Below are 71,454 nucleotides of genomic sequence, written 5' to 3'. Positions count from 1 at the left end.
AAAAAAGAAAAAACAAATCCAAACTTAAGTTCCCCAAGATTTATAATAGGTAAAATGGCAAAGGTAAAGCACAAAGTGATAATTCGGAAAGTTGTTAGAGAAAAGCAAAGTCACTTTTAAAGGAAATCCCAAAAAACTGCTGATTTATTTTTTTATTTAAAAAAAGGAAACATTGACTAAACCATAGGATAAGAGGGGTACAACTTCACACAATTCCCACCATCAGAACTCTGTAACCCATCCCCTCCCCTGATAGCTTTCCTATTCTTTAATCCTCTGGGAGTATGAACCCAAGGTCATTGTGGGATGCAGAAGTTTGAAGGTCTGGCTTCTGTAATTGCTTCCCCACTGAACATGGGCGTTGACAGGTGGATCCATACTCCCAGCCTGTCTCTCTCTTTCCCTAGTGGGGAAGGGCTCTGGGGAGGCAGAGCTCCAAGACACATTGGTGGGATTGTCTGTCCAGGGAAGTCTGTCTGGTCAGCATCATGCTAGCATCTGGAACCTGATGGTTGAAAAGAGAGTTAACATACAAAGCCAAACAAATTGTTGAACAATCATGGACTTAAAAGCTGGAATAGTGCAGATGAAGAGTTGGGGGGGGGTCCTCCATTTTGTAGATAGCTAGTAGGCAGTAGGCATATTTTAGTTATATTCCAAAGGGCCTCTGGCTATACTAGTTTTTTGTTTCTTTTCCTTTTTCTTTTTTCCCCCGAGCCCGAAATCTGATATGCAGGTGGATCCAAGTTATTGTCTGGGGAGATGATGTCATTGTTGGAAAAAGGAGCAGAAAGCTGGACCAGGGAAGAGTAGCTCCCAAATATTGGAAAGGTGTATAAATATTGTTGACTGTATACTCCATTGATTTGATGTGATCTGGGGCCCATAATCAGCTTAGGAGCCTATGTAACCTCTGCATCCCTGTAGATTTGAGCTCACAATCAGTGGTTATGAGTAGGAACACTCCAGGCTGCCCAATATCGACCCATCTTTCTCAGCTGTAGCATAAAGTATGTTGTCCATCCTTACTTCAGAGGATGGAACATTCTCTACCATTGTTGATCCAAAAAAACTGCTGATTTATAAAATAAATGTTAAATATTTATTAATCCCCTTTTGTTGCCCTTGTTGTTTTATTGTTGTAGTTATTATTGTTGTCATCGTTGTTGGGTAGGACAGAGAGAAATGAAGAGAGATGGGGAAGACAGAGAGGGGGAGAGAAAGATACCAGCAAACCTGCTTCACCCCCTGTGAAGCGACTCCCCTTCAGGTGGGGAGCCGGGTGCTCAAACCAGAATCCTTATGCTGGTCCTTGTGCTCTGTGCCATGTGCTACCACTGGACTCCCAAAACTGCTGATTTTTTAAAACTTTTTTTTTGTCTTTTAGTTGTAAAGTTGTACTATCCTATATAGGATTGTGGTTTTACGTATTTTTTAAAATAATTTATTTATTCATGAGAAAGATAGGAAGAGACAGAGAACCAGACATCACTCTGGTACACGTGAACTCAGGACCTTATGCTTGAGAGTCCGGTGCTTTATCTACTGTGCCACCTCCCAGATCACTGATTTTTGTGTTCTAATTACCACCAGGGTTATTGCTGGGGTTCAATGCCTACCACTTGACCTATCTCTCTCTAGCTCCCTATTCCCTCTCAATTTCTTTGTTTCTATCAAAAAGAGAGAGAGAGGAAAGGAGAGGAGAGGAGAGGAGAGGAGAGGAGAGGAGAGGAGAGGAGAGGAGAGGAGAGAAGAGTAGATAAGAGGAGGAAAGAAAGGAGGAAGAAAGGGGAAAGAAAGAAAACCAGGCATCATTAGTTTGCAATGCTGGGGGCCTCAAGCTTGAGGGACCAACACTTAAATGGACTTCCTGGCCTTTTTTTGTTGTTGTTGCCTCCAGGCTTATTGCTGGGGCTCGTGCTCCTGGAGGAATTTTTTTCCTTTTTGTTGCCCTGGTTGTTTTTTTTAACGTTGTTGTGGTTATTATTATTGTTGTTGTTGTCACTGTTGTTGGATAGGACAGAGTGAAATTGAGAGAGGAGGAGAAGACAGAGAAGGAGAAAGATAAACACCTGCAGACCTGCTTCACTGCTTGTGAAGCAAACAGGGCCCCTGCAGGTGGGGAGCTACCAGCTCATACCAGATCCTTACTCCAGTCCTTGCACTTCGTGCTATGTGTGCTTAACCCGCTGCGCTACCGCCGACCCCCCCCCCCCGCCTCTCTTTTTAATAAATAAAGAAATATTTTGGGAGTCAGGCAGTAGCGCAGCAGGTTAAGTGCACATGGCACAAAGTGCAAGGACCGGCGTAAGGATCCCATTTCGAGCCTCTGGCTCCCCACCTGCAGAGGAGTCGCACTGCAGGCGGTGAAGCAGGTCTGCAGGTGTCTATCTTTCTCTCCCCCTCTCTGTCTTCCCCTCCTCTTTCTATTTCTCTCTGTCCTGTACAACAACAACATCAATAACAACAACAATAACTACAACAACAATAAAAACAAGGGCAACAAAAAAGGAAATAAATAAATACATATAAAAAACTTAAATTTTTTGAGAGATATATATAGAGAGATCCCACAGCATTATTCTACTATAGCTTCCCCCATTGCTGTGGTGCTGGAACTTGAACCCAAGTCTTCATGCCTGGTAAGATAACACTGTACTGGGTATGCTGTCTCCAGGCCCCACCAAACTTTGTCTTAGCAAGAAATTCTAAGCCAGTTCAGGGACTATTCCTTCACTTTTGATACCTGATCAAGTGCTTTATCCATACCTCTTGACAGTTCTATTAAGGTAACTTCAGCAAGTTGAATGCCCTGACATCTTCAAAATTTTTCATTGTTGACCCCTTAGTCTGCTCCAATGCCAAAAATCCCTAGTTGTCTGTCTCCCCACCTTCTTTCTCTGTCTCTTTCTCTTTCTCTCCCCCTCCCCATAAAAAATTTTAAAAATCCAGTCTAGAAAGACTGCTTAGTTGTTATGTTGTGTGTGTGCGAGGTTCTAGTAGCACATAAAAAAAGAAAAAGATAGGGGCTGGGTGGTGGTGCACCTGGTTTTGCTCACTTGTTACAATGCATAATGACCCAGGTTTGAGCCCCTGATCCTCACCTACAGGGGGAAAACTTTGCAAGTGGTGAAGCAGTATTGCAGGTGTCTTTGTCTCTCTCCCTCTTTATCACCCCTTCCCTCTTGATTTCTGGCTGTCTCTATCCAATCAATAAATAAAGATTATATATATAATATATATCACATATATATATATCTTATAAAAAAAGAAAGAAGGGGGCCGGGCAGTGGCACATCTGGTTAAGCACACATGTTGTAATGTGGAAGGACCCAAGTTCGAGCCTCCAGTCCCCACCTGCATGGGGAAAGCTTTGCAAGTGGTGAAGCAGGGCTGCAGGTGTCTCTCTGTCTCCCGCCTTCTCTATCACCCCCTTCCCTCTCAATTTCTGACTCTCTATCCAATAAATAAATAAATACAATAAAAAATTTTAAAAAAAGAAAGAAGATATATTTGTGCCAGCCCGGTAGATGGCACAGTGGATAAAGTGTTCATCTTGCGAGTATGAGGTCCCAAATTCAATCCCTGGTATAGCATGTGATAGAGTGTTGTTGTGGTTTTCTCTCTCTCTTATTTAAATTTCTTTATTGGGGGATTAATGTTTTACTAATCAACAGTAAATACAATAAATACAATAGTTTGTACATGTATAACATACAACACCCACTAGGTCCTCTACCATTATGTCCCAGGACCTGAACCCTCCCCCCACCACCCCAGAGTCTTTTACTTTGCTGCAATACACCAACTCCAGTCCAAGTTCTGCTTAGTCTCTACTCTTCGGATCTCTCCCTCCCTCTTCCTCCCTCTCTCTCTCTGCCTCCAGGGTTATTGCTGGGACTCGGGTTATTGATGGAATTTGGTGCCTGCACTATGAATCCATTGCTCCTGGAGGCCATTTCTTTCCCATTTTTGTTGCCCTTGTTGTTATTATTGCTATTGCTGTTATTGGTGCCTGCATATCGGGAAATTGTGAGGATGTGGTTGAGCTTGGCAGGGCTTGACCTGAGGAGTGCATCTATCCTGTCAGTCTCTCTCTCTACCGAGAGATTGAGCAAAGAGGGACAGGAGTAATCCCAAAGGTTTGCCCTGTCTTATCAGACTCCCTGCCTCACAAAGCACCCTGCATTCCTGATACTATGGCCATTAGATAAAAAGAAAAGGGGAGATGTCAGGAAATTGTGAGGAGCCTCACAAAGCACCCTGCATTTTTCTGCCTCCAGGAGCCTGGTATTCCTTAAAACATTAAGCCAGCTCTCCCTGCTCTACCCTACATTCCTGATACTATGGCCTATCTACATAATCATTGTTTTGTCTGAAAGATTCCCACCCATTCCATTCCTTTGATCTATCCTTCTTTCTACCCTCAAGACCCTCCCTGCCTCCAGGGTATCATTAATCCTACCAGTTAAAACCCTCGCAACAGTTGCTAAGGAAGTTCCTACCTTTCCAGTCCCCTTTGGCCTTTCTCTGCCCCTTTCCTAGCCACTTCCGTTTCCAACTTGCCACTTCTGGGTCTGCCCTTTAAAAGCCTTGGCTTTTTGATCAATAAAGAATCGTATTGCCTCTCCACCATGAGTTCTGTTCATGAGTCATCTCCCTTGCATCGCTGAGTGGGTAGCAGCCCAGGATGGTTCTGGTCGAGTTCTCTCCAACCCAGAGAGTATGTGCTGGGAAGAGGCACCCCTACACTAGCCCAGTACCTGCACTATGAATCCACTGCTCCTGGAGGCCATTTTCCTAATTTTTTTTTTGTTGTTACCCTTGTTGTTTTTATCATTGCTGTCATTGTTGTTGGATAGGACAGAGAGAAATCAAGAGAGGAGAGGAAGACAGAGGGAGAGATAAAGATAGACACCTGCAGACTTGCTTCTCCTCCTGTGAAGCGACCCTCCTGAAGGTGGGGACCTGGGGGATCAAACTGGGATCCATATGCTGGTCCTTGTGCTTTGAGCCATGTGAGCTTAAACTGCTGTTCTAATGCCCAGCCCCCTCTCTTCCTCTCTCATCAACAAAATAAACAAAAAAAAATAAAAACAAAATAAATAGGGTGGGGGAAATCACATAATGGTATGCAAACAGATTCTCATTCTTGAGGCTCTAATGTCCCAGGTTCAATCCCCCACACCACCACAAACCAGAGCTGAGCAGTGCTCTGGTAAGGATAAATAATAATAATAAACAAGCACACTGGAACTGATCCAACAAGTCATCCTGAACACATATATTGTGTATTTAGGCATGAATTCCATGAAGGAACAACACCTAAACCTAGATGCTGTTGCAGCATCCATTTACAAGAATTTTAATGAGGCTTAAGTATAGGTGGTACAAAGCGCAAGGACTGGCAGAGGGACCCTGGTTCGAGCCCCCGGCTCCCCACCTGCAGGGGAGTCACTTCGCAAGCAGTGAAGCAGGTCTGTAGGTGTCTATCTTTCTCTCCCCTTCTGTCTTCCCCTCCTCTCTCCATTTCTCTCTGTTCTCTCCAACAAGGACGACATGAATAACAACAACAATAATAACTACAATAATAAAACAACAAGAGCAACAAAAGGGAATACATAAATATTTAAAAGAAGAATTGTAATGATAAATGCTCTGGTTTTATTATTATTAAATTTATTTATTATTATTTGCCTCCAGGGTTATCGCTGGAGCTCTGTGCCAGCACTCTGAATCCACTGCTCCTGATGGACATTTTTTCATTTTTTTCTCCCCCATATTATTACATAGGACACAGAGATATTGAAAGAGGATGGGGAGAGAAAGAGAGAGAGATACAGAGAGAGACAGAGAGACCTGCAGACCTGCTCTACCACTTGTGAAGTATCCTCTCCGCAGGTGGGGAGACAGGAGCTTGAACCCAGGTTTTTGTGTGGATTCTTGTGCTTAGTACTATGGGTGCTTAACCAAGTGTGCCACCTCCTGGCCCTCAATGCTCTGCTTAAAAAAAAAAAAAAAGGGAAGTGATGCAGTGGATAAAACATTGGACTTTCAAGTCTTAAATTCAGTCCCTGGCATTGCATGTTCCAGAATGATGCTCTGGGTCTCTCTCCTCTTTCTCATTCATAAATCAGTAAATCTTTAAAAAATAAAATGAAAAATAAGGACAAGGAGATAGCATAGTAGTTACACATAGCACTTGCACGTGAGAGGTCCCAGAACTAAGAATAACCAGAGCTCAGTGGTGCTCTAGTCAAAAAATAATAAGGGGGTTGCACCCTGGGGGTAAGTACATATATTACCAAGTGAAATGATCCAGATTCAAGCCTCCAGCTCCCCACCTGAAGAAGAGATAGATATTTTGTGAGCAGAGAAGCAGGTCTGTAAGGTGTCTGTTGTTCTCGTTCTATCTCCCTACCTCCCCTCTCCTCTCAGTTTCTCTCTGTCCTATCAAGTATGATAAAATAAAATAAAATAAAATAAAATAGGCAAAATAAAATAAAATAAAATAAAATAGGTAAAAATGGTCACTGGGAATGGTGAATTCATAATGTAGGCCATCAAGCTCCATCAATAACCTTGGCGGCAACTGTGTGTGTGTGTGTGTGTGTGTGTGTGTGTGTGTGTGGTTTGGCACTTATCTGGTGGCAAATATATGAGTATACATATATATTAGGTCTGGGGAAATAGCAGAGAGGTTTACATAGCACATTTTCATAACTGAGGTACCAGAGATCTCAGATTAAATCATGGCATCACCATAAGTCAAAACTGAGCAGTGCTCTGATTTTTTTTATTATTAAATTTTTTTTTTATTATTGGGGAATTAATGTTTTACATTCAACAGTAAGTACAATAGTTTGTACATGCATAACATTCCCCAGTTTCCCATATAACAATACAACCTCCACTAGGTCCTCTGAATCCTTCTTGGACCTGTATTCTCCCCACCCACCCACCCCAGAGTCTTTTACTTTGGTGCAATACGCCAATTCCATTTCAGGTTCTACTTGTGTTTTCTTTTCTGATCTTGTTTTTCAACTTCTTCCTGAGAGTGAGATCATCCAAAATTCATCCTTCTGTTTCTGACTTATTTCACTTAACATGATTTTTTCAAGGTCCTTCCAAGATCTGCTGAAAACGGTAAAGTCACCATTTTTTACAGCTGAGTAGTATTCCATTGTGTATATATACCACAACTTGCTCAGCTACTCATCTGTTGTTGGACACCTGGGTTGCTTCCAGGTTTTGGCTATTAAAAATTGTGCTGCCAAGAACATATGTGTACACAGATCTTTTTGGATGGATATGTTGGGTTCCTTAGGATATATCCCCAGGAGAGGAATTGCAGGATCATAGGGTAGGTCCATTTCTAGCCTTCTGAGAGTTCTTGAGACTGTTCTCCACAGAGATTGGACCAAGTGACATTCCCACCAGCAGTGTAGGAGGGTTCCTTTGACCCCACACCCTCTCCAGCATTTGCTGCTGTTACCTTTTCTGATGTATGACATTCTCACAGGAGTGAAGTGGTATGTCATTGTTGTCTTGACTTGCATTTCTCTGATAATCAGAGACTTGGAGCATTTTTTCATGTGTTTCTTGGCCTTTTGGATCTCTTCTGTGGTGAATATTCTGTCCATGTCCTCCCCCCATTTTTGGATGGGGCTATTTGTTGTCTTGTTGTTGAGTTTGGCAAGCTCTTTATATATGTTGGTTATTAAACTCTTGTCTGATATATGGCATGTAAAGATCTTCTCCAATTCTGTGAGGGGTCTCTTGGTTTGGGTAGTGGTTTCTTTTGCTGTGAAGAAGCTTTTTAATTTGATGTAGTCCCATAGGTTTATGTTTGCCTTAGTCTTTGTTATTAGATTTGTTTCATTGAAGATGTCTTTAAAAATTATGTGGAAAAGAGTTCTGCCAATATTTTCTTCTAAGTATCTGATAGTTTCTGGTCTAACATCCAAGTCCTTGTTCCACTTGGAATTTACTTTTGTATTTGGTGAAATACAGTGATTCAATTTCATTCTTCTGCATGTTTCAACCCATTGTTTCCAACACCATTTGTTGAAGAGACTCTGCTTTCCCCATTTAATAGTCTGAGCCCCTTTGTCAAAGATTAGATGTCCCTAGGTGTGGGGGCTCACTTCTGGGCTCTCAATTCTATTCCACTGGTCAGTGTGTCTATTCATGTTCCAGTACCAAGCAGTTTTGATGACAGTGGCCCTATAATACAATTTGAGATCTGGGAGTGTGATGCCTCTAGTTCTGTTCTTTTTTTCTCAAGATTGTTTTGGCAATTCTAGGTCTTTTCTGGTTCCAGATAAACATTTGTAGCATTTTTTCTATTCTCCTAAAAAAATGTGCTTGGGATCTTGATGGGGATAGCATTAAATTTGTAGATGGCTCTGGGTAGTATATTCGTTTTGATGATGTTAATTCTTCCAACCCATGAACATGGAATATCTTTCCACTTCTTTGTGTCTTTTTTCAATTTCCTTGAGTTGACTCATAATTTTCAGTATACAAGTCTTTCATTTCTTTAGTTAGGTTTTACTCCTAGATATTTTATTGTTTTAGTTGCTATAGTAAAAGGAATTGATTTCCGGACTTCATCTTCTTCTTTTTTTTTTTTTAAATATTTATTTTATTTATTCCTTTTGTTGCCCTTGTTGTTTTAGTTGTAATTATTATTGGTGTTGTCGTTGTTGGATAGGACAGACAGAAATGGAGAGAGGAGGGGAAGACAGAGAGGAGGAGAGAAAGATAGACACCTGCAGACCTGCTTCACCGCCTGTGAAGCGACTTCCCTGCAGGTGGGGAGCCGGGGTTTGAACCGGGATCCTTATGCCGGTCCTTGTGCTTTGCGCCACCTGCGCTTAACCCGCTGCGCTACAGCCCGACTCCCACTTCATCTTCTTCTAACTTAGTGTTTGCATAGAGGAATGCCACTGACTTTTGAATGTTAATTTTGTAGCCTGACACCTTACTGTATTTCCTGATGATTTCCAAAAGCTTCTTGCTGAATTCCTTAGGTTTTTCTGTGTATACTATCATGTCATCTGTAAATAGGGAGCGTTTGACTTCTTCTCTTCCAATCTGTATCCCTTTAATTACTTGCTCCTGCCTGATTGCTATGGCAAGAACTTCCAACACTGTGTTGAATAGTAATGGTGATAGTGGGCAGCCCTGTCTAGTACCTGATCTGAGTGGAAATGCTTCCAGTTTTTCACAATTGAGTATGATGTTGGCTGTAGGTTTGCTATATATAGACTCCACTATCTTCAGGAATTTTCCATCTATTCCCATTTTTTGTAGTGTTTTGATCATAAAGGGATGTTGTATTTTGTCAAAGGCTTTCTCTGCATCTATTGATATGACCATGTGGTTTTTGGTCTTGCTTTTGTTGATGTGGTGGATCACATTGATTGATTTACATATATTAAACCAACCTTGCATGCCTGGGATAAACCCCACTTGGTCATGATGAACAATCTTTTTAATATACTGCTGTATCCAGTTGGCTAGAATTTTGTTCAGTATTTTAGCATTTATGTTCATCAGATATATTGGTCCGTAGTTTTCTTTTTTGGTTGTGTTCCTGTCTGCTTTTGGTATCAGAGTGATGCTGGCTTCATAGAAGCTGGCAGGGAGTATTCCAGTGTCTTCAATCTTCTGGAAGACTTTTAAAAGTAGAGGTATTAGTTCTTCTTTGAAGGCTTTGTAGAATTCATTTGTAAAACCATCTGGTCCAGGACTTTTATTTTGGGGGAGATTTTTGATAACTGTTTCAATTTCATTAGCTGTGATGGGCCTGTTCATGTTATCCACTTCTTCTTTACTTAGTTTTGGAAGTTGGTAGGTGTCTAGGAAATTGTCCATTTCTCCCAGGTTCTCTAGCTTGGTGGCATATAGTTGTTCATAGAAGCCTCTCATGATATGTTGAATTTCTGCGGTGTCTGTTGTGATATCTCCTCTTTCATTTAGTATCCGATTTATTTGGGTCTTCTCCCTTTTTTGTTTTGTGAGTCTGGCTAAAGGTCTGTCAATTTTGTTCACTCTTTCTAAGAACCAACACTTACTTTCGTTGATCTTTTGTATGGTTTTCTTATTCTCAATGTTATTTATTTCTGCCCTAACCTCAGTGATTTTTGTCCTTCTGGTTGCTTTAGGGTTCCTTTGTTGTTCTTCTTCTAGGTCTTTAAGATGTGCAATCTGGCTGTTTATTTGTGCTTTTTCTTGTTTCCTAATTTGTGCGTGTATAGCTATGAACTTCCCTCTCAGTACTACCTTAGCTGTGTCCCAAATATTTTGATAGCTTGTGTCTTCATTTTCTTTTTCTTTTTTTTTTAAATATTTATTTTATTTATCTATTCCCTTTTGTTGCCCTTGTTGTTTTATTGTTGTAGTTATTATTGTTGTTGTCGTTGTTGGATAGGACAGAGAGAAATAGAGAGAGGAGGGGAAGACAGAGAGGAGGAGAGAAAGATAGATACCTGCAGACCTGCTTCACCGCCTGTGAAGCGACTCCCCTGCAGATGGGGAGCCGAGGTTCGAACTGGGATCCTTATGCCGGTCCTTGTGCTTTGCTCCACCTGCGCTTAACCCGCTGCGTTACAGCCCGACTCCCCGTGTCTTCATTTTCATTGAACTCTCAAAACATTTTGATTTCTTCCTTGATTTCCTCTTTGACCCAGAGGTTGTTAAGAAGTGTACTGTTGAGATTCCACATTTTGGGACTATTACTAATCTTTTGTTGATTGTTAAGTGTTAGTTTAGTTCCACTGTGGTCTGAGAAGATGCTTGGGATGATTTCAATGCTCTTGATTTGGCTGATGCTGTCTTTGTGGCCTAACCTATGGTTTATCCTTGAGAATGACCCATGTGGACTTGAGTAAAATGTGTATTCCAGTTTCTTGGGATGAATGACTCTGAAAATGTCCAATAGTTCTAGTTTATCTATCTCTTCATTTAGCTCCCTTATGTCTTTCCTGATTTTCTGCCTGGATGATCTGTCAAGTTGAGAGAGTGGTGTATTGAAGTCCCCTACTATGACTGTGTTGCTGTTAATATATAGCTGTAGCTCTTTCAGTAGACGTTTGATGTATTTAGATGGCTTCTCACTGGGTGCATAGGTGTTAGTAATTGTTAAGTCCTCTTGATTGACTGATCCTCTGAGCATTAAGTAGTGTCCATTCCTATCTTTTTTAATCTTATGTATTTTAAAGTATCGTGTCAGATATGAGAATAGCTGTTCCTGCCCTTTTTTGTGGGTCATTGGCTTGTATGATAGTTTTCTATCCTTTCACTTTAAGTCTGTGTTTGTCTTGTTGAGTTAGGTGGGTTTCCTGTAGACAGCATATTGTTGGGTTGTATTTTCTGATCCATCTTCATACTCTGTGTCTTTTAATAGGTGAATTCAGGCCATTGACATTTATTGATATCAAAGATTGAAGATGTTTTAATGCCATACTTGTAGAGTTTTAGAGTGTTCTGATATATGTCCTATGTATGACGGTGTGTTTATAGAAGACCTTTCAGAACTTCTTTCAGGGCAGGCTTGGTGATAATTGATTCCTTCAACTGTTGCTTGTCTGAGAAGGTTTTTATGCCTCCATCTAGTCTGAAAAGCAGCCCATAGTGGATAGGTAGCCAAAGTCTTCACTTATCTGGGGGATGGGCAGGTCAGGTCCCACGTTGGTGCGCCATATGTTGTCAGAGTTTGGGGCACCAGTATGCTGGACTAGCTTTGTGGGTGGGAGACAGAGACCAGGGACACACGGCTGAGCAGAGAAGCTGTATTTCTTTATTCACGAGCAAACGATTCAAAAAACTAATCTAATCTAATCACCACACTTCTGTCCTGCATCTTTCTCCTCCAGTGGCAGTGTTAGGAACTCAGGAAGTATGTAGGATAGGGGGCAGGGAGAAGGGAGAAGCGCAAAAAGGCAAAGACTAAACCACAATCTCCCGGAGGCAGGGGGAGTGAGACCAAACCAATGTGAAGCATGCCAACAATTCCCCCTTTTCTTTTTAACTAATTGACCATAGTATCAGGAGTGTGGGGTGAACAGAAACCTATTTCGTACAAGCATTTTTTTTTTTTTAAAGAAACTGGCACAAATATGGAGGAACAAGTAAGCGAGCAACAAGAACCAGTGTGCTGCCAAGGGAAGGCCTGAGGGGGGCGTTTCTTGCCTCTGTGGGCAAGGCTTTATCAAGCTAAAGGATCTTTTCTGCCTCTGTGGGCTTTTCTTGCCTCGATGGGCATTTCCTGCCACTGTGGGCATTACCTAGCATGGGTGGTATAGTCTATAGAGTCCCAAGGTCAGTCTTTGAGAAACCCAGCAGCATAAAGGAAAGCTACTGTAGAGTTGTGTACCAGTAAGTCCGATAGAAGTGCCAGTTCAAAGCAGAAGAATTTGCCGAAGAATTGCCGGCGGGTGAATTGTTGCATGAGGAAGGTTAGCCGCTGGAATTCTGTTCTTCTGTAGAGAAGTTGACAGCTGCAATTAACTTACTATGAAACAAAACTTGTAGCAGGTTAGAAGTTTACCACAATTGATAACTCGATGATTATAATTGGTTTAAGTATCTTTATAAATTTGGAAGGTCTTTTTTGTTTCATTTTAAGTCTTTTTAACCAATTTAAGCGCAATAAAATGTGGTGAGGCAAAGAACCACTGCTAGAGCCTCAGGCATGAGAATCATTAGCATAACCATTGTGCAATCTATCTTACGCCTGGGCTGGTTCTAACTCTAAATGAGAAAGTATTTGAGAGCTTTACATATCAATAACATCTTATTTAACCTTTTGTTACACCCATTCAAGATGGAGACACACCCTAGGTGTGTGCAGATTTTTTAGACCAACTTAGTTAAAATATATTGATTTTTACCTAATTTTTACCTCAGACTTAAAATGTAAGTTAATTTTACCTTTATGAGAATTATGTTGAAAACCTTTTTCATTTAACGTTCCTGGTAAGAATGTAGCCTTAAAGTTACATTTCTAACCTTAAAGTTAATGTTAACCAAACTTTAAACACACACATAAACATGGTCTTTAATACACAAGGAGAAAAACTTTTGTTACGAAAACATGTCATTTTAAACACTAGTTTAGATCTATACTGTCTTAGTCATTGGGGGGGGCGCCATCCAGAGGTGACCTCCCGCGCGGCTCCACTTCTAGGAATTGTAGGTTGCCATCACTGCACGAATCTCTGCATATTCTAGCTCCTCTGGCTTCAGAGCCAAGCTGGGGATCTCGGCCAGGGGGCCCAGTCCCGGTAGGGAGCCCATGGTCTAAGGGTGGTCCGGGATCTGCCCAGACTTCATAGCAGGAGGGTGGGCTGGCTGGCCATGCAGAAAGCACAGCCCTGCCTGCCATGTCTGCCAGCAGCCGAGCAGTGTGGAGGGAGCCCAAGCCGAATGCCCCGCGCCATGCCGGCAAGCCGTCTCCTGCGGGCGGGCGGCGGGCAGAAACCAGAGTGTGGCCCAGAGCGAAATATTCCAGAAACAGAGAAACAGTCTCATGAAGAAAGGGCAGAGGCCTTTGGAAACCTCTTCACAAGCAGAAAAGCAGCCCATAGTGGATAGGTAGCCAGTCTTCACTTATCTGGGGGATGGGCAGGTCAGGTCCCACGTTGGTGCGCCATATGTTGTCAGAGTTTGGGGCGCCAGTATGCTGGACTAGATTTGTGGGTGGGAGACAGAGACCAGGGACACATGGCTGAGCAGAGAAGCTGTATTTCTTTATTCACGAGCAAACGATTCAAAAAACTAATCTAATCTAAATCACCACACTTCTGTCCTGCATCTTTCTCCTCCAGTGGCAGCATTAGGAACTCAGGAAGTATGTAGGATAGGGGGCAGGGAGAAGGGAGAAGCGCAAAAAGGCAAAGACTAAACCACAATCTCCCGGAGGCAGGGGGGAGTGAGACCAAACCAATGTGAAGCATAGCAACAAAGTAGTGTCCATTCCTATCTTTTTAAATCTTATCTAAAGTCTATTGTGTCAGATATGAGAATAGCTGTTCCTGCCCTTTTTTTGTGGGCCATTGGCTTGTATGATAGTTTTCTATCCTTTCACTTTAAGTCTGTGTTTGTCTTGTTGAGTTAGGTGGGTTTCCTGTAGACAGCATATTGTTGGGTTGTATTTTCTGATCCATCTTCATACTCTGTGTCTTTTAGTAGGTGAATTCAGGTCATTGACATTTATTGATATCAAAGATTGAAGATATTTTAATGCCATTCTTGTAGAGTTTTAGAGTGTTCTGATATATGTCCTATTTATGATGGTCTGACTGTTTATAGAAGACCTTTCAGAACTTTTTTCAGGGCAGGCTTGGTGACAGTTGATTCCTTCAACTGTGGCTTGTCTGAGAAGGTTTTGTTACCTCCATCTAGCCTGAATGACAGTCTAGCAGGATACATTATTCTTGGTTGAAAGCCTTACTCATTGAGCACTTGATAGATATCTTGCCATTCTCTTCTGGCCTGTAGTGTTTGTTTTGAGAAGTCTGCTGCTAATCTTATGGGTTTTCCTTTGTAGGTGACTCTTTGTTTTTCTGTTGCAGCCTTGAGGATCCTTTCTTTATCCTTATTCCTTTCCATTCTGAATATGATGTGTCTTGGTGTCTTTAAGTCTGGGTTAATTCTGTTTGGGACCCTCTGGGCTTCTTGAATCTTTATATCTTTGATGTTGTCTAGACTACAGAAGTTTTCAGCTATTATGTCTTGAAGAATGCTTTCTTCCTCTCCCTCTCTTTCTTCCTCTGGTAAGCCAATAATGCGAATTTTGTTTCTTTTGAAGTCATCCCATAGGTCTCTGTTGTTGTTTTCAGCATCTCTTAATCTCTTTTTGAGATCTCTTACTTCTTTTTTAGTTGTCTCTAATTCATCCTCTATCTTGCTAATTCTGTCTTCAGCCTCATTAATTCTATTCTCTCTGCCCTCTACTGTTTTCTGGAGTTCATCTATTTTGTTTCCCTGTTCTGATATTGTGTTAGCTTGTTCAGGTAGTTGTGTTCTTAGCTCAACTATTTCAGCTTTCAGCTCTCTAATAACCTTGAGATAGTTAGTGTTTTCTTCCAGAGTCTCATTTGTTGTTCCTGTGTTTCTGATTAAAATTCTTTCAAACTCTTTACTCACTCCTGTGATTGTTTCCTTAGCTAATGTTTGGATGTTGAACTCCTTATTTTGTGCTTCACCCATTGGGGGGCTTTTAACTGGACTGTTGTCCTGGTTCATTTCTCCAATATTTCTTCTTATTGGTTTATCCATTTTATATATTATGTTATGAGTTCCCTCTCTTAGTACTTTTCAAATTACTGATCACTATTTCCTGCACTGACTTGTGTCTACGTAAGGTAATTAAAGGGTTCACAGAGGTGGAAGTTAACAGTTGTTTCAATGGTATTTTAATCCCTGAGTTGGAGCTCAGTGACTTAAAAGCCTCTTTTTTTTCCTTCTCTGTGGGCTATGGGAGCCTAAGGGCTTCTAAACTATAAGTAGGCTTCTTAGCTTAATCACTGACTCCTGACCAAGAGATAAGGCAGGGTGTGGCAAAGATAGTCCAGTGGTCATGCAAAGAGACTTTCATAGCCCCACAGGTATGCCACAGAGGTATAGGTGTTCTCCTGAGTTTCCTGGTTAGATCTCTGTCCCCCTGTGTCCCTCCCTGCTGCTGCTCCAGATTCTGAGGGCAATAGCAATGGAGACTCAGAGTTGCACTTGGTGAGTCTCTGCAGAGTCCTCTCCTCCCTTCAGCTGTCCCCTTGTTGGTGGAACAGACTGGAGGTGGTGTCTCAACTGATAAACCACCAGACTTTACCAGCCACTTAGTGTCTCCCTAGGCTCCTCTCTGTCACCAGCCAAGTGTGTTTGCACTCACCAGTAATTTGGTGGGTTCCTGTAGTCATTCTAGTCCTGTCTTGTTTCGGTCCCAGGTGGTCTCCTTTGGTATTCCTAGTTGATCCGAGAGAGGAGAGGAGAGGAACAGATCTGCTGCTGCTCATAGCCCCACCTCCAGAAGTCACCAGTGATCTGATTTTATTTCATTTTATTTTATATAGAAGAGAGTACTTGAAGAGATAATAGTAACAAAGCTCCCTCCTATTGCACCCAAGTAAAAGACTCTGGGGTGGGGGTGGGTGGGTGGGGAGAATACAGGTCCAAGAAGGATGACAGAGGACCTAGTGGGGGTTGTATTGTTATATGGGAAACTGGGGAATGTTATGCATGTACAAACTATTATATTTACTGTTGAATGTAAAACAATTTCTTTATTCCCCAATAAAGAAATTTAAAAAAAAGAAAAAAAAAAAGCTCCCTTCAATCTGGTGGGGGCTAGGCAAAAAAAATAAACAGTAACTGGGACTTGGGAGATAGCATAATAGCTATGCAAAAAGACTTTCATTTTGTTGTCTGGGAGGTGGTGCAGTGATAAAGCTTTGGACTCTCAAGCATGAGGTCCTGAGTTCGATCCCTGGCAGCAGATGTGGCAGAGTGATGTCTGGTTCTTTCTTTCTTTCTTTCTTTCTTTCTTTCTTTCTTTCTTTCTTTCTTTCTTACTTTCTTTCTTTCTTTCTTCCTTTCTTTTTTTTTTTTTTTTGCCTCCAGGGTTATCCCTGGGGCTCAGTGCCTGCACCATGAATGCACTGCTCTTGGAGGCCATTTTCCCCATTTTGTTGCCCTTGTCATTATGCTGGGAAATTGTGCAGATGCATTCACATCTGCCATGTTTTCCCCTCAAGCTACTAGTTCCCGTGAGAGTTGGGACATTCTGGGAGTGCCTGTTCTGCCATGTTATGCCCTCAGGACATTGTCTATAACCCCACGATATTTGGAGTGCTTTGGTTACTCCTCCCCCCTCCCATTCTCACGAGAGTTATCATCCTATCATGGAGTGCTATGGTTACTCCTCCCCCTTCCCATTCTCGTGAAAGCTACTCCTATAAAAACCCTTCGTTTTCTGCACCTCACTCTCTTGCCGGTGCTCCACTCTGGTGTTCAGATGCAGGAAAGGTTACTGCGTGAGGCGGCCATTTTCGCTACCTCCATGTGGCCCAACCTGCTTCTCTAGCACCCAACTCTGAGGTGCCAGCGCAAATAAAGATTTGTGTTTCCTCTTCGCTCCGGACCCCTCCTCTCTCTCTTCTCTACGGCCCGTGCTCAACAACATCGTTACTATTGCCATAGCCGTTTTTGTTGTTGGTTAGGACAGAGAGAGGAGGAGAAGAAAGAAAGGGGGAGAGAAAGATAAGACACCTATTTCACTGCCAGTGGAACAATCCCCCTGCAGTTGGAGGGGGGCTCAAATGGGATACTTTCTTGGTCCTTGCACTTTGCGCCATATGCACTTGACCCGCTGCGCTACCACCTGGCCTCCCAAGATTTTCATTTCTGACACTTTGATGTTCTAGGTTCAGTCCCCAGCCCCACATAAGCCAAAAACTGAGGAGCATCTTGATAAAAACAAATAAGAGACTGTGAGGTAGTTCACCCTCTAGAGTACACACTTTACCATGTACAAGGACCTGGATTCAAGACCCTGGGAAGCATCATGCAGTGGAATATTTCATAAAGGAGGCAGCACTGTAATATATTTTATTTCTCTGTCTCTCTCTTCCCCCTCTTTGTCTCTCAATTTCTATCTTGAAGAAAAGAATCTGCCAGCAGCTGGGTGGTGACACACCTGGTTAAGCGCACATATCACCATGTGAAGGGACTAAGTGCCACTTAGTGCATGTGGTGTCAGGGATTGAGCAGGAAGTCTCAGACATGCAAGTTCCAAGTCTTACAAACTGAAGTATTTCCACAGTATAGGACCCCAATTTCTTTCTTTTTAAATTTTTTTTTTTCTTTTTAACCAGAGCACTGCTCAGCTCTGGCTTATGGTGGTGCAGGGTATTAAACCTGGGACTTTAGACCTTCAGTCACGCCAGTCTCTTTGCATAACAGGACCTAAATTTCAAGTCCAGTTGCTACCTGTACTTCTGACAGACTGATTATAATCCAAAAGTTCCTATGTTCCACTCTGTGGATTCTATTAATTTGGCAAAAAGGAGTCAGGAAGCTCATTTACATAACAGACTATCAGGTTTTATTTTTGTTTTTATTTTTATATTTATTTATTAATAGCAGGGTGAGAGAAAGAAGCAAAAAATCACTCTGGCATATGTGATGTCCAAGATTAAACTGGGACATCATGCACTCCAGTCTAGTACTCACTACACCAATTCCCAGGGCATTTGGCCAGCAATTTATAAGAAAAGATATTAAATTAATAGCTAGTTGATGGGATACATAGGGCAAAGTTCCAAACAAAGGAGCTCCTGTGCTCTTGGGACTTGGAGCCCAGCACCATGGCAAATGGATGAGTTCTGGTTCCCTATTAGAATATACCTCTTTAGGGATTTCAGTGAAGCTTCATTGCATCATTGTGCTTGTTGGCTCAATGGCCATTGGTCCATTGATGACTGATTCAACCTAGCCCATTTCCTCACTGGAAACCAGGGATAGAAGTCTATTACAGCTGTTTTCTCAGGCAAATAGGTCCCAACATTAGGGATTTTTTTTTTTTTTCTGAACCCAGAACCTCATGCATGTGAGACTTTTTTTTTAAATCTTTATTTATGGGATAGAGACAGCCAGAAATCAAGAGGGAAGGGGGTGATAGAGAGACAGAGCGACACCTGCAGCACTGCATCACCACTTGCAAATCTTCCCCCCTGCTGGTGGGGACCAAGGGCTCGAACCTGGGTCCTTGAACATTGTAATACATGTGCTCAACCAGGTGAGCCACCACCCAGCCACTTGTCTTTTTTTTTAAATTTTATTTATTTATTTACCCTGTTGTTGCCCTTGTTGTCTTTTTTATTGTTATTGTAGGTATTATTGTTGTTGTAAGTGATGTCATTGTTGTTAGGACAGAGAGAAATGGAAAGAGGAGGGGAAGGCAGAGAGGGGGAGAGAAAGATAGACACCTGCAGACTTACTTCACCGCCTGTGAAGTGACTCCCTTGCAGGTGGAGAACCAGGGGCTCGAACCAGGATCCTTACGTGGGTCCTTGCGCTTTGTGCCACCTGCGCTTAACCCAACTCCCTCTTGTTTTGTTTTTTATCAGAGCACTGCTCAGCTCTGGTCAATAGTGGTGCAGGGGATTGAACCTGGGACTTCAAAACCTTAGGCATGAGAGTCTCTTTGCATAACCATTATGCTATTTACCCACCACCCATGCTTTCCTTTTTTTTTTTCCTTCTCTTCTCTTCTTTTCTTTTTCTTTTGTCTTTTTGAATAAAGATAGAGAAAAATTGAGAAGGAGGGAAGGGGAAGATAGAGAGGGTGAGAGACAGAGAGACACACCTGCAGTACTGCTTCACTCTTCATGAGGCTTTTCCCCTGCAGTTGTGAACTAGGGGTTTGAACCAGGGTCCTTGTGCATGGTAACATGTCCCCTTAACTGAGTGTCCCACTGCTGAGCCCTTGGAATATGTGCTTTGTACTGAGTCACCTCCTCAGTCCATTTTTCCCCCACCAGATCTTCACTGAGACAGAGAAATACCACAACACCGCCCTACCAGTCCTGAAGCTTTCTCTTTGAGTGGTGCTCCCACATGGTGAGTGGGGGACATGAACCCTGGTCCTTGTGCATGACAAAGTATATGCTTTACCAGGTGAGATGTCTCCCAAACTAAATCCACAATTAAAAAAATATTTTTCACCTGGTTGAGCGCATGTATTACAATGAGCAAGGACCCAGGTCGCCCCCGATCCCCACCTGCAGGGGAAAAGCTTTACGAGTGGTGAAGCAGGGCTGCAGGTGTCTCTCTGTCTCTCTCCCTCTCTATCACCCCCCTCTTGATTTCTGGCTGTCTCTAATAAATAAAGATAATAATAAATAAAAAAAATTAAAAATTAAAATTTATTTATTGTTGGATAGAGACAGAGAGAAGTTGAGTGGGAGGAGGGCAGCTGGTGGTGCACCTGACTGAGTCCTTGTGCGTATGTTGCAATGCACAAGGACTCACGTTCCAGCCCCCATCCCCACCTGCAGGGGGAAAGCTTTGCAAGTGGTGAGGCAAGACTATAGGTGTCTCTCTGTCTCTCTTCCTTGCTATCTCCCCCTTTCCTCTCAATTTCTGACAATCTCTATCCAATAAATAAATAAAGATAATAAGAAAGAGAAAAATTGAGAGGGGGAGGGGGTATTTAGAGAGGGAGAAACAACTGCAGCCCTGCTTCGCCAATCATGAAGTTTTTCCTCAGCAAGTGGGGACCAAGGGCTTGAAGCTGGGTCCTTGTGCACTGTAATGTGTGTGCTTATCTAAATCTCCTGGCCCCATTTATAATTTTATCATGTTCAGTGATGTTGAAGATTATCTCAAGTTTTGTTTACCCTCTTAAAGTTTACTTATTCCTAACTATCTTATTGTTGTATATTAAATAACCAATTAATAAATTAATAAGATAGATAGATAGCCAGAACAAAACTCCAGCACATGAACTGCCAAGGATCAAACTCAGGACATATTATGCTTGAGGGTCCACTGCTCTCAGGCAGCTTACTTTTTTTTCTTTTAAAATTTTTTAAATATTTATTTTATCTTTTGTTGTTTTATTGTTGTTGTAGCTATTGTTGTTAATGATGTGGTCGTTGTTGGATAGCACAGAGAGAAATGGAGAGAGGAGGGGAAGACAGAGAGGGGGAGAGAAAGATAGACACCTGCAGACCTGCTTCACAGCCTGTGAAGCGACTCCCCTGCAGGTGGGGAGCCAGGGCTCAAATCCTTATGTGGTCTTCGCTTAACCTGCATTGCTACCGCCCAACCCCCCCCTTTTTTTTTCCTTTTTCAACATATTAAAAGTTTACAATCAGATGTCAATTTTGTTCTAAGTTTCAGTTGGTTTTCTTTTTTAAAATTTATTTCATATATATATATATATATATATATATATATATATATATATATATATAGAGAGAGAGAGAGAGAGAGAGAGGCAAAGAGAGAGTTTCACATGATGGAGAGAGAAACCAGAGCACCACTCTGTTACAGGATGTACTAAAGATTAAAGGAGGAGACTCAGGTATGCAAGTCCTGAGCTCTACCGACTGAGAAACTTCCCTGGCTGCTCTACTCAACTGGCTTTGTTTGTTTGTTTAGGATGTCTAATAACATCATTTTTGCAGACATGTCTGTAAGTCTTTTCCTTTGCTTTATTTATTTATTTATTTTTGCCTCCAGGGTTATTTCTAGGGCTCAGTGCCAGCACTATGAATCCTCTGCTCCTGGAGGTCATTTTTCTCATTTTGTTGTTATTGTTGTCATTGCTGTTGTTGCTGTTGTTGAGTAGGACAGAGAGACATTGAGAGAGGAGTGGAAGACAGAGAGGGAGAGCAAAAGATAGACACCTGCAGACCTGCTTCACCACTTATGAAGCGAGTTCCTTGCAGGTGGGGAACCAGTGGCTTAAGCCAGGATAATTACGCTCATCCTTGCACTTTGTGCATGTGTAATTAATTTACTGCACTACTGCCAGACTCCCTAATTAATTAATTTATTAATGAGAAAGATAGGAGAAAGAAAGAACCAGACATCACTCTGGTACTTGTGTTGTCAGGGATTGAACTCAGGACCTCATGCTTAAGAGTCCGATGCTTTATCCACTATGTCATCTCTAGGACAACTTTTATTTTATTTTATTTTATTTTATTTTATTTTATTTTATTTTATTCTGCCTCCAGGGTTATTGCCGGGACTCGGTGCCTGCACCACAAATCCACTTCTCCTGGAGGCCATTTTTTTCACTTTTGTTACCCTGGTTGTTTTACCATTGTTGTGGTCATTACTATCGTCGTTATTGATGTCATTGTTGTTGGATAGGACAGAGAGAAATGGAGAGAGGAGGGGAAGACAGAGAGGGGGAGAGAAAGATAGACACCAGCAGACCTTCTTTACAGCTTGTGAAGTGACTCCCCAGCAGGTGGGGAGCCAAGGGGCTTGAACTGGAATCCTTACACTGGTCCTTGCACTTTGTACCACGTGTGCTTAACCTATTACACTACAGCCCAACCCCCTACTTTCATTATTTTTTAATTAATTAATTAATTAATTAATTTTTATCTCCGGGGTTATTGCTGGGGCTCAGTGCCTGCACCATGAATCCACTGCTCCTGGAAGGTTTTTTTCCTTTTGTTGCCCTTGTTGTTTATCGTTGTTGCTATTATTGCTGTCATTGTTGTTGGATAAGACAAATGGAGAGAGGAGGGGAAGACAGAGAGGGGTAGAGAAAGATCCTTGCGCCGGTCCTTGTGCCAGTCCTTGCTCTTTGCCCCATGTGCGCTCAACCCACTGCACTACTGCCCAGCGCCAAGCTTTTATTTTTCACTTTAATTAGAGAGAGATGCAGAGGGAGTGGTGGTAAAGAAAGATACACCAGAGCATTGCTCAGCTCTGGCTTATGGTAGTGTTGTATATTGAACCTGGGACCTCAGGGCCTCAGGCATGAGAGTCTTGTCGAACCATTATGCTGTCTCCCCAGCCTGTGTCATGTCCTTTGTGTGTCTCTTCTTTATAGTGATACCTGGGATAGAACTTAGGACCTCAAAGTCTCAGGTGCGAAAGTTTGTGATGTAAATTGCTGTGCATCTTCCCAGCCTACCTGGGATATATGTTGAGACTTTTTTCTTTCTAACAGAACAGAAACTGGGCAATGTCTCCTCTCCCTTGCCTCTATCCTCTATCCTCTTGTTCATCCTCTCATCTCCCACCTCTCAGCTCCTTTCTCCTCCAACATGGAAAGTGCTCTCCTCCAGTCTCCCCCCTGACTCTTCGCATCTGGGAGGTTGGGCCTATTCCTGCTGTTTATCTTTTTTTTTTTTTAATTGACACCAGGGTTATCTTTGGGACTTAGTGCCTGCACCATAAATCCACAGCTCAACCAGGAGTGTCACCACCCAGCTCCTAATTTTAATTCTTTAATTTTACTGTTTATGAGAGCCCTGCTCCGCTTTGACATATAACTTTGGGATTGAACCTGGAACCTTTGGAGTCTCAGGCATGAAGGTCTTTTTGCATAACCATTATGTTGTCTCCCAAGCTCCCTCTATGAGTTTCTAATCTCTAGGTGCTTCTGGCACACCAGTGTGCTAGTACTCTGACTCCACCATCCTTTCCTTTTCACTAAACTTGTTTTGGTTCTTTGCAGCATCTTATTTTTTAGAAAATATTTATTTTCTATTTATTATCTATGAGAGAAGGAGTTTCACATGAAGCAGGGGAGAGAAGCCAGAAAGCTACTCTGGCACGTGCAGTGCTGGGGATTTAACTCACCAGTGAACTCAGACATGAGAGTCCAATGTTCCGGCAAGTGAGCCATTTCCCCAGTTACTGTGCATCCTCTTTGAAGTGTATCATGTTTAAGACCTCACCTGCAGCCTATCTCCCCACCCCCCCAACACACACCTTGCCAGGACCCAGGTTGGCATTGCCTTCCTCCAAACCTGCTCTCGCTCCAGTTGTAACTATATAGTGTGAGGGTCTCTTGTGTTACACCAGGAAAGAATTCACTGGGCACTCAAGGTTTTGGGAAGAAATACAGGCTTGGTTAGAACAGGCACTTACTCAAGGGGGAGTGTTGGCTTAATCTTGGGAAATGAGATAAAGCCTGACATCAAGTTCTACAAGAGGTAGAAAAGATATTTAACCAAAGGAAAAAGAATGTGGAGGTGGTGCAGTGGGTAAGGCACTGGACCCTCAAGCATGAGGTCTTGAGTTTAAGCCCTGGCAGCACATGCACCAGTGATGTCTGGTTCTTTCTCTCTCTCTTCCTATCTTTCTTATAAATAATAATAATAATATATATATTTTTAAAATGAAGGAAAAAGAGGATGGGGTAGATAATGGTTCTGCAAACCGACTCTCATGCCTGAGGCTCCCAGGTCCTGAGGCTCCCAGGTCCCAGGTTCAATTCCCCACACCACCATACTGTAGAGGAGCCACGTTAAGGCCCACCTGGTTGAGCACATATTTTACAATGTGCAAGGAACTGGGTTTGAGCCCCTGGTCTCCACTTGAAGGGGGAAAGCTTTTCGAGTGCTGAAGCAGCGCTACAGGTCTCTCTTTCTCCTTCACTCTCTATCTCCTCCCTTCCCGCTCAATTTCTGGCTGTCTCTATCAAATAAATAAAGATAGCTAAAAAAAAAATTAAAAAACGGTTTGTGTGTGGGTGGCAGGCAGTAACAGGTTAAGTACACATGGTGCCAAGTGCAAGGACTGGAGTAAGGATCCCGGTTCAAGCCCCCGGCTTCCCACCTGCAGGGGGGGGTCGCTTCACAAGCAGTGAAGCAGGTCTGCAGATGTCTCTCTCTGTCTGTCTTCCCCTCCTCTCTCGATTTCTCTCTGACCTATCCAACAACAAGGACAGCAATAAGAACAATGACAACAACAACAAGGGTAACAAGAAGGGCAACAACAGCAACAAAAAAAAGGGGGGAAATGGCCTCCAGGAGCAGTGAATCTGTAGTGCAGGCACCGAGCCCTAGCGATAACCCTGGAGGCAAAAAATAAAATAAAATATAAAAGGGTGGGGGGAGGAGGTTGGGCGGTAGAGCAGGGGGTTAAGCGCACATGGCGCAAACCGCAAGGACCGGTGTAAGGATCCCGGTTCTAGCCCTGGCTACCCACCTGCAGGGGAGTCAGTTCACAAGCAGTGAATAAGGTCTGCAGGTGTCTGTTTTTCTCTCACCCTCTCTGTCTTCTCCTCCTCTCTCCATTTCCCTCTGTCCTATCAAACAACGAGGACATCAACAACAACTACAACAATAAAAAAATACAAGTTCAACAAAAGGGAAAATAATAATAATAAAAAAAGGGTGGGGGGGGCCGTGCGGTAGCACAATGGGTTAAACGCACAGGACACAAAGCGAAAGAACTGGCATAAGGATCCTGGTTCAAGCCCCCAGCTCCCCACCTGCAGGGGGGTCGCTTCACAAGCAGTGAAGCAGGTCTGCAGGTGTCTATCTTTCTCTCTCCCTCTTTGTCTCTCCTTTCTCCATTTCTGTCTGTCCTATCCAACAACAACAACAACAGCAATACCAACAATAACAACAAGGGCAACAGAATGGCAAAAATGGCTTCCGGGATCAGTGGATTCGTAGTGCAGGCAGTGAGCCCCAGCAATAATCTTGGAGGCAAAAAAAAGAAAAAAGATAATGAATAAAGGGTCAGCAAAATAGCTCATCTGGATAGTGTTCCTGATTTGCCATGTATGCAACCCAGGTTTGAGTCCAGCCCCCATTGCATTGAAGGAAGCTTTGGTTCTGTAATGTGGTGTCTTGAAGCCCTTCTTTTCTGTGCCTGTTTTCAGTATGCGCAAAAAAAAAAGTCAGCACATCATCCTTACAGGAGCCTTGCTCTGAAATCTTCCAATTTCAGTGTATGTGCTATTAAAATAAGCATCCACCACTATGCTTTTGCTGACACTACTACCTTCCTAGAATATTTTCCTGATTCCCCTCACCCCCCACCCATACTCCTCTATTATAGTTGGAGTGTCACCTCCTCCAGAAAGTCTTTCTGGAAGCCGACTCCCAATGGGACCTCTGCTTCTAGAGTTCAGTTCATTCTCCTGATCCTTGTCTAGTCCTTCAGGCAGTTCTCTGGGATCAGCCAGGACAGGGCCTGTCTTTCATTTGTTTTTTCTGTCCTTTACATTTCTTCTCAATCCCTCCCCCCCCTTTTTTCCTCTACCAAAGTTATCACTGGGGCTTGGTGTCTACATGACTCCACTGCTCCACAGTTCGTGAAGTTTGCCCAGGCTTTCCTATGTGTTGGGCACGTGCTTAAACCCAGGTCTTCACGTGGTAATATGTGCAAATGAGTCACCTTCCAGCCTCCTCCTTCCAGCTCTATCTCCTTCTCCCTTTCCCTTTGTGTATCCTCCAGGAATCAAACCAAGGGCACTGAAAACTTATGCTCTACCTCTGGGTTACATTCGCATCCATTTCTCATTTCTCTTTTCCTTAACTCCATCTTATCCTCACCATCTGCAAATCTCAGGACAAGATGCCCCCAGATCTATCTTTAGTGATTGCTAGTTTTCTTCTCTGGATACACTGTTAAGATGAGCCCTGGAGGATGGGAGAAAAGTGCATGTAGTCCAGGAGACATCATAATGGTTATGCAAAGAGACTTTCATGCCTGAGGCTCCAAGGTCCCAGGTTCAATTCCCAGCACCACCATAAACCAGTGCTGAGTAGCAATCTGGTCTCTCTACCTCTCTCTGCATCTATCATTAAAATAATAAATAGAGAAATTAAAGAAAAAAGTGCGTGTAGTCGTCTCCACCTGAACTACTGGGGCCAGGGTTTGGTCTGGGAATAAGATTTACTCCAGAATCTCAGCAAACAGGAAAGTAAACACCGGCTCACACAGGCAGTGCTTACAGTCTCTCTCGGACAGCTAGCAGAAGGCAGATGAACAGAAGCACCACAGACCGGTGGGATGGGAGGGAGAGAATGAGAACAGAGGCATCTAGAAAGAAGGGGAGGAGAGCCCGGGAGTGGGGAGCTAAGTCGTGAGGGATGGAGAGACCCAGCGAGTGAGGAATCAATGAGCGGTGTGGGAGGCAGTGAAGCTAGGGAGGAGAGAGTAAGGTGTTTGTGTGTGTTGGTGGTGGTGGGGGGAGAGGGTGAAAGAAGATTCAAGGAAGGCAAGAAAAAGGGACAGAGAGAAGAAAGGAGAAAATAACCATCGGGCTTGAACCTTGCAAAAAAAAAAAATCCTTTTATTTATTCACTTATTCAGTCATGCAGCACTGCTCTCGAGGGGCTGGGACTTGGGCCCCCACGGCGGGGCAGCCCATTAAGCCACAGGTCGCAGCTGCCCAGCCGAAGGACCGCAGTGCGCCGCACCCCCCCCAGTACCCCCCGGAGGCGCCCCCCGCACTGCCCCCGCCCCCCAGCGGCGCCCCCCGGCCTCCGTCCGCGCCCGCCCGGCGCCTGCGCTGCGCACCACGTGACACGGCCCCTGCCCGCCCCGCGGCGTCCGCCCCGCCCCCGCCTCCGCGAGTGCGGCCTCCGCTTGCGGCAGCACCAGGTGAGTGCGAGGCGCGCGGGCGGCGGCGGGGCGGGCGGGCCGGCTGGTGCGGAGCGGGGCGGGCGGCGGGAGGCCCCGGGCTTTACCGAGCGGCGCGGGGGCGCGAGGGCAGGCGCGGGCGGGAGCCGCGAGGGCGACGGCCTGAGGCGATCCCGCGGCCTGACGTGGCGGGGGCGCAGCGGGCGGGGACCCCCGGGATGCTCGGCGTCCGCGGGCTGGGGCTGGACGAGGTCCGGGGCCTCGGCGCGGCGTCGGGCGGCCCTCGGCTTCCCGGTGCCCGCGCTGGCCGGGGGCCCGAGGCGGCTCGGAGCGCGGCCTGACGCGCGGCCGGGCGCGGGCGTCTCCTGCAACAGGCGGGCGGGTTCTGGCCGGGCGGCTGCTACCTGGCGTGACCTTGGCCCGGGCCGCCGGGACTCAGTTTCCTGAGGCGCCGGGGCCGCGCTCGCAGGGGCCCGCCGGCCGGGGCGCGTGGTTCCCGGGAGCCGGCGGCCGGGCAGCGCGCTGTCAGTGGAGCCCGGGGGGTGCGGGGCGTCGCGCGCCTGACAGTTGGCGGCTCCCGTCCCCTCGCGGCCAGGCCCCACGCCGCCGCCGCCGCCGCCCCGGGCTGCTCCCCACCAGCCCCCCGCTCGCGGCGCCCGGGGGCCGGGCCTGGGCGGAGGGGCGGCGCGGGATGCTCCCATTGCGCTTCTGGAGGACTCTGCAGGGCGCACCCGGCGGGACGGGGCGGGCAGGGCTCGGCGGGGCGCCCGCGCTCCCCGCGCTTAGTAGCCCCCCAAAGAAAGCCCACGACGATGAAATAAAGAGAATCAAGTAAATAAGCACGGCTTTTCCGAGTTCCCCCCTCCCCCTTATGCTGCTTACTCGACTTGTGTTGCTGAGGGCGGACGTGCCTTTTATTTATTTATTTTTTTTTGAGCCTCCAGACTCCAGAGGGCTTTAAATAAATTGCAAAACTCTAAAAATGCTGCTGGAAACTTAGCCTGAAGTTCACACCCTCACATCTTGACCCTCCTTGGCACGAAGCGCGTAACTTGCCAGGGGCCCTCTAACTCTTGTTTGTGCCAGAGCCCGGAGCAGAGGCAATGAGGAGAGAGAGCAGCTAGGTGTCAGGCGTGGGAACACAGCAGCAGAGCATGTGCTGCACCCCACAACTTTTAGGTGTTTTTTTTTTTCTTTTTGGAAGTGTTGTCAAGGGCGGGCAGATAGCACCCTTGGATAGTCCTCACCATTTCTAACCATGTATGACCCCCAGGTTTGAGCCTGGACCCAGACTGGCAGCTTTGGTTCAGCAGTCTCTATCACTTTCTCTGTCTCTATCTGAAAGGGAGGAGAGGAAAAAAAAAAATGCGGGGAGGGAGGCACACCGTTTGAGCAAGCATGTTAGCAGGTAGGACATGGGTTCGAGACAAGTGGTGAGGTGAAGCAGCACTGCAGGTGTCATATCTCCCTCTCCCTTCTTGGTTTCAATCTGTCCTGTCAAATAAAATAGAAGAAATTTAAAAAAAGAGAAGAAAAGGACAAAATGGCCGCCAGGAGCTGTGGATTCAAAATGTCGGCACTGGTGGTGGTGCACGTGTTACAATGTGTAAGGCCTTGGGTTCAAGCCCCTGTCCCCCGCTGCACGGGGAAAGCGTCATGAGTGGTGAAGCAGGGCTGCAGGTGTCTCTCTGTCTCGACTTCCCCCTTACCTCTTGATTTCTGGCTGTTTCTATCCAATAAAGGTAACAAAATTTTAAAAAGTCAAAATGCTGGCAACGAACCCCAACCCTAACCCTGGTGGCAAAAACAAATAAGCAGGTAAATAAATGCTGTCAATGATAGAAATGTGTTTTCTCTCTGTTGGGCCAGCAGAGAATGAAAAGAGCCATTCATTAAGTGATAAAGTGGCTAGAACTTTAAAGTTAAAGGTGTGAGGTTGAATTCTGATGCCCGAAATCACATGTGCCAGAGTGATATGCTGATTCTCTCGCCCCTCTCTCATGTTGATAAATAAAATCTTAAAAAGAGGCAGCACCACTAGCTGGTGCTGTTGGAATAAGGCTTTTACTTTGCTGTTCAAAGTGAAAGTTGAATCTCCTTGGAGAGCTCTTTTTTAATATCCATTAAATAGGGGTCTGAAGAAAGTACACCTCGTAATGTGTGCTTAACAGGGTGTGCTACTGCCTGGTCCCTGATAAATCTTAAGAAAAAAACTAAAGTGATCCAACTCATTCTGTGTCAAGGGGATTTTCTTAATAACTGCTGCATATGTGGCACCACTCCATAGTTTTCAGACCAAAACTGTTTGCGGTGGCAAACAGTTGGAGGAAACCCAGATGTCTCTCTAAAATGAATTGTTTAAATAAAACATGGTTGTCCAAATAATAAGCTGTGGGAGCGAATTTATCATATATAAAACCTAAAAAGCTTTACAGATCCTTGTGACTCCACATAAGCCACTTGGAAGAGTGTGCAGCAAAATAGAAGAGTATTTTTTTAAATCTATTTATGAAGAAGACAGGCAGAGAATGAACATGGACATCACTGGCACATGTGCTGCCAGGGACTGAACTTGGAACCTCATGCTTGAGAGTCTAGTTATTTCTCCACTATAACACTTCTTGGATCACAAAGAGTAAATTTTTTTTTTTTTTCTTGAGACAGGATCTGGGAAGATTTATTTATTTTTCCTTTTTCTTTCCTTTTTTCTGAATTGGGGCCTCACACATGCTTTATTTTACCAGTCTGGTGAAACGACCAACTTTCATTCAGAGAGGTAGAGATATCACAGCACAAAAGCTTTCTGCTGAGGTACCATGACTCCCAGGTCTAGAATCTGGGTGTTGCTCATGGCATGGCACATAGCCTAGGCTCACACCATCCATATTTTTGAGTTATCTTTTTTTTTTTTTTTTGCCTCCAGAGTTATTGCTGGGGTTCGGTGCCTGCACTATAAATCCACTACTCCTGGAGGCTTTTCCCCCCCCTTTTGTTGCCCTTGTTGTTTATTGTTGTTACTGCTGTCGTTGTTGGATAGGACAGAGAGATGGGGAAGACAGAGTGGGAGAGAAAGATAGACACCTGTAGACATGCTTCACCGCCTGTGAAGCGAACCCCTTGCAGGTAGAGAGCTAGGGGCTTGAACCGGGGTCCTTACGCTTTGAGCTTTGCACCATGTGCGCTTAACCCACTGCACTACCTACGGGCTCCCATGGAGCGGAGTTTTAAACCCAGGTCCTTGAGCATGGCTAAGTGTGCACTCTACTGGGTGTGCTATTCCCCAGCACTGAGGTGTTTTTTTTTTAATAAAACATTCTAGGGACCAGGAGATGCTCATATATGGTAGAGAGCATACTTGGTTATGTGTGGGGATCCAGGTTTGAGTCCCTGGCCACCACATAGGAGCACCTACAAAAGTGGTGTGGCAGTGCTGTGTTATCTCTCCTCACTATCTCTCTGCTTTTCCTTTCCGTTTCACCCTGTAGTATCTAAAAGGAAGAAAAAAAAAAAAGGACCCTGCCCAGAGTGGAAAAATTGTACAGGTGTATAGCCTCTGGCAGAAAAAAAAAATATATATATATATGTGTGTGTGTATATATATATGTATATGTATATGAAAGGAAAGTAGTTACCTTTTTTCTCCTGAGCATGGCCTTAACCATGAATTCCTATAGTGTGTAAAGAGTGTTTTTTTTTTTTTTACAACAACAACAATAATAACTACAACAGTAAAACAAAAAGAAAAAAACCAGAAAGGCTGTACCATTTATGATTCTTTTTATTTTATTTGTAAAGAGTGTTTTATACCACCCAACACTTGTAGTATGCAAGCAGTTCTGGACAGTGTTGTTTTGTGTATTTTCAAACTTGGTAAACAAAATTCTATTGTACACATTTTTCAGCATGTTGTCCTTTCCCCTTCCCTGTTTCTTTTGGAGTGATCAGTGTATTGTTTTTTCAGTGCATGGCATTGAGATGTCTCCAGTTCTTCAAGTTGATAAGTGTAACTTGAGTTCTGGTTTACTCATTTGAATTAAAAAAATATATATTATGGGGTGAGGTGGTGGTGCACTCTGTTGAATGTACATGTTACCGTGCACAAGGACCTGGGTTTAAGCCCTTGGTCTCCACCTGCAGAGGGAAGCTTCACAAGTGGTGAAGCAGGGCTGCAAGTGTCTGTCTTTGTCCCTCTCTATTTTTTCCTCTCAGTTTTCTCTCTGTTCTATCAAATATATGGAAAAAATGAATAAATACTGTTTAAAACTTTTTTTTTTTTTTTTTATGTGAGCACTGCTCAGCTCTGGTTTATGGTAATGCTGGGGATTGATCCTGGGACCTCTGAGCCATAGCCTGTTTTTGCATAATCATTATGTTACCTCCCCAGCTCTCCTTATTTTATTTTTTAAATGTTTATTTTTAAAAAATTTTTTATTTATAAAAAGGAAACATTGACAAAACCATAGGATAAGAGGGGTACAGCTTTGCACAGTTCCCACCACCAGAACTCTGTATCCCACCCCCTCCCCTGATAGCTTTCCTATTCTTTAACCCTCTGGGAGTATGGACCCAAGGTCATTGTGGGATGCAGAAGGTGGAAGGTCTGGCTTCTGTAATTGCTTCCCCGCTGAACATGGGAGCTCTCCTTATTTTAATTTAAAGAAAAAAACATTCATTTATTTTTGTTGTTGCCAGGGCTTCACCACTCTGGGTCATCTTTTTCAAATAGTGAGAGAGGAAGAGACTCCATCAGCACTAATAAATCTTGTGCATGGTAGTATGCACACTTAACCTAGTGCACCACTGCCTAGCCTCCATTTAATTTTTTTCCTGTAAAATTAAAAATATATATATTTATTTTCCATTTTGTTGCCCTTGTTGTTTTTCATTGTTGTTGATGTCATTGTTAGATAGGACAGAGAGAAATGGAGAGTGGAAGGGAAGACAGAGGGGGAGAGAAAGATAGACACTCACAGACCTGCTTCGTGTGCTTAACCGGCTGCGCTACCGCCTGACTCCCTGTAAAATTTTGTACTTACTTGCTGCTTTTTTTTAATAGATTTATTTATTTTATTTTATTTTTATAGACACCTGCAGACCTGCTTCACCACCTGTGAAGCGACTCCCCTGCAGGTGGGGAGCCGGGGGCTCGAACTGGGATCCTTATGCTGGTCCTTGCGCTTTGTGTGAGCTGTGCTTAACCCGCTGTGCTACTGCCCGACTCCCAACAGATTTATTTATTTACTACCAGAGAGAACTAGAGCACTACCTTGGCACTGTTGATCCTAATGATCAGACTCAGAATCTCACGCTTCCAAATCTGATGCTGTACTCACTGGACCACCTCCTGGGGTGTATTACTATTAATTTGCCAGAGCTCTGCTTAGCTCTGTCTTATGGTGGAGTTGGAGACTGAACCTGGAGCCTCTGGTGCCTCAGGAATGAAAATTTGGTACACCAAACCTCATTGCTGTCTCCCTAACTCATAAGTATTTTATTTATTGAGAGACAAAGTCCTAAGCACTGTTCAGCTCTGGTATATGCAGGGAAAGATGGAACCTGGGGCCTTGCACTTGCAGATTATTTGCTCTGCTCATTGAGCCACTTCGCTCGTTAAAAATATAAACATGTATGTATTTAAAAAAATTTAAAAAAATATTTATTCCCTTTTGTTGCCCTTGTTTTATTGTTGTAATATTGTTGTTGTTGTTATTGATGTCGTTGTTGTTAGATAGGACAGAGAGAAATTGAGAGAGGAGGGGAAGACAGAGGGGAAAGAAAGATAGACACCTGCAGACCTGATTCACCACAAGTGAAGTGACTCCCCTGCAGGTGGGGAGCTGGGGGCTTGAACTGGGTTGCTTATGCCAGTCCTTGCACTTTGTGCCACGTGTACTTAACCTGCTGTGCTATCGCCCGACTCCCACTTCTTATTTATTTGATAGAGGCATAGAGACATTTGCAACACTGATTTACTACTTGCAAAGCTTTCCCCCTACAGATGGGGACTAGGGGTTTAAACCTGGTTCCTTGCACATTGTGACGTGCATTCCAGGTGACTACCACCTGAGGTTTTTTTGTGTGTGTGTGTGTTATTTATTTATTTATTTATATTTTATTTTATTTATTTATTCCCTTTTGTTGCCCTTGTTGTTTTATTGTTGTAGTTATTATTGTTGTTGTCGTCGTTGTTGGATAGGACAGAGAGAAACGGAGAGAGGAGGGGAAGACAGAGAGGGGGAGAGAAAGATAGATACCTGCAGACCTGCTTCACCGCCTGTGAAGTGACCCCCCTGCAGGTGGGGAGCGGGGGTTCGAACCAGGATCCTTATGCCAGTCCTTGTGCTTTGCGCCACCTGCGCTTAACCCGCTGCGCTACAGCCCGGCTCCCCTTGTGTGTGTGTTATTTTACCAGAGCACAGGGATTGGATTTGGAACTTCAGTGTCTCAGCTATGAAAATCTGTTTCATAAGCCACTATACTATGGCCTTGACCTTTTATTTACCCATTGACGAGAGAAAGAGGGGAGAGAGCCAGAGCAACACCCCTTTTGTACTTCATGCTTGCAAGTCCAGTGCTCCAGCCACTGCACACATCCCAGGCTGTTAGTTTGTCTATTTCAGTTCTTGTTAGTATTCTATTGAATCACTGATCTGTCCATTACTGAGAACAGGCATTTTGGTCATGATAGTGCTTGCATTATGGGCCAGACTAATAATGCGGGTCTTGAATATGTTGCAGTCTGATGGATAGGCTGTGCCTCTTCAGAGCAGGCAGCTGTTCCTTTTCCTTTGCAGCCCTTCCAGCACCTTTTAGTCCTTTGAATAGTGCTTAATAAATGTGCTTTACCAGTGCTACAAGGAAGCTATCTGCCTGTTATACTCTGAGCTATATTTGCTGTAGGTCTGGCTGCTGTGTTCACTGAAGGACTGAAGTGGGGGGACCACCTACAGTGAGGTCCTTTTGACAGTGAGTCCTTGCACCAGTCCCTATTGAAGGAAGTCCTTTTGACTTGACTCTGACTCCGTGGTGGCCTGGTAGTGACTAGGAAGTTGTATCTTGGAGATCTAAGCTAGGTACTTAGTGTGGTTAGCAAGTTGTGCCAAGGGCCTGAGGGCACTGAGATGGATATGAGAGATAAGCTGGAGTACTCCAGGAACTTGGCCTCCTGGTGAAAGGTGGTTAGGACAACTTCAAGTGATAGAGCACTCTCCAGCTCTCCTCAGTTTACTTTTTTTCCCCTTTCTTTCTTTATGTGTTGGTGCAGTGATGGAGGGAGAAATAATCCAGCTAGACCTTAATGCAGAGGTTTTATTTATTTATTTATTTATTTATTTATTTCTCCAGGACTTCACTGCTCTGGGTTGATTTAAAAATATATATATTTTCACCTTTTGTTGCTCTTGTGTTTTTGTTGTTGTAGGTTTCTTTCTTTCTTTCTTTCTTTTTTTCATTTACCTGTATTCTTTTTTTTTTGTTTTGTTTTGTTAACAGAGCACTGTTCAGCTCTGGCGTATGGTGGTGCGGGGGACTGAACCTGGGACTTTGGAGACTCAGGCATGAGAGTCTGTTTGCATAACCATTATGCTATCTACCCTCGCCCTGTTGTTGTAATTATTATTATTGTTATTGATATTGTCATTGTTGGATAGGACAGAGAGAAATGGAGAGAGAAGGGGAAGACAGAGGGGGAGAGAAAGATAGACATCTGCAGACCTCCTTCACTGTCTGTGAAGCAACTCCCCTGCAGGTGGGGAACCAGGGGCTCAAACTGGGATCCTTACACTGGTCATTGTGCTTTGCACCACGTGCACTTAACCCGCTGCTCTACTGCCCGACCCTTGATTTTTTTTTTTTTCTTCATAGATAGAGGCAGAAACAGAAAGACCATAGCACTGACACTTCCTCCAATGTGGTGGGGCCCAGGCTTGAACTTTGGTCATGGCATGACAAAGCAGTGCACTCACTATCCAGCTGAGCTATCTTGCCAGCCCCTGATGCAGGGAGTATAAATTAATGGTCTGGATGGGAGGTTGGACATGTCCAGAGAATAGCAGGTTTCCTTTTAGGTTAGAAGGGGGGAGTGGTACATAGAGGGGAGGGAATGTTTGGAGCTGCTCAAGCAGGAGGCAGTACGGAACCAGGACTTTTTGAAAAGCTGGCTGTTACAGTTTCTTGGAAAAAGTCTCTCTCTCTCTCTGAAGCTGTCTTTGGGGCCTTGGTGAGAAAACATGATGGGGAGGAAGGGAAGAATACTTCTGAGCTCCAGTAATGAGGAAAGTATCTTCTTTTTGGCAAGTTTCTTTCTTTCTTTCTTTTTTTTTTTTTTAAATGTTTATGTATTTATTTTAATTAGAGAGATAGAGAAAGATCAGAGCACTGCTCAGCTGTATCTTGCACTGGTGCTGGGGATTGAACCTGTGGCTGCAGAACCTCAAGTGTGAAAGTTTTGTAGAACTTGTTATCTCTCTGGCCCCTTTGGAAAGTTTTACATTGAATATAATTTTTATTTGATCTCTAAGATTTTAACAGGTTTAAAGACAAAACTGTTTTATGAGAAGCAGTAGAAAGAGAGATACCAGAACACCACTCTCATGGTCAAAGCCCGGGCCTTAGCCTTGCCAGTCAGGCTGAGTCACCTCCCTACTATGTCTCATGCCCCCCCCCCCCCCAATTTGTTTGCCATCAGGGTTATTGCTGAGGCCCAATGCCTGTATGGCTCTACTGTTCCCAGCAGCCAAGTTTAGATGAGAGGTGGGAGGAGAGAAGGGAATAAGTAGATTGGAGAAAACAGGTGACCTGTAGGGAGGAGGAGGAGCAGGGGAGCAGCTGCTGCTGTCTGGGAGCAGAGCTGGGCAGCCAGCTGCACAGGGGTAGGGGGGTACCTCCCTGCCTCATTCTTCTTCCTCTGTGTCTTGGCAGCTGACGGCCGGCCTTGGTGGTCAGGATGGCGGAAGATCAGGAGTTCACCCAGCTTTGCAAATTGCCCTCCCAGCCAGCACACCCACACTGTGTTAACAACACCTACCGCAGCGCACAGCACTCCCAGGCGCTGCTTCGGGGCTTGCTAGCTCTCCGGGATAGCGGCATCCTCTTTGATGTCGTCCTGGTGGTAGAGGGGAGGCACATTGAGGCCCATCGAATTCTGCTGGCTGCATCCTGCGACTACTTCAGGTGAGTTACCCGCCTGTTCCATGCATTGAAGTAACACAGGGTGGTGCCAGCTCTCCTCAGTGTTGGAACTGCAGGGCCTGGAGGGCTCATCTGGGTCCCCCTCACACAGAGACCCCATTGCTCTTTCTGTGGCTGAACAACAGGAGACAGAGGGGGTCCTAGAGGCTTTTTTAAGTGGTCCTTAACATTCCTTAACATTTCATTTTGAAAAAAAATTATAAGAATTTTAGAGGTTCTTTTATTTTATTTTAACTTTATTTTATTTTGATACATCAGAGAGAAATTGAGATGGGGGAGATAGGGGAAGAGACAGAGAAATACCTGCAGCCCCGCTTTACTGCTCATGAAGCTTTGTCCCTGCAACTGGGGACCAGGGGTTTGAACCTGGGTCCTTGTGCACTGTATGGTATGTGCTTAACCAGGTGTGCCACCGTCTGACCCCCCCTGAAAAAAATTTTTTTTTAAGATTTGAGACATTCTAGGAGGTGGCACAGTGAATAAAACTCATTTATTTTTATCAGAACACTGCTCAGCTATGGCTTGTGGTGGTGTGGGGGAATTGAACCTGGGAATTTGGAGCCTCAGGCATGAGAGTCTCTTTGCATAACCATTCTGCTGTCTCTCTTGCCATGAATAAAACTTTGGACCCTCAAGCATGAAATCTTGAATTCAATCCACAGCGTTGCATATACCAGAATGATGCTCTGGTTCTCTGTCCCTCTCTTGGCTTCTCATGAATGAATCAGTAAATCTTTTTATTGGGGTTTGGGAGGTGGCACAGTGGTAAAGTTCTGGAATTGCAAGCATGGGTCCAGTATTGGTCACCAGCACTATATGTGCCTGAGAGCTGCTCTAGCCTCTTTCTCTCACTTATTCCTTCTCCATATCTAACTATCTTTTGTAAAATAAGTAAAATTATATATATGTTGTAAATTATATATTGCATACATTTTTTTCTTTGTCTTTTAAATGTTTTTTTCTCTCCATTTAAAAATATTTATTGAGGATAGAGACAGAGAAATTGAGAAGGAAGGGGGAAGGGAGAGAGAAAGAGACCTGCAGCCCTGCCTTATCCTTCATGAAGCTTTCCCCCAGCAATTGAGGACTGGAGGCTTGAACCCGAGTCCTAATACACTGTAACGTACATTCAACCAGGCGCACCATTACCTGCCCCTCCCCCTTTTATTTTATTTTTTAAAATAGATATGTCAAGTAAGATATTTCACTAGTAGGAGTCTGTGGAGAATGTGACCCAGTGGAGCTGGGGTTGGTTGTGTCCAGGGATAGCAGTGTTCCTTCAGTTCTCCCCATCAACTGATGCCTTTAGTAAACTTTAATATAACACACTGGATAGTTGTGTTATCTGAATTGGATAGTTGTGGGGTTGAATTACTCCTTCTTTTGAGGGACAGTATTAGGGAAAATGACCACGTTGGGAGTACTTAGACTCCTGGATGTGTGTATGGATAGACTAATACCATATGTCATATATGTTTATTTTATTTTATTTATTTTTTTCTTTTTCTTTTTTTCTCCTCCAGGGTTATTGCTGGGCTCGGTGCCTGCACCATGAATCCACCGCTCCTGGAGGCCATTTTTTCCCCCTTTTTGTTGCCCTAGTTGTTGCAGCCTCGTTGCGGTTATTATTGCCATTGTTGACGTTGCTTTGTTGTTGGATAGAACAGAGAGAAATGGAGAGAGGAGGGGAAGACAGAGAGAGAGGGGAGAGAAAGATAGACACCTGCAGACCTGCTTCACCGCCCGTGAAGCGACTCCCTTACTGGCAAAAATGTGAAAATGTTTGATAAGGCAGCATAGAGAGAAAGTGAAACTATATACCCACTAAACAGTAGCTCCTCATTTCCACTTCCCCTAAGCTTGGTAAACCACTAAGGTTGTTTGTTTGTTTGTTTGTTTGTTTGCTTCTGGGGCTTCCCCATCCATCATAGCTTTTTCAGATAGAGAAATACAAGAGTTGGTCAGTGGCACACCCCAGCAGAGTGTACACATTGCCATGCACAAGGATCTGGATGCAAGCCCCTCACAGCAGGGGTGGGAGGGGCAAGACTTATAAATAGTGTTGCTGGTGTCTCTCTCTGTCCCTCTGTTTCCACCTTCCCACTCAAATTTCTCTGTCTCTATCAAAGATTGGAGACAGAGTGACAGAGAGAAAGGTAAAAGAAGAGAAGAAAAAAGAAAGAAATTGCCAGTGGGATTGCTGGATTCATAAGCAAATAAATAAATAAATGGAAAAGGGAAGGAGGGAGGGGATCGGGAGAGGATATCACAACACTGAAACTTCCTCTAGTAAGGGCTGGACTTGATCTTGGGTTCTTTATATGGCAAAACAGATTTCCTGGGGGGCCGGGTGGTGCAGTGGGTTAAGCGCACTTGGCACAAAGCACAAAGACCGGTGTAAGGGTCCTTGTTCAAGCCCCCAGCTCCTCATCTGCAGGGGGGGTCGCCTCATGAGCGGTGAAGCAGGTCTGCAGGTGTCTATCTTTTTCTCTCCCTCTCTGTCTTCCCCTCTTCTCTCGATTTCTCTCTGTCCTATCCAATGACAGAAATACTAACAATAATAGTAACAACAACAGTGATAAACAATAAGGGCAACAAAAGGGAAAAAATGGCCTCCAGGAACAGTGGATTCGTAGTCTAGCCACTGAACCCTAGCAATAACCCTGGAGGCAAAAAAAAAAAAAAAAAAACAGCCTCCTGGGCAAACTGTTTTGCTGATCCCACCATTCTTTACTTTTTTTTTTTTTTTTTGCCTTTTTGCCTTTTTGCCTTTTTGCCTCCAGGGTTATTGCTGAGGCTCAGTGCCTGCACTATGAATCCACTGCTCCTGGAGGCCATTTTCCTATTTTTGTTGTCCTTGTTGTTGGATAGGACAGAGAGAAGGGGAAGACGGGGAGAGAAAGGTAGATACTTGCAGACCTGCTTGACCGTTTGTGAAGTGACCCCTCTGTAGGTGGGGAGTATGTGGGGGGGTGCTTGAACCAGGATACTTGGCACTTCAGTCCACTGCACTACTGCCCTACCCCTGCAATCTTGATTGATTTATTTTATTTTATTTTTGAGAGAGATGCAAAGAGAGAGAGACAGAGAAACACCAGAGCACTGCTCAGCTCTGGCTTATGGTGGTGCGGGGGGAATTGAACCTGAGACTTTAGAGATTCAGGCATGAGAGTCTGTTTGCATAACTATTGTGCTATCACCCCCACCCCCACAATCTTGATTTTTTTAAAAAATATTTTTTATGTATTTATTTAAAAACATTTATTTTTTAAAATTTATTTAATTATTAATGAGAAAGGAGGGAAGAAAGAAGCAGACATCACTCTGGTATATGTGCTGTTGGGGATTGAATCTGGGACCTCATGCTTGAGAGTCCAATGCTTTATCCATTGCGCCATCTCCTGGACCAATGTTTGTTTGTTTGTTTATTTATTGAATAGAAACAGAAATTGAGAGGGGTGAGGGAGATAGAGAAGGACAGAGTAGATAGACAGCTGCAGCACTGCTCCACTACTCATGAAGCTTTCCCCCTGCAGATGGGGACCAGGGGCTTGAACCTGCATCCTTGAGCAAATATAATGTGTGCACTTAACCAGGTGTGCTACAGGCCGCCTGGCCCTTATTTACTTTATTTTTTATTTTTTAATATTTATTTATTTATTTTCCCTTTTGTTGTCCTTGTTGTTTAACATTGTTGTGGTTATTGATGTCGTTGTTGTTGGACAGGACAGAGAAATGGAGAGAGGAGAAGAAGACAGAGAGGGGGAAAGAAAGACAGACGCCTGCAGACCTGCTTCACCGCCTGTGAAGTGACTCCCCTGCAGGTGGGGAGCCGGGGGCTTGAACTGGGATCCTTCTGCCGGTCCTTGTGGTTTGCGACACCACCAGACTCCCTATTTACTTTATTTTAAATTAGAGAACTAGAGAGAAACACCAGAGCAACTGCTCAGCTCTGGCATATAGTAGTGGGGGGATTGAACCTGGGAGCCTCAGGCATGAAAGCCTTTTTTTTTTTTTTTTTTACTTACTTACTTATTTAATTTTAAAAAGGAGACATTAACAAAACCATAGGGTAGGAGGGGTACAAATACACACAATTCCCACCACCAGATCTCTATATCCCATCCCCTCCCCTGATAGCTTTCCCATTCTTTATCCCTCGGGAAGTATGGACCCAAGGTCATTGTGGGTTGAAGAAGGTGGAAGATCTGGCTTCTATAATTGCTTCCCCGCTGAACATGGGCGTTGACTGGTCGATGCATACTCCCAGCCTGCCTGTCTCTTTCCCTAATAGTGTGGGTCTCTGGGGAAGCAGAGCTCCAGGACACATGGGTGGTGTCATCTGTCAAGGGAAGTCTGGTCGGCATCCTGCTGGCATCTGGAACCTGGTGGCTGAAAAGAGAGTTAACATACAAAGCCAAACAAATTGTTGAACAATTATGGACCTAAAGGCTGGAATAGTGCAGATGAAGTGTTGGAGGGGGTACTCACTGCAGACTCTTGTGTACTTCTGCTTTCAGGTATATATTTTGCCCTAGTTTATGGATACGTGTGAACATATGCTCTATCTCAGGGGACCTGGTCTATATCTAGGTTTTGGGACTTTGTTACGAAACCACCTGGAATGGAATTAGAGAATACTATGGAAGGAAAGGTCTCACCTGAGTAATGAAGCTGAAGGGTTGTCATTCTACACCTGAAGTCTCTGGACACAGTCTGAAGTGAAGCATGCTGAGGTGGTACTTGTTGCATTGATTAGGTTGTTATCGGCGGATGCAATATTATTTGATATGAATTGAGAGAAGCATGCAGGAAAGTGCGCCGACATGAAAGTCTTATACATTAACATTATGCTGTATCCTTAGCCCAATTAATGCATTCTTTTTTTTTTTTCTTCAGAGTTCCTGTACTTCCAAGCCACTGCTCCTGGAGGCTATTCTTTTTTTTTTTTTTTTTCATTTATTTCTTTTGTTGACTTGTTGTTTTTCATTGTTGTAGTTATTATTGTTATTGATGTCATCATTGTTAGATAGAATAGAGAGAAATGAAGAGAGAAGGGGAAGGAAGATGGAGAGGGGGAGAGAAAGATAGACACCTGTAGGCCTGCTTCACCACTTGTGAAGCGACTCCCCTGCAGGTGGGGAGCTGGAGCTCCAACTGGAATCCTTATGCTGGTCCTTGTGCTTTGTGCCATGTGCGTTTAACCCGCTGTGCTACTGCCCGACTCCCCCTTTTTTTTTATGCCTCCAGAGTCTCTGCACTTCCAATCCACTGCTCTTGGAGGTCATTCTTTTTTTTTTTTTTTTCTTTCTTTCTTTCTTTATTTTCCCTTTTGTTGCCCTTGTTTTTCATTGCTGCTATAGTAGTTGTTGTTATTGATGTCATCATTATTAGATAGGACAGAGAGAAATGAAGAGAGAAGGGGAAGACAGAGAGGGGGAGAGAAAGACACCTACAGACCTGCTTCACCACCTGTGAAGCGACTCCCCTACAGGTGGGGAGCCAGAGGCTCGAACTGATATTAACCCGCTGCCCTACCACCCGACTCCCACTTGGAGGCCATTCTGTTGTTGTTGTTGCCCTTGTTATTATATTGTTGTTAGATAGGCCAGAGAGAAATTGAGAGAGGAGGGGAAGACAGAGGGAGAGAGAAAGACACCTGAAGCAACCCCCCTGCAGGTGGGGGAGCCAGGAGCTCGAATGGGGATCCTTAAGCTGGTCCTTGTGCTTCATGCCATGAGTGCTTAACCCACTGTGATACCGTCCAGTCCCCCAATTAAGGCAATCTTTACAGAGGAAGGAGCAGCCTTGGGGCTGGGTGGTGGCACACCTGATTGAGTACACATGTTACAGTGCACAGGGACCAGGGTTTGAGCCCCTGATTCCCACCTACAGGGGGAAAACTTTGAGAGTGATGAAGCAGTGCTGCAGGTGTTTCTCTTTTTCCTTCTCTTCTTTATTTTTTAAACTTATTTTTATCTTTACTTATTGGATAGAGACAGCCAGAAATCAAGAGGGAAGGGAGAGATAGTGAGAGATGCAGAGAGACATCTGTAATACTGCTTCACCACTCAAGAAGCTTTTCCCCTGCAGTTGGGGAGTGGGGATTTGAACCCCCTGTAATATGTGCACTCAACCAGGTGTGCCACCACCAGACCCTTCTTCCTCCCCCTTTCCTTTCAGGGACTGTCTGTAACCAATAAATAAATAGTGATACTTTAAAATAAGTTTTTTTAAAGGAGCATCACTATTGTGCTGATAGGGATCTATTTCCAAAGTGCACTGTTAAGCCATTAAGATTCAGAAGATGTGTGAACTCTTGGGCGTGGTGCTACCCTGGGGAGAAAAACTGACAACTACAGTCAGGAGGGAGAGAGACTTTCTACACAACTGTTACATACTTTACTTCTTGTACCATATATATGCCATATCTGCTTGGAAAATAAAATGTAAAAATAGCCATTCTGTCATCACTACATTGTTGACAGTCATATTCCAGCTCTGATACATACCTCCCTTGGTCAACAGGCACTTCTCTCTGAAGATCTAATCATTATCTGTATTGAGATATCTTGGGCATCTCACAGTGACCCCAGGACTCTCACTCCTTCACCTTGTCTTCCAAATTGATTCCTGGCTGCCTGGTCTGATTCATTCCATCAGCCTATTCTCCCCATCAGCCTTTTCTTTCCTCTGGCTCCAGAGTCTCTCAGCTGTAGCTTCGCTGATACAAAGCCCTCCTCAGAACCTCCTGTGCTCGGGCCAGCAAGCACTAAATATAAGTTCCTTCCCTCCCTCCTTCCCTCCCTCATGTGGCACTATGGAGTGGGCCAAGAACTTCTCAGAGTGCCCCAGCACTGCCATTCCTACCGAAGGAACAGCCTTTCCCTTGCTTTACCATACTTGGATTCAGTCCTGAGTTTGCTCTAACCTCAGGATAGCAGGACCTCACCCTCCCTTTTCTACTCGCTTCTCCTGGATGTTTGTACGCCACACTTGTCCTTGCCCCAGGACTTGGCACCTGTCTTCACCTGAAACATCACACCCAGGCAGGTACAGTTCTGCCCAGCCACATCTTAGTGCTTCAGAAGGGTCCTGTCCCTGCCCCTCATTGCTCTCTGTCTGCTCTCTTCCAGCCAGCCAGACACTCCTGGATTGGATTCCTTTCTAGCATTTCAATAAGTAGCTTATTTCTTTGTTGTCTATCCTCCTGGCTAGACTAAATACTGTGTACATAGGGACCTTACCACTTTGCTTACTGTTACTACTTCTGTTCTTGAAATTACACCTGGCATTTGGTAGGGACTTGGTAAATATATGCTAGAATGGCTTTTTTTGTGGGGGAAGGAAAGACAGAGACCTCTGCACTGGAGCTTCCTTCAGTGTGGTGCAGGCCAAGCTCAAACCTGGATTGTGCACACTGTCCAAGTGAGCTGTTTTACTGGCCCTAGAGTGGCTTTTTTTTTTTAATTGTTGTAGTTAATTGTTTTTTTTTAAAGATTTTATTTATTAATGAGAAAGAGAGAAAGAACCAGACATCACTCTGGCACATGTGCTGCCGGGGATCAAACTCAGGGCCTCATGCTTGACAGTTCAAAGCTTTATCACTGCACCACCTCCCAGACCACGTTATTATTGTTGTTGTTATTGATGTCGTTGTTGTTAGATAGGACTGAGAGAAATGGAGAGAAGAGGGGAAGACAGAGAGTGGGAGAGAAAGATAGACACCTGCAGACCTGCTTCACCACCTGTGAAGTGACTCCCTTGCAGGTGGGGAGCCAGGGGCTGGAGCCGGGATCTTGCACTGTGCACCATGTGTGCTTAACCTGCTGTGCTACCACCTGATTCCCCAGAGTGGCTTTTATTAACTTATTCTCTCTTTCTCTTTAAATTAAAAATACTTTTTTTTTCTGACAGGCAGAGAGAATGAAAATGACCATAGTATCAAAACTTCCTTCAGTGTGGTGGGGCCAGGCTCCAAGTAGGGCACTATCCAAGTGAGCTATTCCTCTGGCCAACTTAACTCATACCATCCCTCTCTCTTTCTCCCCCTCTCTCTCTCTCTCTCTCTCTCTCTCACTGGGGCTTGGTGCCAGCACTATGAATCTACTGCTCCCTGTGGCCATTTTTTCCTGTGTTTTTTAAAGATAAAACAGAGATAAATTGAGAGGGAAAAGGGCAATAGAGTGGGAGAGAGAAAGAGAGTCACCTGCAGCCTGCTTCACCACTCATGAAGCTTCCCACCTGCAAATGGGGATCAGGGGCTTGAACCTGGGACCTTGCACACTGTAACGTGTGCACTTAACTCAGTTCACCACCACCTGAACCCTTAACTTATTTTCTATTCATTCTCTCATAATATAATCTGGGCTACTGATGTGAACCGGTAAGTGTACTAGTCATGGTCCATGCTCCCAGGAGGCTCTTATGTCACTACTTGGCTCATCTGAAGTAGATATGGGGTGGTTTCTAGTCTGGCTGCCCAAACTTAGCCAACAGTTTTGGATACCTCTTGTGGGGTGACTATGTGCTCAGGCCCACCACTAGCCAGGTCATCCTTATCACAAAGCTATTTTCAGCTGGGGTTGTTGTCTTCATTGTGATAACTCCCTTGTCTTGTCTTCACTTTGCAGAGGAATGTTTGCTGGGGGCCTGAAGGAGATGGAGCAGGAAGAGGTCCTGATCCATGGCGTGTCCTACAATGCCATGTGCCAAATTCTGCATTTCATATACACCTCTGAACTAGAGCTCAGCCTCAACAATGTGCAGGAGACACTGGTTGCTGCCTGCCAGCTTCAGGTGAGGTTTACCTGTTGGCAAGGCAGACCCACATCTAGCCAGGGCTTCCCCAAGCAGTCATTATGTAGTAGCATGTAGGTGGATCAGGCAGGTGAGGACAGCACCACAGGTAGCAGAGGTGACTTTAGGAATGAAACTCAGTGAGACAGATTTTAGCCCTGGATGCCAAAGTGGATCTGCTCTGATTGCCCTCTTCCCCTGGCCCTTGATTTCTTCCCCTCTGCTGGGTCTCCCTGCCCCTGAGAAGATCACAGAGAGAAACAAGTGGCTGCCCCTAAGGCCCTGTGTGAGGTGTGTTGCTGAGTTCCTCCAGCGTTGCCATCCAGATTCTTTCTTAGTAGCTTTTTCTGCTTCCACACTTGGTCTCTTCAGTTTCTAACACTTATTTTCCTTTTGTCTTTGATTTTTTTTCTTTTTTGTTCTTGTATTCTTGTTGTTGCTTTAGAAACTCTCATCCAGTTCTCAGACCTTGCAGCATGTAATTATTTCCCTTAGCTGCCTCCAGACCCTCATCAGCCAGAACTCACCATTATCATACACCTCCTCCATGCTGGCGCTCCCCTCCCATTCTTCAGCACCCTAGGCACTGAGCTTCCTTGCTTCCTTCTCTCTCTCATCTTTAATTGCCACTAGGGCTTTGTGCTGGCACTACAAATCTACTGCTCCTGTAGCATTTTTCCCTTTCTTTCTCTCTCTCACATACATTCTTTTTATTATATTATTATTTTTATTATTATTATTATTTGATAGGCCAGAAAGAAATTGAAAGGGGAAAGGAGATGGTTTCCCCCCTGCAGGTGGGGAGCAGGTGCTTGAACCCAGATCCTTGTGCATGGTAACGTGTGTGCTCAACCAGATGTCCCACCTCCTGCCCCTCCTCCATATTGGGACAAGTTGTTCTTATATTACCTGTAGCTATCTCTGTTCTCTAAGCCTCACTTTTCTCTTGGCTTTTAGCTCTTCATTTCTTCTTCCCAGTTGTTCTGTATGTTCTTCCTGCATTTGTCACCCACACTGGCACCAAACCATAGGCTCCCACACTGTTTTTGCTCCCCTAGCCATCAGCTCAGAGATCTGTTGTTCCCAGTTTGATCTGTGCTTCTTAGTGCCTCCGACATCATTTTACAGAAGGGGGAGCCCCCACTTCACCTTGAACAGCCCAGATTTTCTTTTATTTTTTTTTTCCTTTTTTTTCTTTTTTTTTCCTTTTTTTTCTTTTTTCTTTTCCTTTTTTTTTCTTTTTTTTTTTTTTAAGTATTTTATTTATTTATTAATGAGAAGGATAGGAGAGAAAGAAAGAACCAGATATCACTTTGGTACATGTGCTGTTGGGGACTGAACTCAGGACCTCATGCCTGAGAGACCAATGTTTTACCCACTGCGCCACCTCCCGGACCACTTTCTTTTATTTTTTAACAGATTGGACTTCTTTTTTTTTTTTTTTTAATATTTATTTTATTTATTCCCTTTTGTTGCCCTTGTTGTTTTATTGTTGTAGTTATTATTGTTGTCGTTGTTGGATAGGACAGAGAGAAATGGAGAGAGGAGGGGAAGACAGAGAGGAGGAGAGAAAGATAGACACCTGCAGACCTGCTTCACCACCTGTGAAGCGACTCCCCTGCAGGTGGGGAGCCAGGGTTCGAACAGGAATCCTTATGCCGGTCCTTGTAACAGATTGGACTTCTATGCAAAATTGTTTCTGGTGCTGGAGGAGCTAGCTCACCCAGTAGACCACATACTGACATGCTCACAGATCTGGGTTCGAGCCCACAACAAACAGCATTTTAGGAAAGAGGAAAATAGGGAGTCGGGCTGTAGCGCAGCGGGTTAAGCGCAGGTGGCGCAAAGCACAAGGATTGGCATAAGAATCCCGGTTTGAACCCGGCTCCCCACCTGTAGGGGAGTCGCTTCACAGGCGGTGAAGCAGGTCTGCAGGTGTCTGTCTTTCTCTCCCCCTCTCTGTGTTCCCCTCCTCTCTCCATTTCTCTCTGTCCTATCCAACAACGATGACAACAACAATAATAGCTACAACAATAAAACAACAAGGGCAACAAAAGGGAATAAATAAATAAAATAAAATATTTTTTAAAAAAAAGGAAAGAGGAAAATAGAAGTGCATGCCTCAAGCACAAAAGTTTTTGCACGGCCATTTTATTATCTCCCTAGCACACATGGTCTCATTCAAAATGTATTCTTTTCTGCTTTATCACAATTTTATAGATGAGGAAACTGAGGCTCAGTGAGGTTGTGTACATGCTGCAGGTCACTTCAGAACCAGGGTCTAAACCCAGCCCCTGTTGTATCTAGTGTGTCCAAAAGACCTGCAAGTGAGACCTCCATGCCTGGGTAGATGGTATCCAGGGGCTGACGGGACCAGTTGTAGTAGTAGATGGCCTTGTAAGGTTTGAGTCTTGTTCTTTTCACAGATACCAGAAATCATCCATTTCTGCTGTGACTTCCTCATGTCCTGGGTGGATGAAGAAAACATCCTTGATGTGTACCGGTTGGCAGAGCTGTTTGACCTGAGCCGCCTGACCGACCAACTAGACACGTATATCCTCAAAAATTTTGTGGCCTTCTGTCGGACTGACAAATATCGCCAACTTCCCCTGGAGAAGGTCTACACCCTCCTCAGCAGCAACCGCCTGGAAGTCTCTTGTGAGACAGAAGTGTACGAGGGTGCCCTGCTCTACCATTATTCCCTGGAGCAGGTGCAGGCTGATGAAATCTCGCTGCAGGAGCCCCCCAAGCTTCTTGAGACAGTGCGCTTTGCACTGATGGAAGCTGAGGTCCTCCAGCAGTTGCATGACAAGCTGGAGCCTAGCCCCCTGAGGGACACAGTGGCCAGTGCCCTTATGTACCACCAAAATGAGAGCCTGCAGCCCAACCTTCAGAGCCCACTGACAGAGCTGCGGTCGGACTTCCATTGTGTCGTGGGCTTTGGAGGCATTCACTCCACACCGTCCACCGTCCTCAGTGACCAGGCAAAGTACCTGAACCCACTGCTGGGAGAATGGAAGCACTTCACGGCCTCTCTGGCCCCCCGCATGTCCAATCAGGGCATCGCAGTGCTCAACAACTTCGTGTACCTGATTGGAGGAGACAACAATGTCCAGGGCTTCCGTGCTGAGTCCCGATGCTGGAGGTAGGAAAGGTTCTGACTGTCTGTTTTTTTTCTTTCCCACTGGACTGAGGAGACAGGATAATGGTTATGCAAAAAGATTTTTTTTTTTTTAATTATCTTTATTTACTTATTGGATAGAGACAGCCAGAAATTGAGAAGGAAGGGGAGGATAGGGAGGAGAGGGACAGAGAGACACCTGCAGCCCTGCTTCACCACTCACAAAGCTTTCCCTCTGCAGATGGGGACTGGGGGATTGAACCCGGGTCCTTGCGCACTATAATGTGCGCTCAGCCAGGTGTGCCACCACCCGGCCCCGCAAAAAGATTTTCAAGCCATAGGTACCAAGGATCCCAGGTACAGTTCCCAGCACCATAATAATCTAGAGCTAAGCTGTGCTCTGGTTTGAAAATTTTTTTTTTAATTTGCTCTTTTTCTCCCCCACATCTATTTGTCTTTTGTCATTCCCTCTGCACAGCTCTCCATTTTTTTTCAGTGTTAGTACTGGGAGCTGGGTGGTGGCACACTAGTTTAAGTGCACATAGTGCAACCTTAAGGACCCTCTCAAGAATTCTGGATCGAACCCCTGACTCCTCACCTGCAGGGGGTTTGCTTCACAAGCAGTGAAGCAGGTCTGCAGGTGTCTTATCTTTCATTCCCCCTCTCTTTCTTCCCCTCGTCTCAATTTCTCTCTGTTCTGTCCAAAAAAAAAAAAAAAAGGCCACAGGAGCAGTGGATTTGCAGTGCAGGTTCTGAGCCCCAGCAATAACTCTGGAGGCAACTAATCATCATGATAATGATGTTAGTACTAGGCACTGGGTGGCAGCATACAATACACGTTAGCCATGCCCAAGGGAACTGGGTTCAAGCCCTTTATCTTCACCTGTAAAGGGGAAATTTCACAAGCACTGGGACAATTCCTCTCTATATCTCTCACCCTCTATCAAAAAAGAAAAAAATAGTCACTGGGAACAGTAGAGTTGTGCAGGGACCAAGCTCTAGTGATAACCCTGGTGACAAATAATAATAGTTTAAGCACCAGGCATTACTACATTTTGCATTTGGTATAATTGAATTCACACAAAATTCTCTTGGAGAAGTATTAATAATAATTATTATTTTAGTTATTGGCTAGAGATAGCCAGAAATCAAGAGGGAAGGGGTGGTAGATGGGCAGAGAGACACCTGCAACACTGCTCCACCATTCGCAAAGCTTTCCGCCTGCAGTTGGGGACTGGGTGCTTGAACCTGCATTGTTGGGCATTGTAATAGGTGTGCTCAACCAGGTGCGCCACCACCCATGCCACCCTTTTATTTTTGCCACCAGGGTTATTGCTGAGTCTTGGTGCTGGCTCTGTGAACCCACCACACCTAGTGGCCATTTCCTTTTTTTTTTTTTTTTCCTATTTTTTATTTGATAAGACAGAGAAATTGAGAGGGGAGGGGAGATAGGGAGAGAAGAAGAGAGACACCTGCAAGCCTGCCTCACTGCTCCTGAAGCTTCCCCTCTGGCTCCCAGTAATTCCCTTTTGATGATGAGGAAAACTTACTTTCAAAAAGTTTAAAAAATATTCTTGAATATCTCCTACTCTATGGGTGACTTTGTAGGTTTGTTTTGTTTTGTTTTTAGATTTGTTTATTGATGAGAAAGAAAAGTAGCTGCACAAGGGCTGGCATAAGGATCCCGGTTCAAGCCCCCAGATCCCCACCTGCAGTGGGATCACTTCACAGGCGGTGAAGCAGGTGTGCAGGTGTCTTATCTTTCTCTGCCCCTCTCTGTCTTCCCTTCATCTCTCATTTTTTCTGTCCTATCCAGCAACAATAACAAGTGCAACAATGAGGGTAACAAAATGGCATTGGATTCATAGTGCAGGCACCGAGCCCCAGCAATAACCCTAGAGGCAAAAAATTAAAAAAAAAAAATTACAAAAAGGAGACAACCAGAACATTACTCTGGTATGTGTGATTCTGGGGATCAAACTCAGAACCTCATGCTTAATTAAGAGCCCTATGCTTTGTACCATAACTTTTTCATTATTTATTTTCCCTTTTGTTGTCCTTGTTTTTATTGTTGTTGTAGTTATTATTGTTGTTATTGATGTTGTTGTTGTTAGATAGGACAGAGAGAAATAGAGAGGAGGGGAAGACAGAGGGGGAGAGAAAGATAGACACCTGCACACCTGCTTCACCGCCTGTGAAGGGACCCCCCCTGCAGCTGGGGAGCCAGCGGTTCGAACCAGGATCCTTATGCCAGTCCTTGTGCTTTGCACCATGTGTGCTTAGCCCGCTGCACTACCGCCCGACTCCCTCATTTTTTTTATTTGTTTTTTATTTGTTGTTAATAGCATATTATAAGATTGTAAGATTATAGTGTATTGTCACACACCCACCATAGTTCATAGTTCTGTATCCCTACCCTTCCACCTCCCAAAGATAATTGCCATAGTTCTCACAAGTCTTAGTACTTTCCCTTTTGTTGCCCTTGTTTTTCATTGTTGTTGTAGTTATTGATGTCGTCTTTGTTAGATAGGACTAAGAGAAATGGAGAGAGGAGGGGAAGACAGAGAGGGGGAAAGAAAGATAGACACCTGCAGACCTGTTTCACCGCCTGTGAAGTGACTCCCCTGCAGGTGGGGAGCTGGGGGCTTGAACTGGGATCCTTACGCTGGTCCTTGCACTTCGTGCCACATGCGCTTAACCCACTGTGCTACTGCCTGACCCCCCCATCCTCCTATTTCTTTAGCAAAGGAGAAAAATTAAGGCAAGTCCCATGGCCTCAACTCTGGTTTCTTTCTTTTTGAGCAGTGCTTAGCTCTGGGTTCTCATGGTACTGGGGAATGAGCCTAGGGCTTAGGGCCTCAGGCATAACGAGGAAGCTGTTTCCCCAGCCCCAGTTAGGTTTCTAGAGCTTCCTCTACTGTACTTTGGTTTGGGATTTGTGGTGTATGAGAAACCTGCAAGTTGAAGAGAAGACGTTGTAGGGAAAGAGGGAGATTATTGTTATTTTTTAATTGGGGGGGATTAATGGTTTACAGTAAATACAGTTTTCTTCAAAACTCTCTCACTCTCAGCCTAGGTCCTCCTCCACCATCATGCATCAGGACCTGAAAGCCACGCTCTGTCTCCAGAGTCTTTTACTTCAGTGTGATACACCAGAGAGGGAGATTCTTTTTCCTTTAAATTGTGTTTATTTAGTGGTCCGGGAAGTGGCACAGTAGATAAAGTGTTGGACTCTCAAGCATGAGGTCCTGAGTTTAATCCCTGGCAGCACATGTACCAGAGTGATGTCTGGTTCTTTCTCTCTTTCCTCCTATCTTTCTCATGAATAAATAAATTAAATCTTTAAATCTTTTTAAAAATTTAAAAAATTTTTCTTGCTTTGATTGTATCTGTATTACCCACACTGCTTTCCCACCTGTCCACACATAGCTCTCTGGGGTAGTGAACACTGACTGCTCTTAGCTGTTCTGACCCAACTTAAATAATAAACTTTTTCCTCAGATATTTTTGTGACAATATTTTATTTAGAAAAATATTTATTAAAAAATTTATTTATGAGAGAGGGAGAGAGAACAAGAACATCAGTCTGGCACATGTGATGCCTGGACTCAAACTCAGAACCTCATGCTTGAGGGTCTAACATCTTATCCACTGAACCACCTCCCAAGCCACCACTATATTTCAAAAAGTATTTTATTTTGTTTTGTTTTGTTTTGTTTTTGCCTTCAGGGTTATTGCTAGGGCTCAGTGCCTGCACCATGAATTCACTGCTCCTGGAGGCTATTTTTTGCCCTTGTTGTTTTATTGTTGTGGTGGTTATTACTGTCTTTGTTGCTGGATAGGACAGAGAGAAATTGAGAGAGGAGGGGAAGACAGAGGTGGGAGAGAAAGATAGACACCTACAGACCGGCTTCACCGATTGTGAAGTGACCCCCCTGCAAGTGGGGAGCTGGGGGCTGGAACCAGTATCCTTACACTGGTCCTTGCGCTTTGCACTATATGTGCTTAACCCTCTGCGCTACCGCCTGACCCCTGTCAGAAAGGTTTTTTTTTTTTTTAATATTTATTTATTTATTTACTTACTTACTTATGAGAGGGATAGGAGGAAAGAGAAAGGACCAGACATCACTCTGGTACATGTGCTGCTGGGGATTGAACTCAGGACCTCATGCTTGAGAGTCCGATGCTTTATCCACTGTTCCACTTCCCAGACCACATCATCAGAAAGTATTTTAAAGTTGCAGTTAGGTGCTAGCCCCTGTAAAGGACACACTTTACAATCCAGGACCACTGTTTGAGCCTCTAGCCACCACATGGGAGCACCATGTATCACTGAGAGCAGTGAAATTGTGCATGTATGAAGCCCCAGTGAAAATCCTGGAAACAACAACAAAAAAAAGATTTGAATTATAATGAACTTTAAAACATTATCATATGAATTCATAAATCAGTCATGGAAATACAGTGGCATCTTGGGGAGGTGGACATGTACAGTGTGTGACATCACTTCTGGCCATCAACATTTTCATTCTTATTTTAGAATGACAGAGATAGACAGACAGACTGACCACAATCCCCTCCACCACCAGGGTACACAACTAGTAGTACCAGGGTTTGAGCTTGGACAGTTGTGTGCTCAACTAGTCTAAAAAAGTGCAATAAGGACCCCAGAATATTTTTGTACCAGTTCCGGACTTTGCTTTTGAATTTACAATAGGATGATAGTTCAAAATATGCGTAAATGTTAGTGAAACTCAGTGAGACTATGCAGAGTGTTGAGTTCAGTTCTGGGAAACTTTCCTGTTCTGTTAATAGAACTCAGGGACATTGAAATACAGACTAGGGGAGATGATTGGATACAGTATTTCTCTATTCATTTACTTCTTGTCTTATTACAGAAACATCTGCTTAAAAAAAATGGAGATGGGGGTTGGTCGGTGGCACAGTGGGTTAAGTGCACATGGTACAAAGTGCAATGGCTAGGATAAGGATCTCAGTTCGAGCCCCCGGCTCCCTACTGGCAGGGGGATCACTTCATAGGCGGTGGAGCAGGTCTGCAGGTATTTATCTTTCTCTTCCCCTCCTCTCTCCATTTCTCTCTGTCCTATCCAACAACAATAGCATCAATAACAACAACAATAATAACCACAGCAACAATAAAAAACAGCAAGGGCAACAAAAGGGAAATAATAGCCTCCAGGAACAGTGGATTCATCCGAGCCCCAACTACAACCCTGGAGGAAAAACAAACAAACAAATAAATAAATAAATAAAGTTAAAAAAAAGTTTTTAAAAAAATGGAGACAAATAACTGAAAAATGTATTTTAAGAAATAAGTTATAAGGGAGTCGGGCGGTAGCACAGTGGGTTAAGCACACTTGGCGCAAAGCACAAGGACCGGCATCACGATCCCAGTTTGAGCCCCCGGCTCCCCACCTGCAGGGGTGTCACTTCACAGGCAGTGAAGCAGATCTATAGGTGTCTATCTTTCTCTCTCCCTCTCTGTCTTCCCCATCTCTCTCCATTTCTCTCTGTCCTATCTAACAATGATGACATCAATAACAACAATAATAACGACAACAATAAAACAACAAGGGAAACAAAAGGGAAAATAAATAAAATATTAAAAAAATAAGAAAAAAAATAAGTTATAAGACTGGGGTGAGAGAGCATAATGGTTATGCAAAAAGACTTTCATGCCTGAGGCACCAGAGGTCCCAGGTTCAATACCCAGCACCACCATAAATTATAGGGGGTATGTGTGTGTACACACACAATACATATCAGCCATTAAAAAAGAGAAAATTCAGTGAAGTTGTGGCTATGAGTTTGTATAGCTATATGTATGTGCGGGCACACACTTGAATCTGAAACCACAAATCCAAAAGGGTTCAGCCTGGGAAGCTCTGAGGGCAGGTGATGAGTAGGAAGCAAGTGAAACCATCTGGAGGGTCTCAGTCAGAAGATAGTGACTTGTTTTTGACTGACAATAAGGAAGAAGAGTAGTACACACGAGCAAGTGCTATGCCCGGGGAAAGCCAGTGGACGGGGCTTTCTTCTAGCCTGTCTCCCATCCCCAGGTCTCACTATCCTCATTCATCTTCTCAAGAGGTCTGGCCTCTGTAAGGGAGCTCTGTCCCTTACATATCCTCTCTCTCTGTCCCTCCCCAGCATCATGAATACCTGACCTGGTGGGTCATATTCTCTCTCCTTCCCTCTCCCTCTCCCTCTCCCTCTCCCTCTCCCTCTCCCTGTCCTTGAAATATAACCCAGAGGCTGACACATTTCTCTCCCTTCATGGTAACTATCATTATATTGACTATTTGTGGACACTGTTTTCTTTAACCTGCTTTCCCCTTCTACAGTGGAAATTAGGGTCCTGGTCTCTGGTTTCCTTTCAAATTCTTAACCACTGAGCATGGGACCTGATCCAGTGAGCATGTATAGAGTAACTAAGTGATACCACTGTTGACATCCTTATTCCTTTGGTAATCTAGTCAGTAGGTAGTGCATGATCTGCTGTGATCTGTCAATGAGTGCTGTGCAGAAATCTAAGAATGCAGAAATGAACTTCAGTCCTTTAGAAATGCCCTTCAAATTCATAAGAACCTTCTGGGGGTACCAGATGACTAGGTACTGGGCTAAGGTGTTGGAATTCACCCATCTTTTCACTGTTCCTCACGAGAAGCTGTTCTAGGCAGGCAGTTGGAGGGACTGAGCGAGCAGTTGAGTTCAGCTGATGCCTGGATTCCTCCAGCCAGACATGAGCAGAGCTAGCATTCAGACCCAGGCTTGTGTGACCAGGTGCATGTGCCTTTTCTCCTATTGACTCCAACTTCTGAGGCATCCTATATCCTGTAATTTCCAGTGGATGGAGGGGCTGGCCAAACAGCAAAGGCAGAAAGAAGCAGCTAGATAGTCTACCTTGTGCATTGAGGCAAAGAATAAAACCTGTCTTTTCACCAGCTGCCATACACACAGGCCAAGGGGAACTTTGTTTGCTGTTGTTTGAGCCAGGTGAATTTTGGATTGTTCTTTGGAGTTGGACTTACTGTTGAGAAATAAGAGCACTTGCCTGAAAGAGGCTGTAACCACACAGACTTGAGCAAGGAGAGAGACTCTGGGAAGAGCGCTGATGTCTCAGGGAAAGGGCCAGCCAGACAGGTCAGGGCTTTGAGCCTCAGGCTCTTTGGGTCCGGGCATTTGGTGGCTCTTGATTTCTCGGTATTCACCCAAAGAGCACACCTACCTGTGTTCCACCTCCCCTGTTCACCCACCGGAAAACCAGGCTCAGGACATGTAGAGAGGAACAAGGGACAGGAAAGTCCCAGGAAGTGGAGCAAGACTGAGGCAGGGGCTGAGTGCTTGAAGGGTGGTGTGGATTTAGGCAGCAAATGACTAGATACTAGGCTAAGGTGTTGGGATTCTGATGTATGTGCTGGGAGGATGATGAGGACAAATGAGCAGCCAGCCTGTGAACTAGTGGGTGTTTGGAGCTAGTATAGGCGAGGGTTGGGGAGGTAGTGCAGCATGCTAAAGTAAGAGACTCATGGGGTCTGGGCTCTAAGCTGGCTTGAGTACATGGCAAAGCAGCACACCATCTATCCTCACTAGCTATTTTCCCAGCCCATCTCTCTTACCTTTTAGTGATATGTTATTCTTGTCTCATCACAAGGTATGACCCACGACACAACCGCTGGTTCCAGATCCAGTCACTGCAGCAGGAACATGCTGACTTGTGTGTGTGCGTTGTGGGCAGTTACATCTACGCAGTGGCTGGCCGGGACTACCACAATGACCTGAATGCTGTGGAGCGCTACGACCCCGCCACCAACACCTGGACTTACGTGGCTGCACTCAAAAGGGAGGTAAGGAAACTCTTCCAAGAGGGGCCTTTTCCAGCGAACTTTCTTCTCCTTTGTTTGTGGAGTAAGCTACAAAGGTATCCCATCAAAGACCTTGTACTAAAGCACTGAACAAGACTACCTCTGGGTGTCAGGTTCCCAGCCCTCAGAACTTCAGTCTTTGAGTTTCTCATGCTGAGACTTTGGTCGTTTCCTGGGCCCTATCTCTAGAACCAGGCATGAGATCTCAGCAAGGATCAATTCTTGAGCTAGCAAAATAGCTCGCTCGGATAGCACACTGCTTTGCCACGTGCACCACCCAAGTTCGGGCCTAGCCCCCACTGCACTGAAGGAAGTTTCCATGTGATCTCTTTTACTCTCTCTCCCTCTGTCTGCTTCTATCAAACAAACAAACAAACAAACAAACAAAAAAACTCATTAATGCCCATTCTTGGTACCTGGCCCCTAATCACAGGCTCATAACACTGGCATTGCCATCTATTTAGCTATCTGCTAGATCTCCTGGATCCCCAAAAGGGGACTCAGTGTGGGCCCTGCCACACCAGCAACCTCAAGAACTCTGCTTTCCCAATGCCTTCCTAGACCTCCTCTCTCGATCTGTGATCTTCCCCCAACTCCCCAAGGAGTTGGCTGAGTCACCTGGCTGAGTTTAGCTCCTCCCAGTAGCCCACAGTGTCCAGAAAGTTGGCCTGCTGTTTGCTTCTCAGCTCTGGGGAAGATACTCTGTACCTCATCCTGGAGAAGGAGCAAGATTTTCACAGGGAAGATTGGGGTCCTTAAGAAGTGGTGGTTAAGAATGGAATCTTGAGGGGCCGAGTGGTGGCACACCTGGTTGAGCGCACATGTTACAGTGTGCAAGGACTCTGGTTTGAGCCCCCTGTCCCCACCTGCAGGGGGGAAGCTTCACAAGTGGTGAAGCAGGGTTGCAGGTGTCTCTCTATCTCTCTCTATCACCCCCCCCTCAATTTCTGGCTTTCTCTATCCAATAAAATAAATAAAGATAACAAAAAAAAAACTTAAGAAAAAAAAAAAAGAGTGGAAGAGTGGAATCCTGAATTCCCTTCTTCAGGGAAGTGTATGAATGGGCCCTCCTAGGTAGGTGGAGAGGAGAGGCTGATCTTTGAAGCCAGCAGTGGAGCTGCAGTTCTTGTGCTTGACCACAGTGTGGCAACCTCAACCTTCAACCAGCTTCCCATCACTGTCCTGAGCCAGGGGTTGGAGCAAACACTCTTTCACAGCTATGTGCATGGCAAGGCACACGTTCTACCCAGTGAGCTCTCTATCTCTGACCCCATTTCAGCAACAACTTAATAAACACTTACCCTATTCCAATTCCTTTGGGTCTGTTTGTGGTGAGAAATGACAAAGGTATTAAACTCATGGTGTTCATGGCCTAAACATAACCACTAAACAGAATAATAAGTTAATAATTAGGCTAAGTGAGCTGAAGGAAGTAGAGAGAAGATTGAGCTAAACAATGTCCAGGGAGGTGGCCTCTGGCAGAAGAAATTTTTAAAATCTTTTTAAATGTTTTAATTTTTTTTTTAATGTGTTATTGGATAGAGACAGAAATTGAGAGGGGAGGAGGAGATAGGGAGAGAGAGAAAGACACCTGCAGCCCTCTTTCACCACATGTGAAGCTTTCCTCCTACAGGTGGGGAGCCAGGGGTTTGAACTTCACCCTTGGGCACTCTATTATGTGCACTTAACCAGGTGCACCACCACCTGGACCCCCCAAAAGAAATCTTGATAAACTGTTTAGGGAAAGCCCAGCTGGGGATGGTGTGACACCAAGGCCTAAAGGAAGATGAACAGCTATTTAGAAGGGAAGGAGAGACCTTCTGGCCAGAAGCAAGAATTAAGTTTTTTCTGAGAAAGAGAGAAGCATGGGAAGTGCTTATGGAAAGAAGAGAGTTGAAGGGGGCAAAATTGTAGTCCCTATGCCACTGGGTGGTCCAGGTAGAGGTGGTAGTGTTCTATGAAGGGTTATGGAGGATGAAGAGGAGGGGGAGGAAGATGAATGTGAGCTGAAATTTGCTGGTCAACTGGCCAAACTGGCTGATGGACCAGATGTTAGGGAGTTCAAAGGAATAAATCATACTCACACCAAGCTACAAATATGAATACCTGTCACTCAGCAAGAGGACAGATGGGCTCAGAAGTATAAAATTATCTGGAAATTCCCATCTAGAACATAAGACAGTAGAAATCCCAGCAGGTATCCAACTGGAAGAGTCAATATTGACACTAAAAGCCCACAACTATGGAGAGTGGGCAGCCCCCATATAGACATGAGAGGGACTCATCAGAACAGGAAGTGTGCTGCCAGGAGAGTGGTTACAGACAAATAGGCATCATGAGAGGGGAGCAGCCAGGGATGTAGATGGATGATCCCAGGGTTTCACAGGTCCTGTGGGAAGGAGATCCAGAGCAGGTAGTTGTATGACCAGCGCAGGAAATCTCTAGGCTGTTTGCAGGCACTGTGTAGGATTGGACCCTCACAGATATAAGCTGTCATGTGACCTTGTGTCTGTGACATTCTCTCACCTACCTGTTCCTCAAGAATCCTCATAGTTAGTTTCACCATTGTGGCATCACTAAGTACATGCCTACTCCACCATGGTTATAGGCTGTGGACTCCTTGCCCCCAACAGCAGGCAGAGACTGTTGGTCAGAGGCTCTCCCTGTGACGAAGGCTGGTCCTTGCCTTCCTATGCATCCATGGGAATGGAAGCTGGACTCTGCAGGGAGCCCTTTCTCTTCTCACTTAAACATCACCAGAGAGATCTCACACTCCCAGGAAGATAGAATAGATGTGTTCTTCCCAATTCCTCTCAGCAAGTACAACTCAGCTCTGGACTTTATATATAAAACAAACACTGGAAGACTCTGGAGAAAGGTTGAGGGTAGAATCAGACCAACTAGGGGGTCTTGGGTTCTGAAGGATAAGGTAGTACAGTGATGTGTTCCTTGGACTTTTTTCTTCACATTACCTCAAACTTGAAACTGAAGAGTCTGGCATCTGAGAACACCAATGAGAGACAAACCAGCAGATAGGTGAAAGATGAAATCAGTCAATCCCTGGGACCTCCAACCCCCCCAGACAAACAAACATACACAGTGTCTTGCTTGGGGACCCAAGGGTATGCTGTTGAGGATACTGTATGCTGTTGAGCTTAGAGCAGGCTTATGTGAGTGACTGTGAAAGTGGAAGTCGTGGAGACAGTAGAGTGCTTGTGCTGTGGGCTACATGTAATAGGGCTGACTGGGCCACAAGGAGGTGGCCCGCCAGAGTGTAGTAGAAAGTACATTTCAGTTGAAGATCGAAGGATGAGTGCCTTATCATGTGTGCCACCTAGGCTCAAGCCCCAACACCACATAGGAGGTGCTATAGTTTTAGGGGAGACTCCAGACGTGTTCCCCGCCCCCTCCTCCACCTTTTCCTCCACCATCTCCTTACCACCTCCTCACCTTGCAATCCCCCTCCCCCCAGAGCACTGATCACCTTTTACTTGTGGTGTGGGGAATTGAACCTGGGACTTTGGAGTCTCAGGCATGGGAGTCTCTTTGCTATCTCCCCTGCCCTCTGTCTTTTTTCATCAGAGTAAAAAAGTAGCCTAGAGTGATGAAATCGCCTGTGCAGTATGTAGACACCTGGTTATGCAAATAAAAGGCTGAGAACCATATTAAAGGGTGATATGTTTATTTCCTTCATTCATTACTCACCATTAAAGTAGTTTTGTTTCTTACATTTGGTTTTGCACACACACACCCCTTTTTTTAGATAGAGGGAAGAGAGAGCGAGAGACACACAGCACAAAAAGCTTCCTTTAGTGCAGTGGGGAGCGGGCTTGGACCTAGGTTGAATGCATAGCATAGCAATACACTGAGTGAGCTATTTTCACTTCCCTCACTTTTTTTTTTAATAAATTTTTTTTTTTAATCATAAAAATTTTTTTTTTAAGATTTTATTTATTTATGAGAAAGATAGGAGGAGAGAGAAAGAACCAGACAACCAGACATCACTCTGGTACATGTGCTGCCGGGGATCGAACTCAGGACCTCATGCTTGAGAGTCCAAAGTTTTACCACTGCGCCACCTCCCGGATCACTTAAATAAAGATTTTATTTATTTATTAATGAGAAAGATAGGAGGAGAGAGAGAAAGAACCAGACATCACTCTGGTACATGTGCTGCCAGGGATTGAACTCAAGACCTCATGCTTGAAAGTCTAGTGCCTTAGCCACTGTGCCACCTCCTGGACCACCCCTCACTGTTTTTTTTACCAGAGCACTGTTCAGCTCTGGTTTATGGTGGTATGGGGGATTAAACCTGGGACTTTGGAGTCTCAGGCATGAGTCTCTTTGCATAACCATTCCCACTGTTTAGTTTTAAGATATTATTAATGAGAAAGAGCAGAAGAGAGAACCAGAGCATCACTCTGGCACATGTGATGCCAGGAATCAAACTCAGGACCTCATGCTTGAGAATCCCAAAACTTACCCACTACACCATCTCCCAGACTACTACATCTCACTTTATAAATGTTTTATGGGGGGAGAGTGGCAAGTGGTAGCGCAGCAGGTTAAATGCATATGGTGCGAATTGCAAGAAACCTTTTATTTATTGCCCTTGTTTATTGTTGTCATTGCTGTCATTGCTGGATAGGACAGAGAGAAATGGAGAGAGGAGGGGAAGACGGGGGAGAGAAAGATAGACACTGGCAGACCTGCTTCACCGCTTGTGAAGCGACCCCCCTGCAGGTGGGGAGCCGGGGGCTCAAACCGGGATCCTTATGCCGGTCCTTCGCTTTGTGCCACCTGCACTTAACCTGCTGCGCTACCGCTCGGCCCCTCCTCTATCAATTTCTTTCTGCCCTATCCAACAACAATGGCAGCAATGACGACAATAATGATAAACAACAAGGGCAACAAAAAGGAAAAAAATGGCCTCTAGGAGCAGTGGATTCCTAGTGCAGGCGCCAAGCCCCAGTGATAATCCTGGAGGCAAAACAGAAAAATGTCTTAGTGGGGTTGTGCATGTGTTTGTGCACACATGTTACAGTGCTACAAGGACCCAAGTTCAAGCCTCCAATCCCCATCTGCAAAGGGGAAGCTTCACAAACGGCAAAGCAGGGCTGCAGGTGTCTCTCTTTCTCCCTCCTTTTTTATTTTTTTAATTTTAGTATCTTTATTTATTTGATAGAGACAACCAGAAATTGGGAGGAAGGGGGAGATAGCAACCGAAAGATACCTGCAGCACTGCTTCACCACTTGTGAAGCTTTCCTTCTGCAGATGGGAAGTAGGGGCTTGAACCTGGGTCCTTGCGCATTATAATGTGTGCACTTAACCAGATGGGCCACCACCTGCCCCTCTCCCTCCTTCTCTGTCTCCTTCCATTTCAGTTTCTGTCTGTCCAATAAATGAATAAATTAAGAAAAAAAATTTTAATGTTTTATTAATGATAGAGGGAGATAACCAGAACAAGACCATCAGTCTGGCACAGATGGTGCTGGGGATTGAACTCAGGACCTCATGTCTGTAAGTCAAACACTGAACCACCTCCTGGCTCACCATCTCACCTATATATTGTTGTTTTTTTTTTTTATTGATGTGCCATTGCATTGTTTCTGGTGTGTGTCATTGAAAATCACCATGTCCTGTTAATAACATCTTATTTTTCCCCACTACATTATTATGTTATTTGCAGACATTTTGAAATATTGAGTAGCCATTGGGTGTAAGAGAGCTGGATGTGACTGATGGGTCAGGGATTCCCAGAAGTGCTGTTCCCCCCCACACACACTGGGTCTGTAAGTGATGTTTTGACTACTTTAAATTCCCCATTCAGACGTCTTTTTTTTTTTTTTTTCTCCAGATGTCTTCTTTAGGGGTAGGAGAAAGGTAAAGAATCTGTTCTCCCTGAGCTGGGGAGACAGCAGAATGATTCTACAAAAGATGTCCATTCCTGAGGCTTTGAGGTGCTAGGCTCAATCCCCAGCACCACCATAAGCCAGAGCTGAACAGTGCTCTGGTGTTTGTGTGTGTGTGTGTGTGTCCCTTCCCCTTCCTCCCTCCCTCTTTTTCTCTTTCTCATGGGGGAAAAAAATCTGTTCTTCCCATTGTAGAAGCATAGATTTCCTCTCTGTATTCATAGACTTGTTCCCTATTAGAAGGAAGTCAGAGTGGATGTCCAGGGCAGTATGTCCAGTGGGAGTCCAGGGATCATTGTTATCTGTATTTGGGGAGCAAGTCAAAGTCATGAAGCATCAGGCAGCTGTGGGGCGTGAACAGCCTCAGCCAGGGCTCCCAGCCTTCTCCATCACCACCCTCACTCCACTTCTGCCCCTCCCTGCCCGCCTCTGGTTCTCTTTGTGGCTCCAAACAGGTGTACGCTCACGCGGGAGCCACTCTGGAAGGGAAGATGTACATTACCTGTGGCCGCAGAGGGGAAGACTACCTGAGGGAGACACACTGCTATGACCCAGGCAGCAACACTTGGCAGGCGCTGGCAGAAGGACCTGTGCGGCGGGCCTGGCATGGCATGGCTACCCTCCTGAATAAGCTGTATGTGATTGGGGGCAGCAACAATGATGCTGGATACCGGAGGGATGTGCATCAGGTGAGCCAGCAGGGTGGCACACATACACCCACGCACACGTGGTAACAACAACTATGCCTTCAGGTTGTTAGTGACAAAGAAGAGAGATTGTGATGTGTGCCCTCTTCCCTTTCTAGAGTAGTTTCAGGTTCACAGCATAATCAAGCAGAAAGTACAGAGTGTTCTCACATATGCCTCTCACCTACCTCTCAGGAACACACTCAAGTACAGCCTTCACTATGATCAGCATTTCAGTGATTGTGCTTATTGCCATTGAGGCACCTACACTAACCCTCCTTCTCACCCAGCGTCCAGTGTTTACATTTGGGCTCACTCTGTGTGTGCACAGTTAATCTGCTCTATCACTACAGTAAACAGGATAGTTTTTATTATTATTGAAAGCTTTAATGATACGACCACGATTACAGAACTTTTAAAAACCAGAGATGGATGAGGAAGAAGGCTCAGAATCTTGTCCCTCTACTGCAGTGTTTTGATTCAGCCTAAGCCTAATTGCCACAAAATTGCAAGAGTATCCCAGTCTAACCTGGCTGGAACAGCTCATAGGTGTTTTCTATGTTAATACAGCATCTGTAATCCCACTCTGTTTTTATAAATTTTGCCAGATTAGCACATCATTTGGGTTGATCTAAGTTTTAACTATTCCAGTTTATGACAAGTAACTTATGGCTTACTGGGTTTTTCACAGCCTTGACTCTCAGGGTGTGATCCCAAATTAGCAACAGCCAGTCGTCCTAGCATGGGAGCTTGTTTTGAGTGCAGATTCTCAGACCACTGACTGAAAGCTGGGGTGGAGCTCAGCAGGCTGTGATAACGGGCCTTCCTGCTGAGAACCACAAGGCCAGTGTTTTCATTTTCTATTGCTGCTGGACCAAATCACCTTTTGTTGCCCTTATTTTATTGTTGTTGTTGTTATTGCTGTCGTTGTTAAACAGGACAGAGAGAAATGTAGAGGGGAAGGGAAGACAGGGGGGGAGAGAAAGATAGGCACCTGCAGACCTGCTTCACCACCTGTGAAGCAACTCCCCTGCAGGTGGGGAGCTGAGGGCTTGAACCTGGATCCTTACACAGATCCTTGTGCTTTGTGCCACGTACACTTAACCCACTGCGCTACCACCTGACTCTTTTTTTATTTAATTTCTTTATGTTAAAGATTTGCTTATTTAATTTTTTGTATTTTGTTTTATTTTAGAGATAGAAATTGAGAAGGGTATAGAGACACAGAGAAACCTGTAGCACTACTTTACCACTTATGAAAATTCCCCCTACAGATGGGGACCCAGGGCTTGAACCTGGGTCCTTGCTGCTTGTAGCATATGTGCTCTGCCAAATGCACCACCACCTGAGCTCTAAAGATTTATTTATTTATGAGAGAGAGGAAGAGAGAGAACCAGAGCATCACACTAGCACATGCAGTAATGAGGATCAAACTCAGGACCTCTTGCTTGGGAGTCCAACACTTTATCTACTGTGCCACCTCCTGGGTTACAGACTTGTCTTATTAGCTCTAAGTCTTCTCTCTCTTGAGGGAGGGAAAGCTAGTTTTTCCCACAGGCACACTGTGTCCCCCTACTCTAGATGTGAGGCTAGAGCCTGGCTGGCCAGGAGTGCTCAACTAGCCCTGAGTGGGTTGGTACTGTGTCCCAGTTTTACTGTCTTTGTTTTTGCAGGTGGCCTGCTACAGCTGCACATCTGGGCAGTGGTCATCTGTCTGCCCACTCCCAGCAGGGCATGGTGAACCTGGCATTGCTGTGCTGGACAACAGGATCTATGTGCTAGGCGGCCGCTCACACAATCGTGGTAGCCGTACAGACTATGTGCACATTTACGACGTGGAAAAGGACTGCTGGGAGGAGGGTCCCCAGCTAGACAATTCTATCTCAGGCCTAGCAGCGTGTGTGTTAACCCTACCCCGCACCTTGCTCCTTGAGCCAGTCCGTGGGACACCTGACCACAACCAGGCTAACCCAGACTTTGCTTCTGAGGTAATGAGTGTGTCTGACTGGGAGGAGTTTGACAACTCCAGTGAGGACTAGTCCCAGGCTGATGTTAGAGGGGTAGGATGGTGGGAGTTCTTAGGGCAGTGGGCCTCATAGTGGCCCAAGCCACAACACTTTACCCCAGGGGGCGGGTGACCCTCCTGTCACCCCTGGCTCCGGCTGCTGCCATCCTGTCTTTACACTAGCCCCTCATCTGAGCTGCAGCAGGTGTTTTTGCAGAGCTGCAGACCTTTGACTGTGAATTTCTCTTTAGTGGGAAATGTTTGGGAAGGGCTCTAGCCCCTGACAAAGTTTACCAGCCCCTTTATTCAGCTAGGACTGGACACGCCATTACCAGCTATTTCGGGCCTTCCTGCTCTCTGGTTCTGATCCCTGCTTTGCTGAAAAGGTAGCCTTCTCCAGAGGGACCTGGTTCCTTGCATATGTATAGTGTGCACTCCTAAGGACATAGGCAAAGGGACCAAGGCACATGATACCCCCCTACCCCCGCTGCAGGTGGGGAAGGGGTTTGCGTGATTGAGAGCTGCCAAGGGCCAGAGAGGGTGCATAGTTAGTTAAAAGTTGCCTCAGACTGGTTCTAGTGATGAACATTCCCTACAGCTGGGCTTTTCTGATCCTTCTTTGTTGTTATGAAATAAATCGTCTTACAAAAGGTGTGGATTGTTTTTCCTGTGGCCCCAGCCTCACTTTCAGTTTGTCCAGGTCAGCAGCCCTGGGGGCATAGACTTAATAGAACTAGAGCTGTTGGTGGTGAAGAACTCAGTACATCCAGGCTAGGAGGGAAAGCTGTCCCTATCTGGTGACAGGCCTCACTGACCACCTGAGCACTTTACCCTGTGAGGAGCTACCCTCTGGACTTTGGGCTGTCTCTGGTTATCAGTCTCCTGATCCCAAATATACCTTCAGCCTGAGTTTCTGGAAACAGCCTCAATGCCTGAGGAATAGAATACAGTCAGTAGCTGGACCTGGAAGACTTGTCTGAGTGAGGGGGCTCCCACTAGTCTGTGCCCCACTCCTGGATCTCCTGAGTCTTTGTGTATAGTGGGGAGCTACCTCCAGGTTCACTGGGTGGCCCTTCACACAGTGTTGCAACGGGCCTGCTGGTGCAGCAGATGGAACCTTTCCAGGGTTGCCAGCTGGGTGGGTTTGGGTCCTGGCACAAAGCACAATTGTGCTCTCCCCACACCCATATACCACCACCACAGAACTCCCTGGCAGCAAAGAAGTGGTCTGGCAGGCCTGTGAGTCTATAACTTCCTAAGGCCCTGGCCTTCCCTCTCCTGGGCAGAGCATGGTGATGAAAAAAAAAATCTTCCTTTGTTCCCTGCTTCCTTATCCAAAGTCCGATGTGTGATGGGAGTGAATAGAGAGGCAGCTGAATGCTCTGGACTCTGATTTCCAGATACATAAGGATTTGGGGGTTAGGGGTGAGGCTGGTAAGTCACTATCTGACCCTCAGATTGTGTCACCTACCTTGATGTCTCTGAGATCAGATAGCTCTGAAGAAACATCCCTACTCCTAAAATGCAATGACATCATATACCTACACTTTGGGGTAGCAAACCCACTGTTGACCCTGGTAACTCACTAATGGGACAGCATGGCCATGTTCTTCAACATTCCAACTGATCTCATAGTATGGCCCACACAGTGGCCTTTTCTTTTTTTTCTTAATTTATTAAAAGGAAATACTGACAAAACGATAGGATAAGAGGGGTACAGCTCCACACAATTCCCACCACCAGAACTCTGTATCCCATCCCCTCCCCTGACAGCTTTTATTTTATTTATTTATTTATTTATTTATTTATTTATTGTTATAAAAAGGAAGCATTGACAAAGCCATAGGATAAGAGGGGTACAACTCCACACAATTCCCACCACCAGAACTCCGTATCCCATCTCATCTCCTCCCCGATAGCTTTCCTATTCTTTAACTCTTTGGGAATATAGACCCAAGGTCATTGTGGGATGCAGAACTGGAAGGTCTGGCTTCTGTAATTGCTTCCCTGCTGAACATGGGCATTGACAGGTTGATCCATACTCCCAGCCTGTCTCTCTCTTTCCCTAGTAGGGCTGGGTTCTGAGGAATCAGAGCTCCAGGACACATTGGTGGGGTTGTCTGTCCAGGGAAGTCTGATCAGCATCATGCTAGCACTTGGAACCTGGTGGTTGAAAAGAGAGTTAACATACAAAGCCAAACAAATTGTTGACCAATCATGAACCTAAAGGCTGGAATAGTGCAGATGAAGAGTGTGTGTGTGGGGGGGTCCTCCATTTTTTAGATAGCTAGTAGGCATATTTTAGTTATATTCCAAAGGGCCTATGGCTATATTAGGTTTTTTTTTTTTTCCCTTTTTTCCCCTGAGCCTGAAATCTGATATGCAGATGGATCCAAGTTATTGTCTGGGGAGATGATATCATGGCTATAAATAGGACCAGAAAGCTGGATCAGGGAAGAGAGTAGCTCTCTAATATGGGGAAGGGATATAAATATTGTTGACTGTAAACCCCATCGATTTGATGTGGTCTGGGGCCCATATTCAGCTTAGGAGCCTATGTGACCTCTGCATCCCTGTAGAGCTGAGCTCACATTCTGTGGTCATGAGTAAGAGCATTCCAAGCTGTCCCAATATCAGGACCCATCTTTCTCAGGTGTAGCATAGAGTATGTTGTCCAGCCTCCCTTCAGAGGATGGAACATTCTCTACTGTTGTTGATCCAAGTTGAGGGCAAGGTCCTATGGGGGTCCACAAAGAGGTCTATTGTGTTCCTGATAGAGATGACTGGTAACAATGGAGAGAGGGATTTATTCGAGGTCTAGGCCCATCATGTCTGTTTGTGAATCTCAGGACTCCCCGAATAGGGCCCCAGCTGATGGGATGGCCTGATAGTGACTAAAGAGTCATTATTAAAGTATGCCAGTCTCTTGCCCTTATTCAGCTTTTGCAGTCCTTGCTTTGATAAGGTTAGCTTTGGAGTGAGTTAAGAGAACTGGAATAGGAAGTAGGTGAGGAGGGTATCTAAGTCTAAGTAGACACTATTTCATTATGAACTTTATTCTGACTCACTGCAGACTATTGTGTACTTTTGCCTTCAGGTATATATTTTACCCTAATTTATGGATACGTGAACATATGCTCTATCTCATGGGACCTGGTCTATATCTAGGTTTTGGGACTTTGTTAGGAAGTGAACCACCTGGAATGAAATCAGAGAATACTATGAAAGGAAAGGTCTTACCCGAGTAATGAGGGTGAAGGGTTGTCATTCCACACCTGAAGTCTCTGGACACAGTCTGAAATGAAGCATACTTGTTGCATTGATTAGGTTGGAATCGGTGGATGCAATATCATTTGGTATGAATTGAGAGAAGCATGCAGGAAAGTGAGTCCCACCCTAGAGGTTCTAGAACTGGGGGAAATATAGGCTCTATAGAGGAAAAGTGAGGTTCCTGCTGTCTTAGGGTTTAAGAAGACAATAGATAGTTATTGCTATAATTACATTATTTGGCAATTGGGTTCACTTTGAAAAATCCCTTTGTTAGGATTTGCTGTATCATACACAACATCACCATAATTTATGTCCTTTGACATTATTTGTATGTAGCTGTGCCACCAGTTGCTTCTGTTCTCCCTGGTCTAAGCTTTTAAGAGAGTCAACATATCAAAGATTCAGCCTACATATTAAAAAGACTCAGTCTGTGCTTTAAAAAGTTTGAGACATTCAATCAATTTTCCTCTCTCATACTAGTGATTTATATGAGTACAAGTTAATAGGAGTGTACATAAACACCATTCCCACTGGGGATCGGGCAGTAGCACAGTGGGTTAAGCACATGTGGTGCAGAGCGTGGGGACCTGTGGAAGGATCCCGGTTCGAGCCCCAGCCCCCCACCTGCAGGGAAGTCGCTTCACAGGCAGTGAAGCAGGTTTGCAGATGTCTTATCTTTCTTTCCCCCTCTCTGTCTTCCCCTCCTCTCTACATTTCTCTCTGTCCTATCCAACAACTACATAAATAACAACAATAATAATAACCAAAACAATGGTAAAACAACCAGGGTGACAAAAGGGAAAAAATGGCCTCCAGGAGCAGTGGATTTGTGGTGCAGGCACTGAGCCCCAGCAATAACCCTGGAGGAAAAAAAAAAACACCATTCCCACCACCAAAAGACTACGTCCCATCCCATCTTCCCCCTACCTTCCCCCACGCCATGAAGCCGAACATCCACCCTCATCCTCAACCCAGGATTGTTACTTTGATTCCCTACTCACACTTAAACCCTGCACTTCTCTATCAGAACAGCAACTCTTTGCAGACGACAGAAACTTCTTAGTACCATAAATGCTCCTCAATTTTCGTATGTCATGAATTAAGTACCAGCAAGGCACAGATGTTCATAAATTTGCAACAGGTCTCTGAGATAGAGGCCCTGCAGAGGATGGAACTGAATAAAACTCAGGCTCTAAGTCCTGGGAATTGGGTGACAGTCTTCCACTTGTAGCCTCATCTCCCATACCACTTCCTGCCACTGGGCCTAGGTAGCCCTGGTTGTCCACCTGGTCAGGCTCCTCGCCTATGCTCATAGCCATGCATTCATGCCTTTCAGGCAGGCCTGACTAGCCAGGAGGGAACACCCATCTTCACTGCCCTGTCATTGCAAAACTGGAAGGATTTGTTGACCATAAGACCAGACCACATCCTTGAAGTTAAAGCTGGAAACAGCTGAGGAGAGAATAGGGATGAACTGAAAAGAACCAACTAGCACCAAGATGTCCCTGAACATGTCTACTGTACAACCTTGAGCTGATACCATTATCATAAAATCTGTTGGGTGGGGGCCCATCATGTATTGTCTCCATGGCAGTTCTGAAGCAGATAAATATGGTCAGAGAAGAGGAGGACCCTGAAATAAGGAAACTCACAGGAACCCTTTGCCTATCCTGGTTCAGACTTGCCTTTTTCAGGAATAGCCCACCTGCAACAGACCCCCCTAAAAACCCTTATCCTGTATCACCCAGTTCAGAGAGAGGTTCACTTGAGAATCCTTCCACAATCTTGAGTGCACACTTTCACCTCCCAATATACTAAATCTGTACACAGAGCACTTTCTCCTGAGGCCCCTGATCCCCATCCCAGAATATCTCTTCTCAAATGCTTGTCCCTTTTGACCTGTATAAACTTCACCCTTCCAGCAAAAAAAATTGTGAAGCTATCCTAGCCAAGACTGTGGGCTAGGGCTTCCATGGTGGCTAATGTCTGTGGGTCTCCATGAACCCATCCCCTCCTCATCTTGGCATTCACCTGGCACCAGACTGGGTGCAGGTTCACCACTCCTTCAACACTTCTCGGTCTCCTGAAAAAAGAGTCACTGAGTGCTCTCAACTCCTGAACTTGCCATTCCCTACTAGGGAGCTATGGGACTCATGTAGGGGACTATGGGTCTGAGATAAGATTGGGCCTTGTCTTGAGAGTAGGTAGGAGATTAGAATGATGGTTTTGCAGAGAGGTTGGGATTTGAAACATTTAGAAGATGTTGGTGACAGTCATCCTCTTGGTGATGTCCATTACAAAGATGGAAAATTGGGGGCAGGTCTAGGGGAAGAAGCTGATCAGGTTTGGGGCTGCCCACCTGGTCATGAAGTTGGTCCAGCTGAGAAGTGTCCCTTCCAATCTGGGAGTCTGTGCTCTAAAGCTGAGAGTTTGGTTACCACAAACCCTAGGAACGGACACTGCAGCTACATGGACCTCTACTGACCTATTAGTGGCAGCCAACTCGGCCTCTCTGGGAGGGGTCCTGGCACTGCTGAGGTCAGGCCTGTGCCCAGGCTGAGCTGTCTAGAAGTGGTTGGCTTATTTACTTGTCCTGAGGAGTGTTTACATTCGTGAATACATGGGTGTGACTTCCCCTTCCAGCCCACCCAACTGCTGCCCTCTGCAAGCTCTGCTCTGGCCTTCCTCCCACACCAGTATGGTGAATAGCCGGTCCTCAACTGCAAAGCCCCTTCCCTAGCTCCATTCAATCCTATGCCAGTCTGACTGGCCCAGGCCTCTGTTTCTGAGGTGATAGCCACATCCTTGAGCTTTGGGGATGGCCCTCTTACATCCACTCCCACATCCCCATGCCGCACCACTTAGAGCCCCTCCACATAACTGAGGACACACAAGGCTTTTCCTGAGAAATCACCCTTCCTCCTTTGCAGACAGCCTGCTTCCCAAGGAAAGGCAGGTGCTCTTCTGCTCAGGCTTTCCCATCTGCTCTCAAGTCCTCAAATGACAAGTTCATCCTTGCTGAGACCTGGCCGGCCCCTTCCACTCTATCCCCAGGTCTACCCCTCATTCCACCCCTCCCATGGGCATTCCTCTGCTTGTCTCCTAACAACTCTGGGTTCCCCTAGGCTATGTTTTCCACAACACTGTTACCCTTTCCTTGCTGTTCCTCTGTACTTTCACCCCAAGTTCCCAGGTACTCCTGCACCAGCTGCATTTCCTGGACTTTTTCCTCTGGTGACCCAAGAGTCTGAACAAAATCCCTCTTCCAGCCCCTCCAGCCTCCTCTAATCTCAGCAAGGATTGAAGGGTCTCTACCACCCCCTGCCCTAGCCCTGCATGCCTTTGCCTACACATTCAGTGGTGGCTGCAGCCGGGCCTTATCACCTCCCTTACAAGTCTCCGCTCCAGACCCCACGATAGACCTGTAGTCTAGACCAAGCCCACCCGCATGGGCGTCGTCCCGCGCACGTCCCGTCCCGATGGCAAGGAGTGTACGCTGTG

General features: G+C 45.0%; 1 protein-coding gene and 1 non-coding gene across 2 annotated transcripts; both read left to right on the top strand.

Annotated features, from left to right (window-relative positions):
• Positions 1–26,980: 26,980 nt before the first annotated feature.
• KLHL22 (kelch like family member 22) lies at positions 26,981–65,333 on the top strand. The gene is made up of 7 exons (XM_060193994.1): positions 26,981–27,105; positions 36,004–36,255; positions 44,907–45,072; positions 47,499–48,217; positions 55,869–56,061; positions 62,448–62,681; positions 64,352–65,333. Exons 2-7 carry the CDS (start codon positions 36,029–36,031, stop codon positions 64,715–64,717), a joined length of 1,905 nt encoding a protein of 634 aa, XP_060049977.1. The 5' UTR covers positions 26,981–27,105; positions 36,004–36,028; the 3' UTR covers positions 64,718–65,333.
• Positions 52,959–53,090, top strand: LOC132542899 (small nucleolar RNA SNORA36 family). The gene has a single exon (XR_009553866.1). It is a non-coding gene; the product is annotated as a small nucleolar RNA SNORA36 family (small nucleolar RNA).
• Positions 65,334–71,454: the final 6,121 nt, after the last annotated feature.

Source organism: Erinaceus europaeus, chromosome 1, assembly GCF_950295315.1.
Source record: "Erinaceus europaeus chromosome 1, mEriEur2.1, whole genome shotgun sequence".
Classification (NCBI taxonomy): domain Eukaryota; kingdom Metazoa; phylum Chordata; class Mammalia; order Eulipotyphla; family Erinaceidae; genus Erinaceus; species Erinaceus europaeus.
This window is presented reverse-complemented; position numbering and strand designations above follow the sequence as displayed.

Excerpts from the sequence above, each read along its gene's own strand:
- KLHL22 (XM_060193994.1), top strand. The coding sequence starts at position 36,029 with ATGGCGGAAGATCAGGAGTTCACCCAGCTTTGCAAATTGCCCTCCCAG. Across the intron at positions 48,218-55,868 it reads GCTGAGTCCCGATGCTGGAG|GTATGACCCACGACACAACC; the intron begins GTAGGAAAGGTT and ends TCTCATCACAAG. Across the intron at positions 56,062-62,447 it reads TGGCTGCACTCAAAAGGGAG|GTGTACGCTCACGCGGGAGC; the intron begins GTAAGGAAACTC and ends GGCTCCAAACAG.